Source organism: Argopecten irradians, chromosome 2 (assembly GCF_041381155.1).
Source record: "Argopecten irradians isolate NY chromosome 2, Ai_NY, whole genome shotgun sequence".
In the NCBI taxonomy this organism is placed as follows: Eukaryota; Metazoa; Mollusca; class Bivalvia; order Pectinida; family Pectinidae; genus Argopecten; species Argopecten irradians.
Window position 1 is genome coordinate 50637913 of NC_091135.1, and position 72089 is coordinate 50710001.

The window sequence follows — 72089 nt, forward strand, 5'->3', positions numbered from 1 at the left end:
GTGTAAGGTATTGAATCATTAGGAACGGCGACTCTTACGAAGGGGTTAATAAAGTTGCATGTATAGCTGGGATTGGCTCAGATGTCATGTCAGAGCGACATTAGCAAGGTATTGCACAGAAACATATCTTAGGCATTTCTTGTACTGTCGATCTTAGTAGAATATTTGAATGGTGTGTGATAATTGACACCATAACTCGTCAGGTCTGATGTTAATATAGACTATATTTATTTTAGATAAATGCATGCTAAGTTATTCACATTACAAACGTCATGTTTGATGCAGGAGTGTTGGAGTGAAACAGAACATGGGTGTCAGGAGAAAACTGTTAACAAGCGATCCTTGATCTTTTAACATTAATGGCGGGGACTGAACATCAGCCAGTTAGGTGAAAAGCCTAATCACCAAGTCTAGTTTTGTATCCAGTAGAATGACTCCTGCCCGTTCGATGATACATCCATGCCATGCTCTAAGAAGCCCGAGATGTCAGTTGTACAAAATGTAGATGACCATTTCTCAGTGGCACTGCGGTTCATGTATCTAGTGATCTTCAAGATTGTCCGATGTATGACTAAAGACAGCAGACGCGATAAACCATTAGGTAATCGCTTTTATCCTTAACTAATTACGTTATGTACAGTTTTGTGGATACCATCAGTATTTTGTTGTATTTCAATATAAAAAAATACACCGCAGTCATTATATAAAGATCGGGTTAGGGTTTTCTGTCTGTTGACTCTGGCTGTCTGCTTCAAAGAGATACAAATGTATCTTTATAAACGGTCCTTGAATAACATGGTCAGTTACGGACGGCCTTCCGTGGATGAAATATCTGATTTGTGCGTGTTTTGGAAGACTGCAGTACAAATATATATATTCGTGTGGTATTTTCTTGCCCTTTTCATAGTGCTATATCACTGAATTACGCTACCGAACACACCAAGAAACACACCCCTTCCGGTCACATAGCAACAACAGGCAAACAAGTCGTCCAACTCCATTTATATTGCGCTCTAAGCAGAAGTAGAAACTACCTCTTTCTTAAACTAAAGTCTATCTCGGCCAGGGGATAGAACCCAGAGCTTACAGGGGCGAGCGCTAAACCGAAGGCCAAAAGTGAAGCGGAATCAAGGGAGACGTTAGGAAGAGAACAGAGAAGCTAAATTTACTCGCCTTTTACAAGCATGCAATAGGAGTAGCAGGTACAAGGTTAACGCCATACATGCTAAAACGACCAACCAAAGTTTTTTTTACGCATTGTAACCTATTGTTTAATCCCAAAGTTCTAGCACAAAATAATTGTCTAGTAACGTAAATTTCAAGCACGGACTTGTAAATGACAGGGGTCACCTGTCCGATCAGGTAGAATTTGTCCGGGCACTCCGCTTACACGCGGATCATAGAAACTTAAAAACGGTTATATACCTAGTTTAATAATCGATGTAAAGCAAATATAGTTATATAGAGATAATCTAAAATATCAATATAATATGATATGTTGCGCTATCAGACAGAGTTAAAATTACGAATTCGAATGTTTCAAATAAATTACTGTAAAACAACTCATTATTGCATGCAACTGAACTCCGCGTTATCCGAGGGTGACATTCCCGAAACTAAATCCAGTAGTAATATCAACTACAACAACAATAGGAAATAATAATTGCAAATAGCCGCTTTAAAGTGACTGTTAAAAGTCATTAGGCTTTAGAATGGAAACCTAAGTCACCGAGACAATACTTTGGTTAACAACTGTTTCCTGGATTTCTCTTCGCCACTAATTAATAATCTAATACTATGGGTAGACTGCGTGGTTTATTTTGTTGTGAAGACGGGACCAATTGACATCATGAATAACTAACGAAATTTGCATTCGACGTGTTTATATAGATAAATTTATTTTTCTGATAATGGGAAAGAGCTAAAATAATTAAGCAAACAACTCTTTCTACGTCATGCTTTTATGAGAGTTGTTTCGAATAGAAAACTATTATCCATTTGATAGATTGATATTAATTTTGTGTATTGAAATAAACATAAATCGTTTGTCACTTCAATCATTTTCTCTCTTGTTGTTTTCTCCCTGAATTCACCACGGCACAAGAGCCATTTTTAACTTCATCCCATTCGTGAAAACATGCTGGTAGATATATGGCACATAAAGTAGTTTGCATTTGTATGGAAACACTGCATGTAAGACATAATATAGGACTTCCTAAGTGGTCCTGAAAGGATTTCCGATTGATTTAGTGTAAGCATTGGCAATAGGCTAGAAACAGATAACTGTCACCGTTGTTGTTCATTCAATAACTGTCGTTATTCGTGCCTAGCATGACAGCCAAGCCTGCCACTTTGTCGGTATGATAGGTGTGGTACGGACGTGGAACTCTGCCGTTCTAGTTACTGGAGATTTTACAGTATTTCAGTGACAGCGGACCTTCCTTCGTACAGCGCGGGCTTGTTAGCGAGAAATTACGGCACTGATAATTTGATTTGAACAGCTATCTTGATTTAGTGCGCGTATAGAGTTATGGTTTATTCTCTAATAGGATTTTGAATTGCTAAAATTACTTGCAATGAACAATCTGATGGCTCATTGTAATCAAATTCGTGTAATCGTTCAATTCCATATATTGTTTGAACACTATTATTAAAAGGTCGCCGTTAGGATCCTGGGTCGATAACGTAAAGCTCGTTTCAGCTCTTTTACTGGAATGCCATATTTTGAATTAAACGACTCTGTACTAGAACTAGACGCTAATATCTCTACATGTGGCCCGTCGGAAGCTGGCTGTCTTGATACTTTGTTACCTATGGAAAATTCATCAGTCATTTTCGGGATTGCTAATAACGGAAGTGGCATATCGTCCGAACCAACAACTAATAACTATACACTTCTCTTCAAAACAGTGTCCGTTACCATAGCGATTATTATATTCATTGTAGGATTTGTTGGAAATATTCTCGTTGTTTTGGTAGTATGGAGGACCAAGAGTATGCACACCCCAACCAATTGCTACCTGTTAAGCTTATCTGTGGCTGATTGTCTAGTTCTTCTATCTGCAACACTGCCGGCCGTGCCTGAACCGTTTTACCAAGTTAATGAATGGCCATGGGGCCATGTAATGTGTTCGATACTGATATTTTTACAATATCTAGGTGTCGATGCATCGGCACTATCCATGACGGCTTTTACTGTGGAACGATATATTGCAATATGTCACCCAATGAAAGCTCAACGAATGTGCACTGTGAAAAGGGCTATGAAAATTACCGCAGGGATTTGGATATTCACAATCATGTATACGGCCCCTTGGCTTGGGTTAACGATGACAAGGCGAGATCCCAGATCCGGGATAGAAAAGTGCACATATCGACTGAAAAGGAACCAGTATTTGTTCTATTATATGACAGATTTGATAGCATTTTATGTGTTGCCGCTCATTATTGCTGCATGTCTATATGGTTTAATAGCTCGTATATTATTCAGCACTAACATTTCCAAAACACCCGGAGGAAAGTATAAAGAAAACGGCCAGTATCGCGTGAAGAAAAACACCAGTTCAAGGAAACAGGTACGTCAACTGTTTGATTGTAAATACAGTTCTTAACACAATTATCTAATTTTACAAACATTACATTGATACGCCTATTATTTACCTGTATCAAAATAATATGTAATAAAGTGATTCGGGATATTTTTATGTAAATTATATTACTTTCCCATTACCTTCATTAAAAAATCATTTATAATTTTATTTGATAATTATCCTATTAACTGGACATTTATTAAAAACATGCATGTTGAATACAACAAATGATATAAATATTTTCCTGTGAAATGAGGGCATTGATGTGTCATTGAGTACAGTCTTTAAGTTGAAAATAACATTAATGTAGATAGTATCTAACGTATTTCATTATGTTATATTCGTTACTTTTTTTGTCATTTCTATCCATCGAAAAATATAGTGTATGCTACTCCCTCGATGTTATTGAAGCGTACTACCAAGCAATATTTGCGATATTCTTGGATCTTTTATATCTTCCGTAGTATGTTTTGAAGAAAAAATATGTTCCTAACTGTATCATATCAATCTAGACTCTGTGGTACAGATCGTCGCATTTTGCATGTGTCATCCAGGACATCTTCGTATTGGAAAACATGTTTTGGTGTGTATCTCTAAAATAATCTCCCTTCTAGTCATCTATATCTGTAGACTGAAGATTAACGGTTTGTGTGTTTTAAAAATTCTCACAATGTACACTGTTTTAATTGTTCCTAACAACTTGCATGTACAGAAATTTAATTAATTTGAGGAGAAGTCATGTATTTGTGAAAAAAATGTTATATATAAACCATCAACGTGCGTCATTATATTTTAATTGTCACGTAGCATGCCTACTAATTAGAACTTAACAGTGGTACATCAACCAGAACTCTAAACAAATACAATAATTGAATATGCATTTACAACCGTCCTAGTTTACATTAATTTTTCCCTATACGGAAGATAGCAAAGTAATGCATTATTTCAAACATTCTTTTGGAGAAAAATATTAATATTAGTACAATTAGTACGGGATAATAAATGGCATTTGTCATTAAATCCTTATGTCCAAGGCTGGCCCTTTACTAATTTGACCTACGATGTTTTTGAATCGTGCTTATGACACCTTCTCCCTCCATTTATAATTGTATAGACTGAGTTTTGGGCCATTTCACACAAAAGGTCAGGATGGCCTATAGTCGTTGTGCTTCGTCCGCCAACAGTAAAATTTCACATTTTAAACTGTGTCTAAAGTTCCACCAGTGGGATTGAGCTGAAACTTACCATATTTGATCCTAACATTGTCCTGACCAAATGTTGTTATTTCTTTGGTCTATCCAAAATCCACAATTACCGTCATAGCCGCCATATTGAAACACAGTTTGAGCTTCTCAAATTCTATCTGTGCAATTTACATGTAGCTGAATCTCGCCTGAAATTACCTCCACTCGGTCCTTCAAAGTTTTGTTAGTTTTGAAGTTGATCTAAAATCAAAGATGCAACAGCCGCCAATTGTAAAACACATTCGTGAAATTCTGTATTTGCTTATGTTTTCATTTAACGGATGCCAAGGTTGTCAGATGGCCGTTCAGGCCCTTTGGGTCTCTTGTTATTTAATTTCACTTATCATAAATAAGGAAATGTTTATAGATTACGGAGAAACAAAACAAACACTCTTATAATAAAGTCAAAACGAGAACTCTTTAATACGATATTAAAGATGCAATACCAAGAAACACTTTATTGGAAATCATCCAAGTCGCATGAAGTAAACTGTATCAAGGAAACATTATCAACAGAAATTATCTCTAATGTAAAAAACGGTATCACTGGAAAAAATATATTCTTAATTATCTAAATAATCACTTTGTAAATATTTCGGACACTATTAAGAAGATTTACATGTAAAGTGAGCATGTTTCTTTAAATAAAAAAGTTGATGAAGCATACATGTATGAATTGATAAGTAGGCTTGATGTTACAAAAATAAAAGAGATTAAGTCTTGAAATGTCAAGACGTAATATCGTCACCTGTGACACATAATATAATAAATACAATTGTAAATACAAAAATATTTCCTAATTTTAAAGGAATATTAAACCTTATTTTAGTTGTCTCAATTTTACCAACTCTAAATAATTATCAGGCAGAATCTCAGCACTCGTGTAAAACAGCCCTTGGTTATCATTTAAAATTGGAGAACCACAGGGCTCGATCAACTAATATTTATATTAATGATCAAACAATGTATGTAAAGCAATGTTGTCATATATACTGACGACACCACGAAGTCTACAAAATAATTTTGGTTATGTGAATCAAAAAATATAAATATTAATTAACAATAATATTTTTATTGCGATTGGGGGAATAAGAACAGCGTGTGGAGAAAAGGGTATTTTCCAAATTATTAATAAAATTGACAGCTTCTAACTCTTACGATATTTATTCGGCCAATTTTAGCATATGCGGATGTAGTATGGTCAACTTTCACCGACAAATAGTGTTAACTCCTAAAGTATATCCACCTGCTGTCCACATTGTAACTGATCTGTGACGGAGTCCAAACTGGTCTTGTTTCACTCTCTTAGCGTCAAAATCTTGATCAACATATCATTATCTTAATATGTCACCCTGTCAATCAATAAATAATTATTTCTATATTCAGGATACTTGTCCTTTTTTGTAATAGTTTTGTAATATATTATTAAAATGGCTGAATATTAGTAAGTGTTACAATTAAAGTCTAGGTTCTCATATAACACTAGTTAGACAAAAATGGATCCAACGAGGGTAGCAGTTTTGAAATAAGGGGAATTTTCCACTATAAAATCCTGACATTCTAATGTTTTTACCTATTCATTATCAAAATTGATATTTTGAACCTAAATTTCATTCTGCATTTCCAAATTCATATCATTGCTATCTAGGAATAATTACCTACCAGAAAACATTCTTATTTTTGAAATCAAAATTTAAACAAATAATCAGTGATCGGGTCGAAATTCAATTATGGGCTCAATCTTCTAGATAAAGAGGTCATATCAAAGGTCTTTTTCATTTAGCTTAAATAGCTACGTAACTGTTACATATAGAACAACAAACGTATCCGCCCAATCACATTATATTGACAATACGTAACTAGTCCCTATCCCTGCTGAACCTTACCAATACTAGAAAACTTCTGTTTTATGCATTGTGTGTATCCAATTGTTTTCATATATTTTCCTCACAATGGTTAACTCTAACCTTAAGGATGTATTCTTCTGAGGTTTCAGTCCCGTTGAAGTCTCGTTTCAACATAGATCAAAGAAGTTATGAGATTTTCAAATATAATTTATCAGTATCTGTAGCGAGTTGCCAGATGCAAATTTTGTCAAAAAATTACTTTTCTATTTTTAGTAGATTTTTTTATACGGGGATTTTAAGAAATGGCCCATTTGGCGGCCATTTTGAAATTGTGTCTTTTTACGCTTCAAGTAGAGCAACAGTTATACCATTTTTTACTGAAATTGCTTTTACCTATATAATTACTGCGCCAGCATTTTCAGCTGTATTTAGCTAATTTTTTATGCAAATCGTTGCTAGGTTCGTAGTAATTAAAATATTGAGCAATAATATGTGAAACGATACAATTTTGTGTCTAAAATACTGAAAAATAACAAAATTTCAAATGGGGCAAAAAAGTAAGCACACGGACCCCCAATTTTTCTTCCTAATTTAGAAAGAACAACCGTTTCCCTATTGATATGCAAAATAATAACAAAAGTTTAATACCAGAACATTTTCTATAAAGGTTTAAATTTGGCAAAAATGGCTGAAAATGGTGATTTTGTAGTACAAAAATAAGGGTTAGGGGTAGCATATATTGTTATTATGAGAAAAAAGCATTGATCTAATTGATCGAAACTGGTATATTTTTTAAGAAGACTACTAGCAAATGAATTTACAAACATTCATACATACCAAACACCTCATTAGGAAATTATGGCTTTAATCTCTATCTTATATGGTAAAAACGGCAAAATTCAAATAAAATCCAATATTTTGTCAACTAGGTGTCTTTGAGTGACAAAAGCTCAAAAACGAGCTTACGGACATCTGTTTTTTCTTCCATTTTCTTTTATAGTATGACCTACTTTTTCCAAAAAACTATATGAGAAAAAAAAATTTAATACAAGAAAATTTTGACTTCTCAGAGGTGTATATCCTTAAGGCCACATGGTGACAGGGATTTTCTGAGAACAAATATGCATTTTATAGTCGTTGACAACAGAACAAGTGGTTTGTTTGATTATGTTAACGTACTATTAACAGCCAGGGTCATGTAAGGACGGTCTCCCATGTATGCAGTGTGTAGCGTGTGAAGTGCGAGGTCTGTGTTTTGAGAGACTGCGGTATATTCATGTTGTGTCTTCTTATATAGTGGAACTGTTGCCCTTTTTATAGTGCTATATCACTGAAGCATTCCGCCAAAGACACCAAGCAACACATCCCACCCGGTCACATTATACTAGTAAATTTAACCTAAAACTATAAACCAAGTAGGTTTATCCTTTTTATAGTGCTATATCACTGAAGCATGCCGCCAAAAACACCAAGCAACACACCCCACCCGGTCACATTATAGTAGTAAATCCAACCTAAAACTATAAACCGAGTAGGTTTATCCTTTTTATAGTGCTATATCACTGAAGCATGCCGCCAAAGACACCAAGCAACACACCCCATCCGGTCACATTATACTAGTAAATTTAACCTAAAACTATAAACCAAGTAGGTTTATCCTTTTTATAGTGCTATATCACTGAAGCATGCCGCCAAAGACACCAAGCAACACACCCCACCCGGTCACATTATACTAGTAAATTTAACCTAAAACTATAAACCAAGTAGGTTTATCCTTTTTATAGTGCTATATCACTGAAGCATGCCGCCAAAGACACAAAGCAACACACCCCACCCGGTCACATTATACTAGTAAATTTAACCTAAAACTATAAACCAAGTAGGTTTAAAGTCAGAGGGCACGGTGTGTACATATAATTTATGTGCTGTTGGTTTTTATGTGGTGGTAAGAAAGAGTTATATTTAATAAAGAGAATGAGAATGACATCCGATCAATCAGAATTCGGGAATTTAAAGGTAGGTTTCGCCCAACCAAATAAATATTTTTTGTGAATTGCGATAAGCGGAAGAAAAGATGAAAAAACATATTAAAATATCTCAATTTAATTTCTTTATGTGTTTGAGATTCAACAAATGTGTCTTGAATACAAAATTGAAGGAAATCCTTGATTTATTACGGTGTCCGTCAGACAAAATAATATGCAAATGAAGCTGCGATGGATTGTGTTGTCGAAGTTTGGCGCATGCGCATTGTCACGCACTAAAAGTAAACAAAATGGCTGAACGAAAGTGTGTGCGATGAAAAAAATATATCTGAATCGGCAACAAAGTGGAGGAAATTATAATGGATTCGGTAGCACCCTAGGATATCTATAGGGAATTAAATTCAGAGATGGCATGTAGCAATAGGAAACAGAAGCCACATCTCAAGCGGAACTTGCCGGGATCTGTTGGGACTCGTGTAACGGCATTGCACGTGGTGAGTTAAATTTCAACACATATGCCAGCGCACAAACAGCCGCAGACTAACTACATGTATATTTGGTGTACGAAGTTGGCGAGCGTATGTAAGTAACATGAAGTGTTATAGATTATATGATATGTATAAACAGTCCCTTCGATTTGTTGTTGTTGTTTTTTAACTAAACATGCCGTGGCAAGACTGTCACTTCTATCTGACATTTTGTTGCACACATCCGTTTGTTGCTGCGGCCTCGTTTTGGAAAAAATACGTCATGTTCTATGTAAAGCTTGACTTCGCTCTATTTTTAGAGGAGTATTTTCCTGGTCAAGCTAGGCAACTGACCACCCATATTGTTCGCTGTATGCATTGAAAATAATATGAAAAATTATATCTATGTAAAGGATAAATTTCAATTTCGTAGTCTTTATATTTCATTGGGCGAAACCTACCTTTAAAACAATGTCACAGAGGAACATGAATAGAAGTTTGACGTTGATAATCTATCTTGATTAGCTATTTCATTTAATATATTTCACCATCATTATATGGGCAACATTCCAAAAACATACACGAGTATAATGATATAATGTATCTATTAAGCCATATTGTTTCTATATATTTCTTTGTCTTATGCTTTTTTCTAGTGTTTATCAAATATAGGCTTAATCTTGTTTCGATGTTGTAGATTACAACACTACATTTTTCATATATCTGAATGTAGTGAAACGTTTTTGTATGGGGTTTTAGCACGTGGAGCTGCAGTGATGACAGTATAGTTATTATGTTAAAAAATCAAAGTTTCATCTAAACAAAATCACTTGACTTGCAGAACGTCACGTGTCTGTGCCGATCTGAACCTAAAGAACATTGATAGCAGTGTTCGGTCATATATTATTTCTGTTAATTACACCAGCATGAACATGACATTAGGCAGTTTGTGTGTCGGAAATTCTGTAATTAGCAGAGTGCAATGTGATTCATTTGGTAGAACTGCAATCTTCAACAGACAATTTATTATTCCAAGCTGTCAGTTTGAGTCATGTGTACTTATTGTTGTAAATAACATTGCAGTCGTTTTGGACAGTAATACGTCACTGGACCATTATAAAAGGCAAAAGCACATGGCGATGACATCGAATTTGGTAACATAAAGGACTCGTTTTCTATAAAATGGAAAGATCCATTATACGTGTTGTGTGTGTGGAATCTGCTCAGTAGAATATGAAAGGAAACCTGCGTGAATTCTCCCACTTAATATCCCGCATCGTAAGAATATCTGCTACGAACCGATATCATTGGACGAAAAACACTCGTATTAATACCGATTAAGTATTCATTGGAAGCCAAACAAGCAAACAAGGTGCTTCGGAGCGATAACGATAGCTATATCAAATCAGGACCCTACTCCATCCTAGTTCCTAAAAAGCCACCTAATCTTGCTATATTTGATCACGAAATATCGAACTACTAGCGCGATAAATTGATTGTTTGGTTTGAAGATAACGGACCCACGTCCAAAGAAAATAAATACATTAATTAAATAGCAAAGACTAACACAATCAATCGAGACATCTTCCAATGTCCTTGACTGTTATATGGAAATTAAACCTCATCCAACAACATAAAGCTACTTAGATATTTTAGGCGACATTATTAAGAATAATTGAATTTTTGTTTGACCTGTAGTGATCTTAGTTTAAACTTGAAGTCATTAGGCCCATGTCTTAAAACATATTGTCAGAAACCTTTACTGTAACGATGCCAGCTGGTTACCATAAACATAATAGACTTGAAAGGTGCAGAATTTGTCAGTATGGACCGAAATATAACCGAGTCATTTAGAAATTGGCGATTGCAGTAATTGACAGTAATGACCACGCGTAAACTCGTAACATGTGTATTATGTTTTCACCTGATGTTGCCTTTCTTCAAAGAATATTGTATGAGTACGATTGCACTGATTCTTTCCAAATCTCCTATGTTAATGCCATTGATGGTTATGGCTGTTTTTATATGTATGAAGCCGATGTTTTGGTTATAATATCGCCCCAAGATAACCCGATGTGGAACGAAAATAAGGAGCTATTGACTACTGAGTATTGTGTTATTAATAGCATTGATAACGAGACCAATGGTGCTGTCAATTGCTGCTTCTTGCAGTAAAGAATAGAGGATATCACACGTTTTAACAGTTGACAGTAAACAAGAACGAAATTTACCAGTGACTTTTTCATCCTTGTACTTAAGGATAGTAACTGCAAACCAACATGTATGTTCACGGCGACTTAATTTCCCATTTACATGCTTACGTAGGGTTTTAATTTCATGACATTTTTTGTTCGTTTAGCTATATATATATAAACATTCTGAGTGTTTCGTCACTATATGAATCAACCAACTGACGAAAACAAGCATTTGCCTATGAAAACACTATGCTTACATTATTAATACAACGATTCTCGTGCATCGAGCAGCTGATTTCAAAGATCGCGCCAGTTTCATATCAATAAAAATAGTCCCCCGCTATATTTTGATGTAAAAATCTTTAATGTGTTGTTTTTTTATATAGAATCAACTAAGGTTTACTGTTATAAGCCGATCAAATATTGTTTTAACAATATTTATTGTTTATCGTTCGTCATTTGCAAAAAAAAGTCGACCGGAAGGCGGAAGCTTGAAAACGCGACGTTGTGGAACGACTTTGTCATCCAGCTGTACCATTAACTTTGTTTCATGTTGTATATGGGTGTCATAATTTAAAATATAATATTATAACCTTTCAATAAATGTTTATTATGATAAATCATTCTAATGTAAATATATTGATGGAATGTATTTTTCTAATTTCCATAGCGGAAGCTTTTTTGCATACCACCCGAGGAGCGCTAAGGCTGACGCGCTCCACGGGATATGTACATAGCTTCTGTTATTCATAGTCGCTATGAAAATTAGAAAAATACATTTAATTCCTATATATTAACATTTTCACTGCAGTCCCACTATGTAACCTTACCAAGCACAATTGACATCCATATACATAATGTAATATATGGACTTTAAGCGCTTATCTTGACGTAATTATCATTGTGACGCCACAATTATCGTGCCAGCGATCACGGAAAAGGGATGTTCAAATGGCTGTTCCATCATTGAAGAACAAGAATGATTTATTCATTATATATGCGAAATTCCTTGAAATTTCATTATAAAATTGTAACCAAATGTAAATATAAGCATTAAACGTCTTATAGTTGGCATTCATACCCAATATGAATGCAAACTGGACAGAGGCAAATTTAACATGAAGCGCTAGTGGGCTTCATGGAATTTGTCTCTGTCAAGTTGGCATTCACATTGGTTCTTATGACACATGGACTTTGATCGCTCGTGACAATAGATTGGGTTACAGTAATATAATAATAAGATAGATGAGCAGGAATAACATGGTTAACAAAATACCCGTACTGTGTAAGTGTTTGGTTCAATAGACATCAGACGTTAATGTCTCATTCCAGGAATAGCGAGAGAAAACGTACTATTCGTTATGCATAAATTCATTCATTCATAGAATCACTTATAAAATGAGTTCCTCAAGAAAACGATTAATTAAAAGGTCTTCTGGTACGACTTGACAACGGTGTTGAATAAATGTAATTTGTTTGAATACGTCTGGTGAAGCCAACCTTTCATTAGCAATAATTATTTACTAAAAATGAAGCATGCCGACACGTTCGAAAAATATAATTAAGTTGAATGAGTCATGTGAGGTCAACCGTTCATCAACAATGACTGTAAGCTAAACTGGAGCAGAATTAGGAATTTCGTTGACGTAGCCGATGCTATTTGTAATCTATTTCTTGGTAAACGCTATCAAATATTATTCTTCAGTGAGTTCGCAAACTGTCATATGCGAAATATCTCGTTGGACAATTATAATCAAATATGTTGAGCTCTAATATGATGTTCTAAAAGCTGCAAAACATCAATATATGTATTTTACTTGTTGCCTTATGAATATGATGCTTCAGTTAAATACCTACAATTAAATACTTGCAAATTTAACGTGTTTATAAATAGAGGATCTGTCATCAGTTTCGCTTCATAATACATTTATCATACGAGTATAGAATGTTTTCATTTTTGCCAAACCAGTATCATCAAATTAATATGAAGGAAAACGAATAATATAATTTATTTATCATATGAATAATATTTGCCTTTGTATCCACCCTTTTGGAATGTCTGCCAGATTATCAATCAATCGATCAGTTGAAATTCGGACCGTATCATTAGACAAGAGGCCCATGGGCCTTAACGGGCATCTGACTCATTGCACAAAACAACAAAGTCACAATATAAAGTATTGGTTAACGATTAATATAGACAATACAAGGAACTCCTTAGTTGAATATGTAAGTTTCTGAAATAGGTAAATGTCATTTGTTGAACAATCTTGGTAGCCCTTCATCCATATATGGTTGTAACACATTCACGGATTAATATAAGGAGGAGTCTTATTTTAAAGCCAAATTTCAGCAAAGCTCCCATTTTGGACATCCGCCGTACTATCCCCATGGGTCTTAGCTCTGTCCTTTATAAAAAATGATTATCCTCACCTAAAGTTCCCCCTTCTGAATAAATTAAAACCCCTATAGACCAATTTTCCTTGAGATCGGAGACTGAAACCTGAAAACAGGAAGATGGCCAGCGGCCATCTTGGAATACCAAAATCTTTACGAAAATGTTTGCATGTTGTTCGGCATCAATCTAAACCCTATAGACCAATTTTCATTGAGATCGGAGACCGAAACCTAAAAAAAGGAAGTGGGCCAGCTGAAATTAAGAAAATTTTCCCTTTTGGGGCCCCACCCCTCAGCCCCTTGGGGTCGGATCTATCTCATTTATATAAAATATGATTGTCCTTCCCCAATGAAGTTTCACACCAAATATGGATGAAATTCATCCAAGGATGAAGGAGGAGTAGGATTTGAAAGCAAAAATTAAGAAAATTTCCCCATTTGGGGCCCCACCCCTCAGCCCCTAGGGGTCGGACCTATCTCATTTATATAAAATATTGTTGTCCTTCCCACATGATATTTTACACCAAATATAGATGAAATCAATTCAAGGATGAAGGAGGAGTAGGATTTTAAAGCTAAAATTAACAAAATTTGCCCTTTTGGGGCCCCACCCCTCAGTCCCTAGAAGTCGGACCAGGCTCATTTATATAAAATATGAATGTCCATACCAAATGATGTTTCACACCAAATATGGATGAAATCCATCGAAGTATGAAGGAAGAGTAGGATTTTAAAGCTAAAATTAACAAAATTTGCCTTTTTTGGGCCCCATCCCTCAGCCCCTAGAGGTCTGACCAGGCTCATTTATATAAAATATGATTGTCCTTCCCCAATGATGTTTCACACTAAATATGGATTAAATCCATCCAAGGATGAAAGAGGAGTAGGATTTTAAAGCTAAAATTCAGTAAATTTGCCCTTTTTTGGGCCCCATCCCTCAGCCCCTAGGGGTCTGACCAGGCTCATTTATATAAAATATGAATGTCCATACCAAATGATGTTTCACACCAAATATGGATGAAATCCATCGAAGTATGAAGGAGGAGTAGGATTTTAAAGCTAAAATTAAGAAAATTTGCCCTTTTTTGGGCCCCATCCCTCAGCCCCTAGGGGTCTGACCAGGCTCATTTATACAAAAAATATGATTGTCCTTCCCCGATGATGTTTCACACTAAATATGGATGAAATCCATCCAAGGATGAAAGAGGAGTAGGATTTTAAAGCTAAAATTAAGAAAATTTGCCCTTTTTTGGGCCCCATCCCTCAGCCCCTAGGAGTCGGACCAGGCTCATTTATATAACATATGAATGTCCATATCAAATGATGTTTCACACCAAATATGGATGAAATCCATCCAAGGATGAAAGAGGAGTAGGATTTTAAGGCTTAAATTAAGAAAATTTGCCTTTTTGGAGCCCCACCCCTCAGCCCCTAGGGGTCGGACCAGGCTCATTTATATAAAATATGATTGTCCTTCCCCGATGATGTTTCACACTAAATATGGATGAAGTCCATCCAAGGATGAAAGAGGAGTAGGAATTTAAGGCTTAAATTAAGAAAATTTGCCTTTTTGGAGCCCCACCCCTCAGCCCCTAGGGGTCGGACCTATCTCATTTATATAAAATATGATTGTCCTTCCCCAATGATGTTTTACACCAAATATGGATGAAATCCATCCAAGGATGAAGGAGGAGTAGGATTTAAAAGCTTAAATTAAGAAAATTTGCACATTTGGAGCCCCGCCCCTCAGCCCCTAAGGGTCGGATCTATCTCATTCATATAAAATATGATTGTCCTTCCCCAATGATGTTTCACACCAAATATGGATGAAATCCATCCACGGATGAAGGAGGAGTAGGATTTTAAAGCTAAAATTAAGAAAATTTGCCCTTTTGGGGCCCCACCTCTCAGCCCCTAGGGATCAGACCAGGCTCATTTATATAAATTATGATTGTCCATCTCCAATGATGTTTTACAGCAAATATGGATGAAATCCATCCAAGGATGAAGGAGTAGTAGGATTTTAAAGCTAAAATCAAGAAAATTTGCCCTTTTTTGGGCCCCATCCCTCAGCCCCTAGGGGTCTGACCAGGCTCATTTATATAAAATATGATTGTCCTTCCCCCAATGATGTTTCACACTAAATATGGATGAAATCCATCCAAGGATGAAAGAGGAGTAGGATTTTAAAGCTAAAATTAAGAAAATTTGCCCTTCTTTAGGCCCCATCCCTCAGCCCCTAGGAGTCGGACCAGGCTCATTTATATAACATATGAATGTCCATATCAAATGATGTTTCACACCAAATATGGATGAAATCCATCCAAGGATGAAAGAGGAGTAGAATTTTAAAGCTAAAATTAAGAAAATTTGCCCTTCTTTGGGCCCCATCCCTCAGCCCCTAGGGGTCTGACCAGGCTCATTTATATAAAATATGATTGTCCTTCCCCAATGATGTTTCACACTAAATATGGATGAAATCCATCCAAGGATGAAAGAGGAGTAGGATTTTAAAGCTTAAATTAAGAAAATTTGCCCTTTTTGGGGCCCCACCCCTCAGCCCCTAGGGGTCGGACCTATCTCATTTATATAAAATATGATTGTCCTTCCCCAATGATGTTTTACACCAAATATGGATGAAATCCATCCAAGGATGAAGGAGGAGTAGGATTTTAAAGCTTAAATTAAGAAAATTTGCACTTTTGGAGCCCCACCCCTCAGCCCCTAAGGGTCGGATCTATCTCATTCATATAAAATATGATTGTCCTTCCCCAATGATGTTTCACACCAAATATGGATGAAATCCATCCACGGATGAAGGAGGAGTAGGATTTTAAAGCTAAAATTAAGAAAATTTGCCCTTTTGGGGCCCCACCTCTCAGCCCCTAGGGATCAGACCAGGCTCATTTATATAAATTATGATTGTCCATCTCCAATGATGTTTTACAGCAAATATGGATGAAATCCATCCAAGGATGAAGGAGTAGTAGGATTTTAAAGCTAAAATCAAGACAATTTCCCCTTTTGGGGCCCCACCTCTCAGCCCCTAGGGGTCTGACCAGGCTCATTTATACAAAATATGATTGTCCTTCCCCGATGATGTTTCACACTAAATATGGATGAAATCCATCCAAGGATGAAAGAGGAGTATGATTTTAAAGCCTAAATTAAGAAAATTTGCCTTTTTGAGGCCCCATCCCTCAGCCCCTAGGAGTCGGACCAGGCTCATTTATATAACATATGAATGTCCATATCAAATGATGTTTCACACCAAATATGGATGAAATCCATCCAAGGATGAAAGAGGAGTAGAATTTTAAAGCTAAAATTAAGAAAATTTGCCCTTCTTTAGGCCCCATCCCTCAGCCCCTAGGGGTCGGACCAGGCTCATTTATATAAAATATGATTGTCCTTCCCCGATGATGTTTCACACTAAATATGGATGAAATCCATCCAAGGATGAAAGAGGAGTAGGATTTTAAAGCTAAAATTAAGAAAATTTGCCCTTTTTGGGGCCCCATCCCTCAGCCCCTAGGAGTCGGACCAGGCTCATTTATATAAAATATGATTGTCCTTCCCCAATGATGTTTCACACCAAATATGGATGTAATCCGCTCAAGGGTTAAGGAGGAGTAGGCTTTTGTATAAATAGTCTTACGCACGACGCACGGCGGACGGCGCACGGCGCACGACGCACGACGGCGGACGAAATTAAACACGATAACAATAGGTCATCCTGTTCTTCGATCAGATGACCTAAAAACCGTTCCAATACGGCGTAGTAACTAGTGCCCTAAATAACCAGATGATTTAAAACATTAATCTAGTTTGATTTTGTAGTTCATTACCAAACCGTTACTTCTAAATGATTTATAACTGAAGCGATGAATTGAATGGAAGAACAAGTTTGTAATCTATCAATTTTGTAGCACATAAGCGACTTCACAAGCGACATTTTATATTGTGACGTTATCGTGACGTCATTTTTTGACAGCCGGCGCGAAAACACATTCCCCTACACTTATTCGCGGTTGTCGTCATGCAGGACTACCAGACGTCATTTTTTCCATCGCTTTGAACTTTTACTGTTTGATTTAGGAGATTTGAGAATCGATACTGATTTTACACACCGTTATGAATCTAAAGAGAAATGTGGTGTCGTCGTTCAATTCATCATGTCGTAGTAAAATATGGTTGAAAAAAGGCTGTTTCCGACGCGTAGAAAGAAATACGTACCATTCATCGGAATCAACGAATCACACTGTATATAGGTTATATTACGCGTGTGTAAAAAAGGTTTATTATACCTCAAGTGAGATTCCTGCATTCTGATTGGTCGAGAGATATTTGGTATGTTACACTATCACACGGCAGGTAACATTAGAGCAATAGGAAACAATAGACATGTTCGTAGTAACCCCCTAGCAACGAGTGATAGTGTATTTTTGACAGTGCAAAATATTAACCGCCCGAAAAAGATGCGCACTCCTTTCTTTTTTCGACGCCATCTTTGTTTTTTGAAGCGACGCTTCAAAATTTATCTGGAGCTATTTAGTAATAGTTTTGCAAAATTAGTCTGATTATCAATATATTTTTTCATATTAAGGATGAAGCTTTCAGTTTACGCCTTTTCGATCACCGTCCAAGCGCAAGTGTTGGTTTTTATCAACCAGTCGGTGATTAGGTGAACGGAAGACATGCGATTTCAAGCGTCTTCGTGACATTGCTAATGTTGTAAACAGACGACGGGACGAAACCAAAATTCATTGAGATTTACAAAAAAGATATCAACAAACGCAGGAGACAAGACAACAAAAACTTTCACTAAAATTGTTTATTAAACCGAACAAATAAAGTTTTTCTCGCGCTAAAATACAAGTCTAACGTAATGGCTAGACTTTAAGTTGTTTGCCGAAAACACTGTTGCCGTGTTGGGCTAACGTTACAGATAAAGTTAAATCAGAAGTTAGACCTACCGCATCTTTCAGCCCAAATCAACTCCCTTTAGCATGTTACATCATATAAACATTATATGGAGTGTAATTGTGTTATATGTATCATTTATCATAAGAATATTAATACATTTCCTCGGACGAAAGCGTCGTCTGCCACCCATTTTATTTGTTATTTGAATACCTCGGAGAGTTCAGTTACACGAACGATAACTCTTGCTAAACGTACGAGGGGCTCCGCATGGGGGAAACATGATTTTTGAACATGACGTTCAGCGTGATACACGATGTTTTGTCGCCCTCACACATGACGTCTCTCGACCAATCAGCGACTGTGACTCATCGGTGAGGTATAATAATAGGCACTGTCACCCTCTAATGCAGGTAGTATTTGTATAAACGCATTCTGATTGGCTGACACGATGAACTTTGACCGAACCTCTTTTTCTTTGGTATCACGTCATCATTTGTCAACGTCACCAATAATCGACGTGGCGCCATACTATGTTGTTATCGCCGCTTGACGTCCAAACTCGAGTTGGAAAGCTTATGTATCGTGGTCGTTGTGTCAAGATACGTAACTTGCTCATGCGGGGTGTAAAATCAACATGAAATACTAAATAATATATGTAAGGGAAAGGATTTCACTTGAGAGTTTAGTAGCTCAAACGAGTCTGAAATGGACTTGAACTTGATTGCAATGGCCCGATGATTATTTGGTGGGAGGAGACAGCACCGTACTGTGCGCATGCTTTTATATTGTCCAACAATGAATTTTATATTATTGAAACGAACTATGAAAATTAAACTCAGTAAGACGTTAAAATAAATAACATTTCATCTTAAAGATATATCAATGAATTCGTTATTAGAATCTGACTTTTGAATGAATATGAATTAGGACCTTTTTGCTGATGAAAATATTACTACACCCTATTTTCATATTTCAGCAAATAAAGGTTACCTTAACCTAAACGTAAGCTCGCTAAAGTTCATGTCTTTTGTAACTTTAAAAGAATAACTCACTCGTGTGGAATGAATTCAATATTCAACAGCGACTCATTGTGTAACCTCTATATATCTAAATATTGTCTTTGCGGTTTAAGGTATGGTCTATGTATTGATATTGTTAGCCTATCATTGAACATTTAATGTGTGCCGTTGTAATGACTTGTATGATGTGTACCAGGCTAATGTAAATGAATACATTGAATAAGTATAATATTGCGTCTGCTAGCATGTCAACACATTTGGCATCAAACAAGTGATCCGTAAGTAATATATACTTTAATTGGTGATTATTACTATGAGTTCACGGTTTACCAGTTCAGAAATTAGATTTACTAATCTGATGCTATGGATTGCAAATCCGATACAATTGGTTAATAATCCGAGGTGATGAGATTACTGTCGAGTATTAATCACGGATTTCACAGCTCTCGCTGGTCGAATGGCCCACCGATAACGTATTGATCTCACATCAAAACGGCTTAGGTTCGATTCCTTCATCGGACGTGGAAAGGTTTGGTGTCACCAAGCTTTACTTAAGCATTGATGTAACTATTTCTTAACATCGGTTTGCAAACAAAATTTCTTTCATAACTCTATGAAGTTAAAAAATAGTTACACCAATGCCTATAATTAATTTTTGAGACTACATGATAACATAAAATACATTCTTGTGTACGTTTAAGCGTACGATCCTATTGATATTCCAATGGATTAGTTTTTCTAAATTAATACGCAACGTCGACGTCTCTATTGTGACGTCATTATTACGTCAGATTTTCGCGCCATTCTCTGAATGTTTTTGAAGGAAAATAATCTGCCAACCAGAGAGTTGGATTTTGTATGAAAACATATAAAAATTAATTATTAAAGAGTATTTCATGAAAAGTGTAAGACATCCGGAAATTATAAACAAACAGTTATACCTCCCAGTTTAACGGTAGTATGACATTGTTATATTATTATTGTTCCCATTGTCAGTATAATGTGACCGGGTGAGTGTTGATTGATGTCTTCGGCGCGGCATGCTTCAGTGATGTAAACTTATAAAAAGGACAAGAGTTCCACTATAAAAAAGACGCAACACGAATATACCACAGTCTCCCAAAAGACGCACCACACACTACACACACGCCACATACACATACATAGGAACGGTCCTTACATGATCCTTAATCTATCAAACAAACATGACGAGCGACATATCGGTAAAATATAGTATAGCTATAATAAAACAGATTCGCTATGTCGCTTTTGTACGATAATCTGCAACGAGGTATCCAATATTGGACGATCCTTAACTCCAGGGATGGCAATAATTACATACGCCGACAGAAGCTTTAAAGATGCTATTTCAGTCGATTAGTAGTGTATGCAGTGCAAGCGATCAGACATGTTGTAGACCATTTATTAGAGTTGTTTCAGTACATTTACAATCGTGTAGACAAGTCATAGAGTAGTCTGTTTTAACTGATTGATATTGGTGTGGTCCGTTAAGGACATTTGTACAGCTTTATGTAGGTAACATGCTATGAACAAATCTTAGCTAAATTAAATTGATATATGCTAAAAGAATTTTAATACAATTGTTATCTAAAGGTATTGTCACGTCGTAGAACAACCTAAATGTTGAATCAAAACTGCATATAAACGTTATTTTATTAAAAAAAACATCTGATATCAAGATCTTCCGTTTTGATCGTTTCCACTTGTAAGCGACCAAATACATCTCAGATATTTCTTTTGTTTCATTTTCAAAAACACATTATACGCATATGACGCCCTTAGTTTACCCGAACTGTTTATAGAAAAACACAAGAACGTAAGTTGAAAGCAGATATTGATACAAGTTAGTATCTGATGATATAGAATGAATACTTTCTACCCACTCCGTCCGTCGTCGTGTGCCGCACGTAAACCTTTCATTCAAACGACTTCTCTTCAATACTCAATAACCGATGGACCCAGGAACCTGAAATTGGACGTGTAGCATGCTGGGAGGGAGAGTGTTTTTTTGTTTTTTTGTTTTTTTTCTCAAACTAATTACTTTGAACTTCATTCAACGACTCCGGGGCCTAATATTCTTCTCCTTAAACCAATAGTCTTAAGACCTGTTTCATCTCTTATTTTGGACTGAAGAAGACTCTATATTGGCTGAAAATATATTCCATATAAATCATTTTTAGATTTTTTAATTTTTTATTTTAGTTCGAATTTATTTTGGAATTTGCCGGATATTTCGGATTATTGATCAACTAGCTTTTTACCGTTTTTACCTCATTATGCCTCTTATTTAAGCTGTAGTCATATGGGCGCACTGTATGCTGAAATCTGAGGTGAGTGAAATTTCATCTATAACATTTAATCCGTTGACAAATTATATCAAACCACAGTACCAGGATACAGACGGCCCAATGTTGCTTTCTTGTAATGGAGGTGACAAATGCTATCCACAGATTACAAATATAGACCCCATTATCAGCTAGAATGCGAGAGACAGCCAGACAAAGCCCTACTCGATCATTTCGACTTCGCTGGTAGTGACAAGAGACAAGACCCTAACTATTCAAGGAGTACGTATGTGACTTTTTTTCTAACCTAAAACGTTCACTGTACATTAAGAAAGGATTTAGATAGGTTTCAACGTCGATTAGGGTCCGGAGTTGCCCCCTCGGAGCAGCTCTGCGGCTCTGAAGTGTACCTGATCTCCCCATTGTATGATGAGCAACTGATGATTTCTCGAATGACAGTCACATATTTTGATTCTCAATAACGCCAGAAGCTGTCCCTCGTTGTTTTGGGTAGTTTGTTTTATAAATATTACTAAATGTCAATGGAGCATAACTTCTACAATATCAAGTAGGTTCAGTTCTCGAATCTTCAGTACTAATATCTGTATGTACTTCTCTACTTTTGATAATGAAACTCCACACACCACAAAGTGACATTTTACTGACAACGGGCAAACTAGTCGTTCCACTCCCTTACTGAAAGCTAGGCAAGAACAGGAACTTCCACTTTTTAATCTGACCTTAACCTGCTGGCGATCGTAACTGTTGACCAATGTCTAGCAATATAAGTTAAAACAAAAACAAATCGATTTTTCTTTCGATTCTTGATTTCGATAGAATAAACAAGAAAAACAACGGATTAAGATGCACTATACCGATAATACTATTCCTTATTACTGGCTGGTAAGACAGACTTGATGATATCTCTGTTGGTTCTAGACAAATTTGCGCCTTTGAACATCTCATACCAAACGATTGCATCGGTGGCTGCTTTGTGAAACAAATTAAACCGCAATGGACATCACCCTTATACAGTTAAATGTGTTAGAATCTATAACAAGGCGTCTGATCCTGAAAGATACAAATATGACAATAATTTTAAAACATGTCTGAATCGAAACAAAGCGTCGAAAGCATGAGGAAACACATGACATTGCAATAAGATAAGATGAACGGTTTTGGGGCTGTACAGACGGGCAGAAGGAAAGAGTTCAATCTAATATCTGTTGTACACGCGTGAAAACTTAACGAAAAAATTACGTGTCGTCACACTCGTTATATACCTGTTGTTTATAACAATATCACTTATTTGGTTTCCAGGTTCACTTGATATATTAAAATCATTTATACTATGCATAGCCTTTTTAAAAAAATCTTATTTTATTGATTTTTAAGCAAGTTCATGTCAGAATTGCTATTTTAGGATACTCCTATATTAAGCTTGCATTTTAATGTTTAAAACATGACTTTATTTCACGCTTTATGTCGAACATTGTATTTTAATGTTTAAATATTGACTTTAAAATTACTATTTATGTAAATACATCTTTTCATCCATGCGGTTTGGTGTTATTTATAAAAAAATCAATGGTTTGGTGTTATTTATAAAAAAAATCAATATTTCATATCTTTTGAATCCATCGATATGAGATAAATTGCCACAAATTGTTATCACTCTAATCAAAATAGATTTTCAAGGACACCTGTTACATGTGTTCATTCGACACTCATTAATAATATCCAACAGGAAGGCACTAGTGTATAAAATCGGTTCCTTTCAAACATTGTCAAAACAGTTTCCCTAAGCACCAATAGATCTTGCTGATAGTACAATACTCCTCATAAGATCAGTTATCTGACTTTCCTGCCACTTCTGAATCCTATACCAGAGTGTCATGGCTTCGACAAAATGACGATTAATTGGCCACTGAACATACCCGAGGGTATAGAATTACAAACAGGTTGTATATTTTGAACAGCATCGACGGCAAACCAGCAGTTATTACGAGTTGTATTTATATGTAATCGACGTTGGTATAACGTGTAAGTGTTTCCTGTGCCGTATATGGAGACCCATGAGAATATGATTTCCAAACAATAAAACACTAAGTACATGAAAGCCGGTAGTGTCACATGTCGGGGAAATAAAATCACTGCTCATTGAAAGAATTTATTTAGGGATTTATTTAAACGAATTTTAACTACAATAACTGTATTTCTTCCCATCGCGTTGTGGTGTCATCGTGTCTTCAAGAAGCCAAGACATTTTATCATATTTAAAGTGATAAAAGTAGCTCCTACGATGAAGACGGATCTGGTGAAAACCGTTAGGCACATATGAACATTCCGGATACCCTAAACTTATATAGCCTTCCTTGTTAGCTCAGAGATCATATTTCATTTCCAATTTTGGTATTTTTACAGTTACATCGAACAGCGTTGGGATACAACAATATAACATAGGTCAATGCGAACGTGTAGGCATAACACGCGGTCGTTTAAATTACATGTGGTCTAATCCTGACAAAGGGCACTCAATTGAAGATTCTATAGTTGATTCGTCATGTCGGGCGAAAAAAGTTCCCATTAGTTAAAAAAAAAGACCTCCATATTTAAACCAAACATGTAATTTCTCAGGCGATTTTATGCCCATGTCATGATAATGGGAACTATCCCTCAAATCAAAAAACGTTAATAATGAACACCATACCGCCATATCCAAACCGGAAAACTCCTGTTACATATCAATTACGTCAAAAATAATAGTCTGCTGTCATTCGCTCAACATCAATTACCATTTTGCATTATAGTAGCTTGTTTGCCAGAATATCTGGAGTCGTTTGGTTTTCTACCAACAAGGCTTTTAAAGGGTGTCCTCCATTTTATGCAATGTAATACTGGATTTGATTGCGTTTCTTTGGGTTAAAACTGAATCATACTGAACAGAATCTATTGATTAGCTTCAACCGTTAACATATTAACAAAGGTCACAACAGCCATATCTGAACTTCGGCAACGGTTACAGTCTGCATATGATAGGCCTACCATGGTATTCCAAGATCATGTTCATGTGTTCCGCTAGTAAAACATCATACCCTTAACTCTTGATAATAAGCCTGAATTTATCCGGCGTTGAAGAAAGGCCTCACATGACAGTATCTGAAGTGTGAATAGTATAAAATCGCCATAACGGTCTGTGGTGTTCTTGTTAACTTTATTACATACATACACGCACATTATATATGTTGTCAAACATAACCATGCGCATTATTTTGTAGTTTTCAATACTGGTAAAAAGCAACGAAAGTAAGCTGGTCTGGTAAGTAAGCTTTATAAGGAAATATGACTTCGAAAATAAGACGGTCTTCAAAATAGGCTGGTCTCGAAAATAAGCCTGGGATTTTACTACCTCAACGAATATAAGCCGCGGCTTATTATCGAAATTTTAGGGTACCATATCACAGTCTGCCTAAACACACGCAACACATACATATATATAGAGAGAGAGTATATCAAATTTCCATAGCCTTATGCTCGAAATTTACATTACAATTTAGAAATCTAAATAAGCCGAAATACTTCGATCTGTTATCTGTGAATATTATAAAGTATACATATATTTGTAAAATTAGAACCTTATTGTAACGATAAGGGTGTGTCAAAAACTGAAGGAATACTAAAGTAATGTTGTTATGGTAACTTTACCCGGATACTTTTTCATAGAATTTGTGATCCCTTTTGGAAAAGAAAAGGACTTCAAAAAACTTAATGTCTTGGGAAAACAGGCGTTTCTTGATCTCGTTGGTATTCGATGTAAGACATGGACTAAACAATTTCCTATCCTGGAAAGAAGGTGACGAAATATAAACTTGTATTACGAATACGAACAAATAGATTAGCTGTCATATGTATTTCAGAGTCCTCATCACTAATGTGTGTATGATCAGGGGGTGTGCATAGCGACATAGATTGCCAACAAGATTACATCAGTCACTGGACACTCTACTCATACAGCTGATGCTATTAAGATGCTATTGACATAGAGCCAGACACAATTTCGAAGCTAACATCATTTAGTGAAAGTGTCTTTATAAATATCTAATGCTGTATATAGTGCATGAGTTACTTTTCAACACATCGACCGCTGATTTATGTTCGCCAAAGTGATATCCGGAGGCTTAAAGCCCTAGTTCTACGTTTGGTAATTGTCGAGTCTTTGAGATACGGTAAGTGTATTTCTCATATACAATGTATGGAATAAACTTAGTGCTGACAGCCACCACCTTATACGAGGGTTGGATATCCTGGCCACCTAACATACCGTTGTTTGATTATTTTTCCGCGGTTCATAACATAAATTATGCACAACGCATGTATGAATGACGTCATGTAATTGTCAGCGTCAATGAGCTGTTTTACACCCCATGTGTAATACATAGTTGTCTATTACCTAACGTCCAAGTAATATACTCACTTTCTCAATGAAGCCAATATGAAGTTTACCTAGTAGAAGGAATGTTATTATCATTGGATCTACACTGTTTTCAAATCAAATGTATGTCATATACCGATAAAATTAAAAAAAAAACCCACTCTAACTAAAGCATATTTTTATGATGGTTTATGATGAGAGTACACTCAGATTGTTGTGTTATATCTCCATAACATACAAATATTATTCAAATTAATCTTTATACTTCGATTTACTAAATATAATCCCTTCAATACTCAAAATTCATTTTGGGACTGTTTTGTCTATGAAATCATTACGCCGTCATCTCAGCCAATCAGAAGCAACGTCACAAACGGCTACGCCATTTTGTCCTTCGTGGACCTTTAAAGTATATTTTTAAGCCAATGAAAATGCTCGTAACAAGCAAAATTGAATTATATAAAACTACACTAAATTCTCTTCAAAATACAAGTGTAAGCGGTAACCTTTTCGAATGAACCTCGCTTGCAGAGTAAAACATATCTGCTTTTACGACATATTTCTGTGGTTCCTTATTTTGTTTTACCTCGACAACACTCTTTGTCTAACATGGTACACACCAGGTCAAGCGCCGTTATTATAATCATTAGATTTCCCCTTCGCTGTCGAAATGCCATAAATCCCCGTATAAACGAACATAAGAGTACGTTAATCAGGAAATAATTATACATCCACTGAGCAATAACCTTCCTCGTGTGCTTTGTATGATTTCTCATTACCTTGACCGCATAAAACTGGTCTCGTAGGCGGCATAAAAACAGCCCAGTGCCGTAGATATCTCCAGATATCCGGTGATAATTTGATAGTGTGGCACACACATACCAATTTTTATCTAATAAATATAAAGCGACTTGCCTTAAAACTGTTGCTCCTTCGAAATTCCTTAAAACAACATTCATGTTTTGTGTGTGTACATGTATGTTGCTTCAAACATCCATTAGTACATTCATACCTTCTAGAGATATGTTTATTATTTCTCCATCTTTGACTGTCTGTTACTTCTTTTTTTCACCAGGTTGTACGGATGCTGATAGTAATTGTAGGAGTGTTCGCCACATTGTGGTTGCCATATCGAGCTATGGTTGTGTACAACTCTTTCTCAAAGCAGCAATACCTCGACATCTGGTTCCTTCTATTTTGCCGCGTCATGATCTACATCAACAGTGCCATTAATCCCATCCTTTACAACGCCATGTCTGTCAAATTCCGCCGAGCTTTCCAGAAAGTCCTCTGCTGCGGTAAGATAGTGATATGATAATTGTTTGTATACCTTAGTCAAAACAATACCGTGTTGCTTCTGGTTAGCTTTGCATTTGGAGATCACGATTATGCTTGTTTTATGTCACTGGCTATAATACTCTACGAGTGAGGATGAGTCTGCGTCATTGAGATAAAACTAAGCATAAGCAAGATTTTGTTGGAAAAATGGATTGATAACTAAACATCCTATTTAAGCGAAGGCGGAACGTCTATGTTCGTAGTGCGTTAAGTCTGTATGTACCCATGGATACTATGCTGTGTCTCCTGAGAGTACTAAAACTTCTGATCGAAAATATCTAAACCTGGATGATAGCAAACTGTACACAATGTTTTCGGCATTGAAAATGAGTTCAAATACCCACAGTTAGTATATAAATACCGGGAATGTCATTTATGCAGAAGAATTAAAACATTTATGTAAGGATTCAGTTTTGGTTGCATCGTTAATGTTAGCGCATCATGTTGAAATATATGTACAAAAAATGCAGCTTACACACCATTGTTCAAATGAAACACTAATTAAAAAGTTTTTTTTTCAATTTTATACGATTGTTGGAACAGACGGTCCATTGATGGAATTCCGGAGCAGCTAGCTTCAATTTGGCGGGAAATGTTGTCAAATTCAGAGAGTACACAAAATATAGTTCCACATCAACTTTATTTTTTTTCATCCCATTTATACAATATTTGATAAATAGTTTATTTGCTGATATATAATCTAAGATTTACATTACATTCATACATGCAATATATTGAAGATTTGTCATATAGATACAATAAGCCAAACCGGATGCGCATTCACACTACTTGCAAAAGTGAGTGTTCCGGTGTGTGTATTCCTGCGTGGCAACATCTGCGTTTACGCAAGTGTAAACGATTTTGCAGTTGATAGGGTTATATATCAAAGAGAAAATGGAAATGTAAATATTTATTAATAAATGATGCAATATATTAAATATCAGAGTTAAAACACTGGTTGATTTTTTTTTCATTTTAGGTATACACAATGTGAAACAACAAATTGAAGTATACAGCGATGGAACATGTTTTGAACGAACGACGCTAGGAGCGAACAGAAACCTTCATCAGGAAAACACATATCTTATGCTGCCTCCTAAGAATATCTCTAAATCCTCAGAATCTGTCAATTACAGCAAAGCTTCGACGGAGAACATATCACTTTAATACAAAAAACAATTGTCATCTTGTGTCAACTCTCATTATTCCCATTTTTTCAATTCACGAACTGGCGATAACTCTAGCTTTTTACTTTTTACACATCCATTGGAACCTTCTTTAGGTCCATGTGCAATAGTATCCCTAACTCATATTGAACATATTAATGGTCATAGAGGTGGTTTGTCGCATACAAAACCCAAGCCAATGACGTATATTGCGACCATCAAAATACTATGGATTACTATGGAAAACTAAAGTATTACAATATGTATATGAGATTATCTAGGAAAGAGAAATTCAGCCGTATGGTACATACTGCGAGGACTGTTACTTCGTCGATTAGCTTCGTTCTTTGGAGAAAGTGCAGGAAATTTTTTATTTTTCAATAATAGGTAATGGACATGTGGTGTACAGAGAGTCCGTGAAGAACGGGTGGTATTCAGTTTCTTTTCTTTGGAACTTTCGGAGATTAGCCGGACATATATTTAATGCAAACAATTCATTATGTGAATACAGTTGTACGAGTACATGTATATTGATTTTCCTTCTATATATTAGTTAGTATTTTTTTAGATAACCGAATCAATTAAATTCCATTCATAGATTGTTTTGTAATTATTTATCGTATTCGAGTGTTTTTTGGTTGATAATAAACCATTTAGCATTCTACATATTGATACCTTAACTTACATATTTGTGCTTTGTATATGGTCGTAGTTTAGTCAGTAGAAACTCGCGTCGTTGTATTTGATTACCTGAAAACCATGCAAGTGATATTTCAAACTTCCACTGTTTTTGATAGTGAAAGCCAATGCCTTATTGCATAAAAACGAAAAACACCTAGCGTTTTTCAGACATCAGAAATGAAAATTACATTATATGAAGAGGACGATAGAGTACGGGCGGACGTGCTTTCAGCTTACATCTTAATCGTCGCCAGGGCAAAATAATTCGAATATAAAATTACAATTTGGGTCCGTATATAAATGATGTTCAATGTATAATGAGATTAAGTTATCTGTACAAATGTCATTCATAGTGTTTTCAAAGTAGTTAGAAAGATATCAATGTTGTTATATTGCTCTAAGTAATACTGTTATTGTTCGTTATACATTTTTTTATTCTATGCTTTCTATACAGGTGTTCCCTTGGTGGATGTAAATGATGATGTTGTTTCAGATATAGATCGATTTGGAATGTTCTTTTACTTTTTTTATTTCTAGGTGATGTGCTAAAATATTTTCATCAAATTATTTCCATGGTTTCAAATATATCAGTCATTATGTCAAGAAATCCGTTTGACATACATTGTATACACATAATTCATGTCCATATACATTATATTGTAAGTAAAACCAATTTAAAGAAAATTGTGACTAATATTTTTCTTGCGGGGTTTAAGGTTCAGCATTAAATATTTCTGGATTTCCGATATAATACACTACGTAATTTAACACTAAGGTCATTGAAGAACGTCTTCCTAATGTTATAATGTGTAATGCACTGCGTGTATAAATGTCTACTGCGTGTTTGGATATATGTATGGATGGGGACCTAAGGCATCAGATGTCCCAACATGATACCACGATCCCTTCATATCTGGGTCGCAATTGTGATTCCCATGTAGGGCAATGTGGGTACTACGCATAGTTATAACATTCTACCTGCAGAGCATTTAAGATAAGTTTTCAGCAGAAATTTTAAAGCATGGAATACACAATACGTTTCAATGAACCGTATTCTCTCATATTTGAATTGTTTTAAACGGATTTATCAATCTTATCCTTCTTAGTAGGAACTTTCACTGAAATTTAATCCAACTAACACTTTTTAGCGATTGTTATCAAGACACATTTCATTTTCACTATTCGGTGTTTGACCCCCGGGCCTGGCAGCTGACCCAAAGCTATACACCTACATTTATCAAAACGTATCGTCCAAAGTCAATACCTCTTCACATAAAAGAAGCTGCAAATTAAGTTATATAGCAATCATTGCTTTAAAACGTATCAGGATATTATTTTACAAAATGTTACTCTATTGAAACAACATTGTTGGGGATGGGAGTATACAAAAATCATATGTCTGTCTGTTATTCGTAACCTGGCTCTAGTACAATGGGATAATCTAAGACTTAAGTTTTGACTTAGCCAACCACAAATTATATAACTTATTGTAACGTCATCTTTGAATAGCTAAGTCTAAACGTTTAGGAAGTTCTGGACTCAAGATTGTTTCGTGATCCTGAGGCCAGGTCACTATACATACACCCATATCAATATATATCATTGTACACATTATTTGGTTTAAAAATGATTATCATGGGACAATAACGGCACGGACTCTTTTGGTTGGGTACAATTTAGACATAGTTCGATTTCACGACACGGCACCCTAATGATATTGTATTGTAATCCGCTTTCCTTACACGGGTTTTGTGAAATGGCTAATAACTCGTATTTTGTTAAATTCAACTCATCGCAAAAATTAATAATGAAAAAATACGGGGACATCTTCTGATAGGGCAAATATTAGGTATTGCCGAATTTTGCTGAAATGTCATAAGGGATTTCGAAGAATAGAAAATACAACCTTTCAGTTTTCAAACCGTCAAATATCACGTGGTTGTTTTTTCACACTAGAAACTGTAAACTAATGGCTACTTATAATTAGACTTCCATCCCGTTACCCCATATTTCAGACCATGCCAGTCAAACGTTCCTCCGTTTTATCCTCATGCTAACCTTTATCATAGCATGTGATATGTCACATTATAGACATCTATATGTAACAGCAGTTAACCAAGTTAGATCAAAATCGGTAAAAACAATGAACAATGACCTAAGTATCATGTCAACTAAAAAATGCATGCAAATCTACATATAGTCCAAACATTGAAGTGTCAATGAAATTGGCCTAGCAGTTTGCAATATGTTGTTTAGATATATAGTAGTCTACCAAAACAAGTGAATAGGGACATGTTTACCAAGACAGCTTTCTGCAACATTTACACATGATATCCAACATTGCTGCCAACTATAATTGTAAATGATCTAGTGTTATGTTCATGTCCGATCCGGTCAAATCTGTGATTATCAGTACATAGGTCTGTAACCGCATGGTACCTGTTGTTCTACTGCGCATGTGTAATGTTTTGTTTTATTTTACGCCATTAAAACGTTAAGATGTCATATTGCAGTGGCGCATCGTTCTTGACTTATATAACCCCTAAAACACAAGATCTAGTATTTTAGGAGTAGATGTCTGAACATTGTTTGGTTTCTACAAACACACAGACATGTGATTTCGTTGTCATGGTCTCAATTGAGAGTAAGCAGGGGTATTAATAAAATGAGGTTAACACTGTGGCTACAGACATATCTTCGGGAGCTCCATAGTGACGGGAATATTTTTGAGGCATTTACCGATATAGGAGGTAATTTTTGTATAAAAAACCCCAATCAGATAGATCCAACAATGTTCAAAGAATAGGAGTTTATACGCATGAAACAACGGATAAAACAAGAAGGGAAGTAATGTCAGCGGGGCCGTAACCAATGGGAAATCACCATCCTAACTGGTTCCCAAAAGAACGTCTAAATTACAGCGCGAATGAGACATTTCACGATCCATGGATTGAGGAATAGTGGAAATGACAGGTGTGTGCACAAATATTTAAAAAAGCGAATAATCTGCAACGCAGCCGTTGTCCCGAAATTAAGGACCAGGGCTACAAAATGCTAAGCAAGCCAGAACCATATGTTTTTTTAATCCCGTGCAGAATGGTCGTAGAAATGAGTATCCTACTGGAAAGGAAGATTGAGGAAAAATGTAAAAAGACAATGGCCGTATATGAAACAAAGATCGCGGTATTTGAGACATTAATAAACACAAAATGTGAGGAACCCAAAGTACGTGCCATCAATGTACCAGAAACCGTAATTATTGACTCGGTTATATCGGAAACAATGGAAAGTAAAAGAGATGCAATAATTTGTCGGTGTTTGGAATCCCGGAGCAGTGAGAGGAAAGTGGTGTCTCAGATAAAGAAGCGATTAACGATAATTTTATGATTGCGAAATGAACTCAACAGAAAACGGGTTAAAGGTTATATGGATAGAAAAACAAGATACGTGTTAAGACAAAACAAGACCATTTCTGGTTACTCTGGGGTCAAAGGAAACAATAAGGACACTGGTAAAGAACATTAGAAACCTGCGAAATAACGAGAAGTTCAATAAATTACAGTTCAGAATCGACCTAACGAAGCCTGAACGTGAGAAAGAAAGAGTCGACGAGTTGTTGATGTGTTGTCAAGATATCGTCCGGAAACAAAAACAATTTTGAAACAGTCTATTTTAAGTTACACTGGCCTTTGTAGATGACCTTTTGACCCCAAATTAAATCCCAGATTCTAATTTCTCATATGCTATCATTGTATGAAGTTTGAACAAATTCCGTTGATGTATCCTCAAGTTTGGAAACTAATATTTGTGAACTAATTTATTTTAAATAGTTACAATGGCCTTTGCATTTGACCTTTTGACCCTCAATTCAATACCCAGTTGTACTTTTGTATGATACCATTGTTTGAAGTTTGATCAATATCCGTTGATTTTTACTTAAGTTATCGTCTGAAAACTAATATTTTGTGAAACAACCTATTTTTAGTAGCAGTGAGCTTTTTATTTGACCTTTTGACCCCAAAGTCAATCACAAGCTATGCTATCTTATATGTTACCATTGTATGGAGTTCGAGCAAATTATGTTGTAGTGTTTTCAAGTTTTCACCTTTTTAGTCGACCCTTTGACCCCAAATTCAATCCCCAGCTGCATTTTCCGATATGCTTCCATTGTGTGAAGTTTGATCAAAACCCATCAAACAATTTGAAAGTTATCGTCTTGAAACCAAATCCGAACAGACAGACAAACACTTTTATCCCCTCCGGTTTCAACGGTAGGACACTAAGAAAGAGTATTTCAAAAAGCAGATCATGTCTTATAAAAAATTGTAATGATACTTTTATTACAATTCTTCATCGGGTTGTCACTTATGGGTATTAAAATGTAATAGCACCTTTTGGGAAACTTTCTTAACGGCGAAATTAATAGCTGTGATTAGCAAAAATTAACAGAGTCCTGTGTTATTAAGTAAATATAATAAAAAAAAAACCCTTGATACGACCTATTCTAATTTCTTATTTCCACCGTTGCTCGTTGTTTTCATAGGTCAAAGGGCCTAAAATGTAGACTTCTACTTTTCACTTCATAAGTGTGATGGTAACAATACACTTCATTTGGAAATTAATATAGTTAATATAGAAAATGTCATGTTCATAGAGGTAAATCAGAATTGTGAATTATGTGATCCACACCCCCAATGGCTCTGAAAGGGGTCAAATGTTAAGAATACCTTTTTGATGGTACAATCATTATGTGATCCACACCCCCAATGGCTCTGAAAGGGGTCAAATGTTAAGAATACCTTTTTTCTCACCTCACAGGTCACAAAGAAACTGTATTATATTTTTCGTATATCGACGGGTCATAAGGCCCATTTCAAAATCTGTAAATCGTTTTTTTTCTTGGCATTTCACATCTTCATTATTTGTTCAATATACATTATTGGAAATGAGTAAACAGTATATTCACGATGTGTGCCTCTATAAGATATTATTTTATATAATATAGTGAGCAAAGAGATTGCTACAACTATAAAGATGTTTCAAGTACTTGAATAACGGTATATAATGATAGCGAGATGCTATTTAATAATGATGCATAAACAATTATTATGAATAGTAATACATTAAAGGCTATCAATAAGCGAAGAGACGAGACATGTTCATTATAAGGTATCAGATATTGTCTTGGTCACATTGTAAATTGATGTGATTGTGCCTGCCTCCATGTTATATACAAATTTTACTGTACTGATCTCTAGTCAACATCCATCCGATTACAATCGCTTTTATCCCAGTACCCTGTCCAATTATATACATAAATCAATATTTAATTGGCTTTGAAGATCCCCCATCTCCATTGTCCTTAGAGTTTTACACACAAAAAACGTGATTGATGTTCTACGATTATCCATGATAATGAAGAGCCAGTGGAATTCTTTACAAGCCTACCGGGATTCGGTATGATATATAGTGAATTCTTTGGTTAAAAGGACGTACAATGTATCTCAACTACTGAGCGTATTGTTTGTGACGAGCTAATGATTTACCATAACACGTGATATGACAGATAATGCCACTTCAAGCGATTCCAGATACAAATGTTATTGAACGTGATCTATGACCTCCGAATGGTAGAAAAGGATAAAGGATTTCATTTAAGCATTGATGTCACTATTTTTTAATTTTATCGGGGTATGAAAAAATATTGTTTGCAAACTGTGTGAAACGGCCCAGTTCAGCACAGAAGTTTAATAGGAAAGAAAGAAGGGGAAATAACCAATGTGCTCATACATAACAACCACTGCCTATAGTATCAAGAAAGATGGGTTGATACGTCATTATTTGATTAGTGGTGCATTTAATATAATCACAGGATTGGTTTTATTTTTATCGATGTAAAAAAATCTCTCAACAAGTGTTGGATTGCTAACAACGATTCTCGGCAACAGTTAAACCTTGACGTGATAACAATAAAACAACCTGTGATTTTTTAATGCAGTATTACTAGAGGGTTGATATACTTAGATGACAATGGTGTGTGGGGAGAGGGTACTCTCTATTTGTATGGCTGTATATATATTCAACAAGAAGGCTATATGTTATATATACACATTTATTTACGCAGTTTGTATAATATTTAAGATCTATTCCGCTACATAGTTGGGTGGGTAATGAAGATTGACAGTTCCCGGACAAGATGGGGTACGACAGCACTTTCCTGCTGGGGCTGGTTCCAGATGACAATCGGACGGAAGGTTCCAGGTTACACACCTTCCAATAGGAACCAGACACTCACAAATAGGTCGGTCAAAATAGTTTGTTTTTTAATTTGATCTTTTTAACATCATATGAAAAAAATGCCTATCTTTGAAACAGAGACTACGTTGGCCAATTTAAAAAAAGTATGACATATTCTTTCTACAGATTATTGCACGAATAAACATTATAAGCAACATGCCATTAGTAAAAAAATGTCAAAGGAGACATATTATTGAGATTTAACGAATGAATTCTAGGTAATATATTTTTAAAGATACTATTTCCCGATGTGAGTTAATAACACATGTCTTTTATTGAGATTCAACAAGACACGTTTATACAAAAAACTTCCAGACGACCAAAAAGCAGGAGCGAACAGACATCTTGAGCATCGATTGGTTTATTCTGGGGTGTAGTTATCTGGATAATTAAGCTGAACGTAACTCGGGCATTGAGGCGTCCTGCAGCATTTCCCTGCAGCAGGAGGATTCATCCGACAAACGCTTGGGAGGTTATCCCACTGTACGCATCTTAAACAAAACCAGGGTTTGCTTAGCGTCAAGGGATTCAAAGTTCCGTATAGCCGGGAGATAAGCAAAGCATGTTAAGCGTTAAAGGTCATTAGAGGAATTCAGTATGAGACAAACATATTTAACAGAAACAATATATGATGGATCAAAATACGCACAAAAAGTTGTTTATATACATTACATTTATGATATACCATGGCTTATGATCAATGCACATGTTGAAAACCAAGTGAATCATTGAAAAATCTATTGGACCAAATTTTTGTTTTTATATTGGGTATTGCGTGAAAATATGAATAATAGGCATACGTTAAGCAGAACACGTTGTGGAAGCGCATATACCAGCTACATTAAGCCAAGTTTCTGATAAGGTATAGCAGTATGTTAATTTTTTCGAACTAACAGATGATATTTGAGGATAAAGCAAGCAAATGGTCAATGCGAGTAGTCAAGTACCGCGGTCATCCTAAAGACTGACAGGTGCAAATGCCCAGATCAAAATTCAGAAAAGAGAGATAACTGATATATTGGGTTTACTTACAGCTGTTGGCAGCTATATCTGCCCTGGCTACCGTCAGTACAGGTGCACCTGTAGTCGCAACCGTCCTTCCACGTCTGTCCTTGTTGATAAGCCTGGCCCTTGTAGGCACAACCTTCGAGTAACAATCATTTGTGGTGATAATTGACTGATTATAAAACAAAGAACAATCACATCTCCAATCATACTCCAAGACAACGACCAATGCCATACAGCTTACGAGCCTCAGAATATTGTTTGTTGATTGGAAAAGTGATCATTTTATTATCAACATTATTAGTATTTATCGTTTCTACAGATGTTATAACTTGAACTGGAATTTTGAAGGAATTTTGCAGAAAATGATGAAAGTAATATTTGATTTTTAAACTTGTTCACAAAAGACTAATTTCAAATGTTAGTTTTCATTTGATTAAACCAAAGATCATTTTATTTACTTTTGTTCTTGTTTTTTTATTCCTTAAAGTAATATTCAATAACGTTATTTCAATCTGTTTGAATAACTGTAAGATTGTAACAGATAATTTCAATTTTATTAAAGTAACTGAAACATTTTTGTTTCATAATACTTGTTGTATAAATATGTTTAAATAACACAGAAATGGATAGTTTTCCTTAGTTATATGCACAAAAACAGCACTGAAAGGAATGATGATGTAACATCATATGTCTATAGTAAGCGTACCAGTGTTCAGAACATTTAAGGATTTGAATAAATACTAAAATCCGAGAATGATACTGCATACGTCTATTTATGCGCATGATATAATCGATACCATCCGAAAGAGAAGAAAGTGTGGATGCAAATCTTTGACTTTGAATAAATATCCATACTCAACAAAAATAAGCTTACTGTGTCATCTTTTCTGTCTTAATTATTTTTTATCGTGAACAATTTGCAAATGTCATTATCAGCTATTTTATGATTTGTGGATGCAGACAGTAAGATAAAATACCATATATATACTAACCGTTTGAGTGTCCAGTGACAACCCCAGAAGATCCAGTTCCACTTCCTGTCATACCGCTCATACCGCTACCTCCAGGTCCATAATAACCACTTCCGGCATTGGTTCCAGATGTCATGGTTCCACCTACAAATTGACGGCAACTTGTTTATTAGTTTTCCTCCTAGTTCCATTTACTCATGGAAATACGAAGCTAGTGCATTCGCTTGTGAATGACCTAATTGATATTTGACGTTAGACAACATATAACCTAACCGATTTTAAGTTCACCGAAATATTTCAATTCCATGTATTAATGGTGCTGATGCTAAAATCTTTACTGTATAAAGCTAAGTCATTAATTTTTAACATTTTAAATTGATAATGATTTACAGGTTCTAGTACAACATTTTTACATATAAGGTTTCATTAGCTACATTTTAATAAATTTGTGTTACAAATTACATCCCAAAACAATGCACTTCTAAGTACTGTAACTCGTTCAACGTTATCTTGACTTATTTCAGTAAAGCCAGTGATATTGATATTAAATTTTGTAATTCGAGCTGTGAAACGATTATCTACACCAAGTTATTACACTGTAAGTCATTGATTAAGGTTGGTTTTCAAACCCTAGATAAATTGCTATAAATGAAATGGTCAGCAGACTTTAACGCAAAATTGATTAAATGCCTATAAAAGAAACGCGTTAGAGCCAAGGTTAATTACCATATAATGATTAATCGATATCGTGTGTACGTACCGCTACATTTGTTGCAGGTCTTGGCGCAGTTGTCCTTCACCCACCCGGCATAAGTAGCATCTGTACACACACTCTGACCATAGGCGGCGCAGTTACTGATTCTATCAGCACAGGAACCTGCAAAGATACTTCAAATATAGACACATACACACTAATTAAACCATTGCAGAGAGTGTTGGTTTTTGCTTGATTTTACATATAATGGACACGGATTGTATGAACCATGCGATAACGAGGATGTTAAAAGACAATATAAATACATCTCAATTTTAAATATTGGAACAGAATAAAATGCTTGGTCGATAATGTTTATTGAACAAAAAAATCAAAAGTACAAAGTTTTCAACTCCTTTTCGGTTTTGATATGCTATTTTTTATTCTCTTTTTTGTATCATTGTATTTGTGATCCATGATTGTTTTAAGTATTATTATTGGTAAATTTGTAACGGGTGAAAATATGTTCGTATTAATTGGAAGCGTCCTAGACAACGAGATCAATAATTATAGGTAGTTTGTATACCTAAGTTATCCAGGAAACAGTTCTATTGGTTTTACCGTTATTGGTCAACGACACACATATATACCTGCTGTGAAGAAAGAACGATTATCACGAATTATTTATGACACAAAAATACATTAATTTTTGAACCACCTATCTATCATGTGATTCTTAAAAGGAAAGTTTTATTTCCCAATCCGTACAAAGATCGACAATCATCTACGTACCATACCCAGAACCACCTACAGAAATAACACCACCTCCAGTTCCTGAACTACCGCCAGTACCGCCTGGGTATGATCCAATACCACTTCCACCGGTACCGTCTGGGTATGATCCAGTGCCGGTTCCACCGGTGCCGCTTGGGTAGGTTCCAGTGCCGGTTCCACCTGAACCACTTGGGTAGGTTCCTGTTCCAGTTCCACCGGTACCGCCTGGGTAGGTTCCAGTACCAGTTCCACCGGTACCGCTTGGGTAGGTTCCAGTGCCGGTTCCACCTGAACCACTTGGGTAGGTTCCTGTTCCAGTTCCACCGGTACCGCCTGGGTAGGTTCCAGTACCAGTTCCACCGGTACCGCTTGGGTAGGTTCCAGTGCCGGTTCCACCTGAACCACTTGGGTAGGTTCCTGTTCCAGTTCCACCTGAACCACTTGGGTAGGTTCCTGTTCCAGTTCCACCGGTACCGCCTGGGTAGGTTCCAGTGCCGGTTCCACCTGTGCCGCTTGGGTAGGTTCCAGTGCCGGTTCCACCTGTACCGCTTGGATAAGTTCCAGTGCCGGTTCCACCGGTACCGCTTGGGTAGCCACCAGTGCCGGTTCCACTTGTGCCGCTTGGATAAGTTCCAGTGCCGGTTCCACCGGTACCGCTTGGGTAGCCACCAGTGCCGGTTCCACCTGTACCGCTTGGGTAGCCACCAGTGCCGGTTCCACCTGTGCCGCTTGGATATATTCCAGTGCCGGTTCCACCTGTGCCGCTTGGGTAGGTTCCAGTGCCGGTTCCACCTGTACCGCTTGGATAAGTTCCAGTGCCGGTTCCACCGGTACCGCTTGGGTAGCCACCAGTGCCGGTTCCACTTGTACCGCTTGGATAAGTTCCAGTGCCGGTTCCACCGGTACCGCTTGGGTAGCCACCAGTGCCGGTTCCACTGGTACCGCTTGGGTAGCCACCAGTGCCGGTTCCACCTGTACCGCTTGGGTACGTTCCAGTCCCTTCAATAAAATTCTTTATGATTAGATTGATATGGATGTGCAAATAGTCTTTTGTCAAAACATGTTTTTATCTGGCCGTTCCAAGCAGGTGGAAGGTTGAAATGGACCACAGAAGCCACTCTTCTAATACATTACCATAATCCGGTATGCTCAACGTCGTTGAATATAACTTCCATTCCAAAGTTCAATGGAATTTGAGGTTAAAGCATTGACATCTGTAAGCCAGGTTTCCCATGCATACCATTTAAGCTGGCAGTGTTTTTTTATTTAGTTTACAACGAATCTTACTGTCACCATGCCTATGTTTCAACTGCAAGGAAAGGCTTTGACTCCTACAGGCTAAGTCTCCCATGTGTTTAATGAAAGCCGGCAATGAATTGTTACTTTTGGGATAGTATCCAGCGTATCTTGTTGACACCTTAGGTAGCTTCCAACTGCAGGGAAATACAATGATGCATACAAGCTAGGCTAGTTTTTGCTGTGCTCACACCTCGATGAAACCACATGTTTGTACAGCGTATGCAATATGTTAAGCTTTCATTGCTTGAGAAATTGGATGGTCTGCATTTTTGTGTTTTTCGTAAAATCAAATCTAACCGGAGGCAATAACTCTGTAACATGCGTTATATGCTTAAACCCAAAACAATTATAGATAGCGTGAAAAGCAACAAAAAAATCTAACTATAGCATTCCAAAGCACGTTTTTTAGTATTATTATATTATGATTATATTATCAACTTCATAAGTTGATTTGAAGTAAAATTTTGCTCCCCTTACTTATTTTACACATAACAATAAATGTAGTTACTTTTTCTTTTTGTTCATGGAATAGTGATGAAATTAAAAACAATCAACAAAAGAAAATAATAAAGTACATAATGATTCATTTGATGATCTAAGGACTAAAATTTGTTGTCATGCCATTTAAACGGCTATTGTATTTGTTACATATATTATTCAAAGTTAAACTTAATTTATTAGTTTTTTTAAAACATTTAAAAGACCATAAACAATATTGAAAACCATCCATCAACATTAAGATTACTTAAGACATTTTGTGTGTAATCAAAACAGGAACTGAAATCATTCAACAATGAGAAATGACACAATGGTATATCAGAAGAAGGAAAAAATGTATAATAATACCTGTTCCGGTGTTCGGGTACATTACAGAGCCTGTTCCGGTGTTTGGATAGGCGCCAGTTCCGGTGTTGGGGTATATGCCAGAGCCAGTGCCGGTGTTGGGGTAGGTGCCGGAACCAGTTCCGGTCATGGGATAGGAGCCTGAGCCAGTTCCGCTGTTGGGATAGGAGCCTGAGCCAGTTCCGCTGTTGGGGTAGGAGCCTGAGCCAGTTCCGGTGTTGGGGTAAGAGCCTGAGCCAGTTCCGCTGTTGGGGTAGGTGCCGGAACCAGTTCCGGTGCCGCTACCAGTTCCGGTCATGGGATAGGAGCCTGAGCCAGTTCCGCTGTTGGGATAGGAGCCTGAGCCAGTTCCGCTGTTGGGGTAGGAGCCTGAGCCAGTTCCGCTGTTGGGGTAAGAGCCTGAGCCAGTTCCGCTGTTGGGGTAGGTACCTGATCCGGTCATTGAACCACCTCCTATGAAGCGGAAATGATTTCAATCTATTAATATTAAATTTACTTTACATGATGTATGTTGGTAAGACCCAGTATTATAACTGGAATTAAGGTTACATTCCTTTAATGATCATAAACCTTATGAAACATTAAAGAAGAAAACATAAATTAAGAATCGGTATATATGTACATTAATTTCAATAGTAATAAACGAAAATTAAATGAAATTGTAGTAACAGAAAAACGAGATATGTAAACTGTCTATTATATTAAGAAGGAAAATATTACTTTTAATTGAAGAAGAAACGCGAGTTTATTACATAAATAATCAATAGATGCATAATCATCCAGATGACATTAGAAAAACCTCAAGCGAACACTAAAAATGTAAAGTTATACCCTTTTGAATTATCAAATACAGAGTAACAGTCATTAAAATAACATAAAATGAGACAGTGGGATAAGAGTCGTCAAAGAAATAAGTCCAACGACAATTATATCTAAAATATTTTTTTTAACAAAGCGAGGCGTGATGGGAATGACATTGTCACAAAATACCAATGCAGGTTTTCAAAAAGAGCAACGGACGTAAAATGAATACAAAGCAATACAAAATTCAATGGAAGTTACCATAATTTCACCGTACAGTGTACAAACAACAAGACCTACCTCCTCAACATGCAATTAAAATACAAAAACAATCTAAACTACAATATAGATACATCAGATGCGAATTCAAAAAAAATAAAAAGTATTCTTGTTAAACGTTTACAGAGACGTTAAATAAGTACAAGTTTGGTTGTATCTTTTGTGCATATTTCTATTGTGTTCAATATACAACATCCCAATGAATGAATTGAAGAAAATAAGTTTAAGTTAAAATGCAGTTGATATAGATAAAGATAGGACAATACAGTCAACCAGTGTGAAGTTGGATGATAACGATGGTTATAATAGCACATGGACGTTCACGGAAGTCAATCATGAATTACACATGTGATTAACCTGGAAGGATGAACTCACTTCCATTAAAACAGTTGACATGCAGAGAACAATCAATTGATATAACTATAATGCGATCAGGTTATGTATTCTGCTCACTTTCTTTGTTATTAAGCTTCAATCATTGTAATAACACGTAAAAGAACACAGCCATTGCAGCTATGGCGACAGCAAACAATAAACGTTTGGAATTTATGTTTACGTCACATACAGGAGTCGTTACCCTTTTTAAGTTTAATTGTTACTTAATTTAAAAAGGGAACATAACTAATTTGGTGTAATTTTGCATAGGTGACACACACAAAGCATCTTTCAGAAGCAAGCTTGTCATTTTAGTCAGATGCACTTATGTATGCTGTTACTGACATGACATACCATTACCATGTATTGCTGTCAGTCAATATTGAAACTTTGATATCTTTCAGGCGGGTTGGTCGTCATTTTGATAGACATATGATCAATATGAAACTTTAAGCATTAAAGGTTTGTAGAGGTAGCAATTATATTGAAAGCTTGTAGGCTGCTGAAAACCAAAGAAAAGCGATTGTTTTATGTAACTACACATGCCTATTACTGGAATAACTATGCTCCCTCCAGATCCCGTTCCGGTTCCGGTCATTGTTCCTGTGCTACTAGTCAGCATTCCTATGTCGTTAATGCAGATGTTAAACGGTAATTAAACTACTCATCGAAATATCCTTTGTCCACTGTTTAATTCACTTAATTGGTGTCCACATATGACATACGTTTGATATGCTAAAGATTATTATAAGATTTTTTTTTTCAATTTTAAATTGATTGAAAAAAATACGTAAATGCAATATTTGATAATATATGATCTCAAAGAAAAAAAATCACGATAGGAATACGAGAAATTGATTTAGTGATGGATGAGTTTTATCGACAGCTGCAATGAAAATGGACGACGACGACTTGGTGTTACATACATTTAGCAGTATAAAATAAATAGTCTCAGTATCATTTGGGAAAGGGAATTTCACATTCCATTAAGCGTATGGTTTGTGATACCTGCATACACGTCCATCTACTGTATACCACATGTTTTAACGAACAGTTTGTTAAAAAGTGATTGGGCTACTTACACAATATTATTCTGTTTGTTTTACAATTACTACGAACGTGCGAATCTAACAACATATTGAAAAACATAATATCGATTGCGCAAAGATAGGTAGGATTACAGTATATTTTGATTACCATTGTCGATGTATTAGAAAGTTATCCCCGACGTACTTACCGCATTTGTTACAGAAGGCTGGGCAATTCTGGAGTACCCATTGATTGTACTGTTGATCGTTACAGACGCTCTGTGTGTATGCCGCACAGTTGTTCAATTTATCGGTACAGGAAGCTGAAATATAACCAACTTTTCAAACAACCATCATTCTCATCATATATGTGTGTATGACCTGCTCAGTAATGATAGCACAACGAAAAGATGTCAAGTTGATTTGCTTTTATTACGGGAGGACTAACTTAAATCTGAATAAGCTATATGATAATTATGCTATAAGATAATTGAAGCTAAGATTTATTAAAATGTGTACTCACAACTACCACTGGTTCCGGCTGAAATATTGAAATATTGTTTGTAAATATTATTTGTCATTAATAATTTCAACATTGGGAGTGATCTATTTTACGTAAATACGAAATGCCTTTGAAATAAAAACAAAAGTTTCATTCACGAGAGACTTAAGTTACCAAGGAAATACAAACTACTGACTGGCGGCCCATTATCGTGATGCACTCATTATCGAAATTTTGAATGCCGCTCTCTACAAAATGCTATTTTTATATACCTTTTTGAGTGTAGAGAGATAAAATATCAAATTTATCTTTGATATTTTAAAGTTTTAGAACGTAATATACCAAATTTGGTTGAAATCTGACAATAAATACTCAAGGTATCGAGCGGAAACCATGTTTTGACGATTTTAAAGTCCCGTAACTCGTGCAAATATTTACGGATTTCGACCATTACTAAGCTAATCCGAGATCACATTCATATAAAACAATTAATAAAATTTGGTTGAAATTGGACGATAAATATTTGAGTAATCGAGCGGAAAACACGAAGACATGGCGGGCGTCATTACTTCCGTCATAATCGGCCATTATCTTACGATATGATTTACTAAGTACATGATGGAAAACATGACACGTTTTCTGTCTTTTGCTTGAACATTTTTAGATCAAATATATCGTTTTTTAAATCACGATAATGGGTACAGTAACTTGAGTTGATCACGATATGTTACGAAATTTTTCAAACGGCTGTTTCTATTATTTTTGTTTGTTTGTTTGATTGATTTATTAACGTCCTATTAACAGATATGGTTATGTAAGGACGGCCTACCATGTATGCGGTATGTTGCGTTTATGTTGTGTGAGGTGCGTGATTTGGAAGACTGCGGTATATTCATGTTGTGTCCTCTTGTATAGTGGAACTGTTGCCCTTTTTATAGTACTATATCAATGAAGCATGCCGCCAAAGTTACCAAGCAACACACCCCAACCGGTCACATTATACTGACAACGGGCGAACCAGTCGTCCCACTCCCTGCATGCTGAGCGCTAAGCAGGAGCAGTAACTACCATAAAATTGGTTATAAATCGATGGAACTATTATCAAATTGAACTGTTGTGAGAAAAAGATTATTTAGATACCTCGAAATCTAACATTTGTATCATATTGCCATTGCTAATGGGTTAACTAATCGAATAATCAAGAACGTTTTAAACACTCGATAAAACACTTTCAAAGATAGCGAACGGAATTTGTGTGTAAATTGAAGTACGTGACAGCAAACAGGACAATGTAAAAGAAAATACCGCCACAGTTGTGATACTATCAGAACTAAGTAGATATAGCTGCTGTCGAAGGCAACGGGAAGATAATTTAGAAACAAGTGTTTTATAATTTTGAGGAAAAACCCGGTTGATCTGTAAAATAAATAAATACTAAACGCTGAAATGTTCCTAATTTAAAACAAAATGCTTTGTTTTTATTTTTATATTTCAGTATCTAACTTATAGAAAAAAATATTTAAAAAACAACAATTTTTCCCTTATATCTGAAGTGTGGTGTTATGGGAGCATTAGGCAGATAATTAACAAAACCACAAAATTTGATACGAGAAGTTACATAATTTAAAAAAAAAAATCTAATGTATATGGACAATATTGTTAAAGATGGAATAATCATGAAAACACTCCTGGGTAAAATATCAGACAGAAGTATTGTTACTTGGGATACGCCCTTATAGGAGAACCCTTACAAGGGCATGTGTATACATATCTCTCAACAGCGGGTTATAGATATACTGTGTGTACTCACGGTTCATGATCAAATGGAATCCACCATCCCCACCACCTGCTTGTTGAAATATAAAAGAGAAATATTTCAAACCGATTGCATTTCCATTGCCATATTGTAGAATTACTGTACATTGTGTGTTTCAAAGAAGAATGTGCTTATCAAGATAAATTGTCAATTACATTTAGTTGAACCTATAATTGCAGTATAACAACAATTGGTGTTCCACTTACAAAGTATATTGTGTAGCTCTTTCTAATTTAGATTTAATAACATAATCAAGTACATGTATATGCTTACTAGAACCTCCTGTCTGTCCCATAGAACCACCTCCTGTCTGTCCCATAGAACCACCTCCTGTCTGTCCCATAGAAGTTCCTGAGTCAACAAATTTTTTTACCTTGATAATCAGATGGAGATGTAATTACGTGTTGCAACGCAATCGACTTAACCTTATTTGATTTCGTAAATGCATGCTGTATTCCACGCTACCTTGAATTGTATAAACAAATATACATAAAAGATACAATTTAAAAGATTATGAAAATGATAATGGTGGTGATGGCGATAATGATGATGTATGATTGTTGCAATATTATTTTATAATAAATGTGCTCTGACTTTCAAATATTTTCGTTGGCAAATAGCATTTAACTAGATTTAACCAAATGGCGCATACATACCTGAACTGTAACCGCCTGCAAAGTAATGGAAAATTATAAATCAACCATCTTTTATCATTGTTTTGAATGAACATAATCTTCCATTTCTTAATTAAGCATTCATGTCACTATTGTTTTTATTTCATCCAGGTATGAATAAATTGTATTTGCAAACTCTGTGAATCTGCGTGACAGAATTTATTGCATAACTGAATGAAATCAAAAAGGTGACTTCTAGGCTTATGTTTTTTTATACGATAACAAATCGTTTAAACGCACGATTCCATTCATTTCTCAAGATATTCAATACACAACGTCAATAATGCCTCTATTATGACGGCACGATAACGTCGAGTAATCGCGCCATATTAGGCCAATTAGATTGTAAAATTAGGTATACAAATTAATTATTAGCAGCTGGTAATATGGTAACATTAAATAATATAATCAATATGAATATACAACTTTATCAATCCAGTAATGGGTAGTGTCGTATGCTAACCATAAGGATGAGTATATTTTATACCGATTTTCTTGGAAATATTGAAACCAAATATTTCAATGTAATTGAAAATAACCACTGATCACAAAGACACGTTTAGGCCTTTATATTTAATTTTACAGACCATGATAACTTACATTTGTTGCAGGTCTTGGCACAGTTGTCCTTGACCCATCCAGCATAATCTGGATTCGTGCAGGTTGAAGCATCATAATCTTTACAATTGCTTAATGTATCCACGCACGTTGCTGAAATTGGAATCCAATATCTGAGTGGTAATATAGAACTGTCCTTTATGTTATATATGATTGGGAATTGAATACTGAAGCTTTATATTATGACTTGATTAGGGCATTTAATTTATATTTATCTAAATGCGACTAAAATATCGCTCTCGGAAAGTCAGTTCAATATGCTGTCATATAGTGGGGCATTTATTACAACATACACGTTTAAACACGCACCTGTCTGCATTTGACCAGCTCCCCCGCTACTCTGGATCACCACAGAACCCCCTGTATAGTAAATACTCACATATCGATTACTTAATCATAAATAGTAATGTAGTGTTAAAATCAATAAACAATTTCAATTATCTCAACACAAAACGCTGACGATGGTAATTTCTCTATCTAAAAGAGGAGCAGACGAATCATTTTTTTTTCTTCAGTTACAACAATACGCCTCAATTTACATCACCACCAGTGACAATTTCTTGGTTAACTTTAATATAAAAATATTGAAAATAATGATAGCATCCTGTAAAACTATCCATGACACTATGTCTTACTTAAAGTTCGGAATGCGCATACACCAAATGCAAAATAAATCATGTATTATCATGTTTGATAGCATTTGGAAAAAGAAATCTATAATATTAGTAAGTGATGGTTGTGTACCTCCCAATTTTCTCATTTAATCTGCATAGAAATTATTTAGATGCCGCTTATCCTCTAAACAATAGAACGGCCAACGCTAGATCCCTGATAAGGTCAAGGTATCACACTTTCAAGCCTGATCGCACACACCTATAGTTATACCCTACAATCGATATGCTTCATTACCTCATTATTACCTACACTGTTGAAATTGACAAACGGCGATGGAATATAACCATCTTAATACCAACTCAGATACGTAATTTGAATTGAAATAAAAATGAATTACAACAAATTATGAGTATAACCACTATTATGTTTACAGAAATTATGAACAACCCATTTAAAAAAAAAAACAAAAAAACGTACCATATATTTGACTCACGCTAAAATACTCTCGAAAGATGCCAATTTGAAACTAAGCCGGCACTTGAAAATAAGCCTGTAATCTCTTGCTATCGAAGAAAATAAGCAGCGATTTTTTCCAAGTTCTTAGGACATGCGACGTTTTGTAGTGTTGAGTACATCTTATATTACATCTTTAAAAATAGACTAATGTACAAAATGTAAAATATACATTATGCAATATACGTAGACTAGATGATCCGTTGTTGGACAAATATCACTTTAAGAACGGTACAATTAAAAGGAGATGGCGGACAAAGTATTATGATTATACGTCATCCAATTGATTCGAGTAAGGCTATTTCTTTTGACCTTTGACCTTACCTTGTCCTGATCCCTGTGTTCCCATGCCTGTGGCGCCACCTCCACTTGTCTGGAAGTTACATTGAGGTGAAGAGCAACAGGAATTGGGATCTTTGACCATGAAACATCCCTGTGGCAGGTTGTCATAGTGTGGGCATCTGTGAAAGAATGAGATAATGACAGTGACAATTCAATGAATTCATTACCTCATCATATTTTCGCGTTTTTGCGAATTGCGAACATTTGATCCTTGCAATAACTGATAAAAAATATTTACTAGATAGAACGCGAAATTTCAATAAGTTGAATATTTGTTTCGATTTATATATAATTCGTGAAAGTGTAATTTGCGAAAATGCCTCGGTATCCTACTTATATTTCTGTGCAATGGCATTTGGGTATCGTATATACTAATGGATAACTACCGCTGGATAAACTTGTGCTTTATCCGTCAATACTATTATGTGAATTTGTTCAACATCTGACGGAACTGTTTTAACTACACCCAAAACTGTAACCTTCCAGGGAATGAAACGTCATTCAGTCCAACTAAAAATGACATCAAATTCACAGGAATTACGTCATTTTTACGGTGGATGACGGATAATCAATGTTTAATATTTTCATATTGATTCAATATTACACACTGCATGTAACTGCTAGTAATGTTTGAGTATACGCTAATATACTTCCCATAGTAGTAAAAAATGATTACACTCTCTTTCAATTTAGTGAATGATTTTTTTCCTTCGCACCAAAGAATAGTCTCGATTTGATTGAAACAAAGTAGGTAACTAAAATTTGTTTTCGTCTTGAATGTCATAATAATTGGAGGATAAATAGAATACACGGTTAGTATCTTAAAATACACGTTTTATTTTGGTGCCCGACATGCAAAGTAATGCTCAGCTTTCCTAAGTCTCTCACCAAAATAAACCTTGTAGTGTAAGATACTAGTTATGTATTCATTTTGACATTGGTATATGAGTATCCTACCTGGACGTGTGTACATTGGTATTTTGGTATCCTACCTACATGTCTGTCCATTGGTATTTTGGTATCCTATTTACACATCTGTACATTGGTATTTTGGTATCATACTTACACATCTGTACATTGGTATTTTGGTATCATACTTACACATCTGTCCATTGGTATTTTGGTATCCTACCAACACTTCTGTACATTGGTATTTTAGTATTCTACCTACACATCTGTACATTGGTATTCTATTTATACTTCTGTACATTGGTATTTTGGTATTCTACCTTCACATCTTTACATTGGTATCCTACTTACACTTTTGTACATCGGTATTTTGGTATTCTACCTACACATGTGTACATTGGTATTTGGTATCCTACTTACACTTCGGTACATTGGTATTTTGGTATCTTACTTACACACATGTAAATTAGTATTATGGTATATTACTTACACTTCGGTACATTGGTATTTACCGGCGACGCCATCCTGACATGTACAGTCATACTTGCATGGTACTGTCCATGTCTGACCTTGTTGGTAGACCTTTCCTTCATACTGACATCCCCCACCTTGAAATAAATACCAACGAAACGTAAACCACTGCTATCAAGCTTCAATGTCAAGTTTACACTATGTCTTTTATATGTGTTTCATAAAGTCATAAAAAAGTGATAACCTTTTTGAAATACTTGTCAGAAACCATTTAGATTATAGAGTATACAGTTAAGTGGAAGACTAAATAAGTATTTTCCATCTGGTTCACAAATCGTTATTATGATAAAGCATTGCCAAACCATTATAACCCCATGGATATCAAATAAAGCAATAATCATGGTTAAATAAACCTGAATATAAATGCGATGAACTCGACGGTTTTTTTCTGTGCAGTCCGGTTTCTACATTTACATAGTCTTTAATACCGTATTCGATCCAATAAGTGAAAATTGAACATCACTAAAGGGGTGATTAAAAAGATCAAATCCAAGACTTATTGATGAAGGTGCCTCAATAAATGAAGAGGTATGTTTATAGGAGACATTACACATGACTCTCCGTGGCATTGTTATAGCTGGCAATCATCATGCCTTAATATGTCGTAGAATCACTATGTTTTCTTTTTTGATATTCCTTCCATTTTATTGTTACCTACGTACAAATGACTTCACAAATTGAAGAGGAGAATATAAAGCGAGAAAATAAGAAAAAGCAGTAGCGCAATAAAAGCAATGGATTTTGTATATCTAAATGGACGAAGACTTATTTTCAGTCTTTGATTTCGCCCTAATTATAGCACACATATCATAAATATAAGTTCATCAAGTAGAAACATCTACATTGAAAAAGAAGGATATTGACTGAAATGTTGAAAATTGCTGACCTTTGAAATACTGAAAAAAGATGTTTTTATAATATCATTACTATTTTTCATAATGTCCTTTAAACAGCTCATGTCTATTGATAATACTCAGGATAATGATTAAATTAGATCAATTTCAAGATAGCAGGATACCGATACCAAGAGTTCATGTAGTCTGGTATTGGATAAGTGAGGTCATGTCAGACATCCGGTACATGTCACGTGCAATTGTTCCGTCTAGAAAAGTTTATTCTGGTATTAAATGCTGACGGTTCATTACAATAGCATGTGTTGCCTTATCGGCAATACGTGATCGTCACACACAAGTCGAAGAGTCGTCAGGTGTTTAGTGCTGGTGAAGTGCAATGCATGTTCTGCTACACTCGTCAAGGCCACACATACATATCTAATCGTTGTATGATAATGATGGTCAACTAAAATTTTAACTTTAAAAGCCAATAACTGCTAAAAGAGTTCGCTTTTCTGTATTCAAAAGACAGCTCAATTAACATGTATTTCTCCAAAATGAAAATGTTTTCAGTAATGTCAACGCGTTCTCGGCTCATTAATTAGTTTTGTTTTTTATTTTGGCACATGCGTTGCATATTTCAATGGTAAATCAAAATACATACAGGAGACTTACGAAATGCTGGCCCCGATAGTCCGGAAAACTTACGTTCCGAAACGAAACATCAGTGAACATATTTGATTATTTTCAAGTAAAGGGAATCCGGCAATCTGGAATAATTCGATTTTGCACGGTTAAGAATATCGAGTGACAACACGTTATCAGAAAATGAAATGTGTTATCACCGAAACACTACCTATATTTTAACTACATAAAATATGTTTGTGCCAACTAGCCATGGATAGTGGTAGACGGTGTCGCAGTTCGAACACAATCTAATCCCATTATCGGATGGCAGCTGAAATATCGTAGTTCGCCACAAGCACTTCGAATCTGACTTCAAGAACTCATATACACCATGACCAACATGGCTCAGCAGCCATTTGTCACAGGTATATCAACAGTAAGTGTTGGGGTCGCCAGCAGATGTCCATGCGTGGTTTTGCCTTAAATTACCTCCCCTCTCACTAATGTATAAAGTTGAACATTTTTCTTCTGTTCTAGACATGTAGACTTCTATATAAGCTGCTTCATCAGCTCATGATGATAGTTTTTGTTGAAGATGCTCCTTTGCTATAATTAAGATGTTTTCTGTAGTAATTATAACAGAACATGTATTGTGATCCACAAACGCCCTGCAATATATTTCCGGTAACGAGTAAGGATACATGTCAAGATTATCACAAGGACTGGATAATAGAAAGCTCGGCTTATTTTTGCAGACAACTCAAGCTATGCCTTATGATACTACATATAACGCAGACTAGGATGATACTTTAACTTATACCGATAAGTAAATGTCCTGTTCTGTCACTTCCATCGGATACATAATAAATACGGAACTGATTAGTTCCATGTCTGTACGCAAAAATTCGTAATTTCATGCAAATTATTCAATTGAGTAGATTATATATTATATGTGCTTTCTTTTCCTCAAGTATCAATGAACTTATATTTTTCTTTTACTGGAAATTTCCTTTTTGTATTTAGGAAAATCATATAGAATGATAATAATAATGATGTAATCTTTTCCATTGTAAATTTAGTATCCTCCATGTTGATACACCGACGTCTTGATATAAATATGGAATTGCTAATCGATATCTTAGGCGGCCATCTTTATCAGAAATGCAATATCGGAATTTCTCTCATACCTACACGTGTAATACTGGCTGGTCTAGGGCAATACACTCATGTCGCCTGAAGCTGTATTGCATGCCTACCCATGCAATAGAGCCTCTTGACGTCACACCGTCAACAAAATTACTAGTTTCTCGGTACAATTTTAACATTTTTTCCCAGAAACTATACTGTATTTACTTTTAAAGACACAAACAATAGAATATGTGTTGAAAATATCACACAATTATCGTACATGGAGTAATTATTTGCATTCACTGAATCTTTTTCGAATTCATTTCAAAATGACGGAAAGTCGTAGTAGTAAAGTTGGACTTAAACACCGATGTATGAGAGAAAAATACTATTTCATAAGTGGATATGAAGGAAAGGGATATTCTTCCCTTGGGATCACAAAATGTAGTAAAATCCTTGGCAAGCCTCGGGCTTTACGACATTTTGTGACCCTCGGGTAGAATATCCCTATCCTTAATATCCACATATAAAAGAGTCTTATAGCATCATTCCAAATCGCATTTTTTATGCATTTATATCTCCCAAATAACATAACCCTCCATTCGGAATAACATTTTTTGTTACATCTGAAATAAAACGTTTTTCAGTCCTGCTTATTTCGCACATGTCTGTGTATCCAAAAACTGACGAAAAAATTAAAGCAATCATGTGGAACCATGTTTAAAATAAATCCACTCACCGGAACCTGATTGACGTATAACTCTAGTACGACGTTTGCCTTTCAAGGCATTCGCGCATACCAGACACACCGCAAGCAAGACCAGGATTCTCATGACGATCGTTCCGAGTGTCTACGATTGCTGAGGGCGAAAAGAATGATTCGTCGCTTTTATCTTTGAACTGGGTCTGATAACGAACCAGGTTATGACGTAGTGAGGTGGAAGTTTAATCTAACTCACCATGTAAGCATGATGAGATACGGCAACACCATATTGACACTGGGTCTGCCCTTAAAAGGGGATATATAAACAACCGTAGTACTCGTCAAACATAGCCCATATCACACTCTAACAAATAAACATCGTGGTACTCAAGGGATCGTTTGTCCTGAAACTGACAAAGAGATCATCAATATATCACTATTTTCCAACTTGGTTTTAAATTTGAAATATTTCCTTAATGGCAAAATCTATTTATTCTATATATTTATATCGTGTTTGTGTTACTAGGAGTTGCACAATTGCGTCTCATGACAAATACTTTAGTCACAATTGATACATTTTTGATAAGGCCTTTCCTAAATTAAGTTAATCTAAATATAGCAACGGCTAATCCTTAAACAGTTGATATCATTTACGGTAAACAATTTGTTCTTATTTGGTCTGAGTCTTCCTTTAGTGAAGGAGAACCATTTTTGTATAAATGGTAGACATGGCTCCGATTGCTCGAAACAAAAGAGAAGACTTAAGTCAAATTTTATGTTTTTCTCCATACAAAGCTTATATGAACAATTTTGATTTAAGTCAATTTTTGACTTATCAATAAGTTTGTTTCGAGAAATCCGAGCCTGGTCCCCCAGGGGCCTGAGAGGCAGGGTCAATAATGGAAAATCTAATGCCTTCAAGTTGGTGGCTTGTGGTCTTACCCTGTAACAGGTGGGCGATACAGTCCCAGTTAATTACCTTCCTTTGTTGATGTTTTATAGAAAAATAAATTAAAATATATCTGTCAGATAAGCTGCCATTATATATTATATAATGGACTACCAATGTTATTCAGATAAATGGCATTGACTTTCATTCAATGCTACAGGTGTCATATGGACTAAAAATCTTAAATGACATCAAAATCTGGTAAAGTTTTCTTAACCTTATGAAATTGGTCCCGTTTAAGAGTAACAACAAGAGGTGTCTCCCCTTTCTCTGCTCTTCATTTCATCCCACTAGTATGATACTATTAAGTTGCGTTCTTTGTTCAAAGTATGAGTATTGTGTTGTCATGCAGAGCTATTGCAGCTAAACAATGGGGATTTGAAAACTAAATCATTGGATACCATGGTCTCCGACTGAATCAAATGATGTGCTTATTACTAAACCACATATAATAAATTACCATGCATTACTCATTAACAGAAATTTTCTTTTCAAATTAAATCCGGTAGTCTTAAATACATGTTATACTGTGAAACAAAGTGATAATAGCACTTACATTAGTATACCACTACACAGGTGTCTATGCTATTCACCAAATACTTTGCAAATAGTTTTTTTCTCAAACAATTTAACTTCTTGGAAATGATATGTTTGGAATAGCTGCAATGCATTATTGTGATTTAATTAAACAAACTGCCTTAATGACGGTCATACTCAACTTCTTCCATATACAATCGTGACAATATATGATGCGAAGGAGTGAAGAGACATTGGTTACACTCTATATTTATAATATATGTCGAGAACATGGAATAAACCTCCTGTATTTACTGAAGGTAACAATTTCAGATGTTATATGGGGCAGTAGGTGCCCTTAGCCTGTCCTAATGCTTAATAATGTTCAGTTTGTGGTCAGGGACATTATCCTGACTGTATAACGACTAGTATCACCTTAGTCTATATCCATACTATTGTCTCCGAAAATAGACAGCTGATGAGATTTGACAGGTGCGTTTGTACTTGTACTTTAGAGTTTTCGGTATTTATCCAGGAAGGAGTAGGCGTTTATATGCATATTTGTGTATGTGTTTCCACGTGTAAAAGATAAAGTCACTGTACGTTATACTTAAAACGTGTATTCTAAAAGGTCACTGTCTATAGTAATGCTGGTCACAATGTCTTATCGCTACAGCGTTGTATTATTAGTTATATAGTCAGTTACTGACCCCCTATAAAGGCATAGAGGGTCAGTAAGATTTATAGGGGGCGAGGGCGTATATTCTCGCTGAGTTAATCACTTAAAGTAATGCCGATAAATTAGCTGTAGAGTGAGGGTTGATAGATCTAAAGATACGAACCCCTCCATTTGTTTATGGTCGCAGTCAAGAAAACGCTTGAATTCTTACGTTTGACTTTCACCGCGTCATCAACTTTCAAACTGGCGTAGGGGAAGCAACTCGTATTTAAAAAATGCGTTTCATTTAACTTGAAGTATTAAAACGATTTTAAATGAATTTTACATAAAAAAATAATAAGTAAAATATATTTTTACGATAAAGAAATGGTATATTTAGTTGAAGAGAATGTGTTAAAATTTTGAAGCGAGGGCGACAGCCGCCATATTGCACCATAATAAAATTTACTGACTCCCCTATAAAGTATTAGGGGGTCACCACGTGACGGCTCTCCGTCAATCATTTGGGAACATTTCTGTCCGAGGTGCGATAAATGCCGTTATTGTTACGTATGTGTTATATGAGTTATAATCAGAAATCGAAAGAAAATAGGAATTTGATGAAACTAACGATAATAGAAGATACTCAAAAGCCAAGGTACAACTAGGGCGCTAACCTGATACAGAACGTTTCATGTATAATAGTCGAACGGTTTTTGAGATACTCTATAGCCTGAAAACGAAATAAAACTGTAGTTTTGTGTTTTCATAGAAATGGAAAGATTATCGAAAAATGGAAGATTTTCAATAGTAAAACGCATATTTAGGACACTAGTGCTAAAACGATTCATCGCAATACGAATTGAATCGCGATATTTGCTTGTCGATTCGATCTTTCGATACAGTCCTGCCGTTTCGGTTCGGTACGATTCAGTCCATGTAGTTTTTAGTCTAACGCTTGAATCTGTAAAACTCTCTCTGATTGGTTGATTATGAGACGTCTCGCCCAATCAGCGTACGTGTTACTAATCTAAACAGTAGTAGTCAGGCCTAAACAAGATGGAACCTAAACTTATGAATGTTCCTAAAAAATATTGTTCTAAAGTATGGGAACACTTTGGCTTTCGTTCTACTGCCGATAAAGACAAAGAAAAGAGTACATGTAAACTATGCTCTACAGATGTTTCTTATAAGGCCGGAACAACCTCCAATATGAAGAAGCATTTGAAAAGAAGACACAATATAGGTGATCTTGACGAGAAAACAACCACGCAGACATCACCGGTACAACTTGTAAAATCTGGAACACAAATACAAGGTCAGCCTAAGTTAACAGAATGTATTATTAACAAACTGGCATTTAGTAACAAAAGACGCATTACTATCACGAAAGCTGTAGGTGGATTCATATGTAGTGACTTACGGCCGTACAGTACGGTTTCAGGCGCCGGATTTCGGCATATGTTAAACGTGTTAGAGCCGCGGTATCAGATACCAAGTCGTAACTATTTCAGCAACACTATCATTCCTGAACTTTATAACACTGTGATGGATAGAGTCAAAACGAGACTAAAGCAGACATCTTCCATAGCAATCACTACAGACGCATTGACATCTCCTGCCACAGAAAATTACGTTACAATTACTAGGTATTTTGTCAATGATGATTGGGAAGTTGAGAACTATACACTTCAACCGAGGAAGTTTAGCGCTTCCCATACAGGTGTGAACTTAGGAAATGACCTAAAGGAAACTGTAGAAGCTTGGGAGCTGGAGAGGAGTGGTAGAGGCCCTGCAGTTACTACTGATAATGCTGCAAATATTGTGTGTGGGATGAGAGAGGCTGGTCTGAGCCCACATATGGGCTGTTTGCTCACACTGCCAACCTTTCTACTCAAAAGGGACTTAATATATCAGAGGTTGACAGACTACTCTGACGAGTAAGGAGAATTGTTGCATTTTTCCATAAGATCACATCAGCAACAGCACAACTGGATCTGATGCAAGTCAAACTGGAAATTTCTAAACATAAACTCATTATGGATGTGCAGACGAGATGGAACTCAAGTTTCGACATGCTAGATCGATATCTAGAACAGCAAGCTGCAGTCTTCGCAGCTCGCATGTCAAAAGAAGTGAAAAAACATGTCAAATACATCGTTACGCTGTCTGATGAAGATGTTAAGAACATCGAGGACATTGTTAAAGTATTAAAACCTATGAAGACAGTTACTACTTGTGCAGTGAACAAAACCCTACAGTAACCATGATCCATCCCCTGCAGAGATGCTTTTGAGACAGTTGGCAGAGTTCCCATCTGACAGTCGCCTGGTATCTGCAATGAAGACTGCAATAAAGAAAGATTTGAACTCCAGGTAAGTAAATATGAGTTTATATAAAAACTTATGTGTTAAAGAAATGAAACAAATATGAAATGTCTGCAAGTAATATTGAAAAATTAATTTCAGCTACACAGTATACACTTCACAATTTATTAAGAATATCATATTCATATAAGCAATTTCTCACTTATAGGTACACAGATCCCAGTACGAAGGCATTTCGTTTGATGTGTGCTGTTCTGGACCCACGATTCAAAAGTCTCCCATATTCAACTGAGATGGAGAAAGTGGAAATCTTTTTTTCTATAACGCAGGAACTGCTTGAAATGAACCCTTTTACACAGCTAAATGAAGTAACTATCACTACATAGTTTTATACTCCTTCCTCATTATAAGTCTCTAATATATCTTTCAGCAAATACGGAACAACAAGTTATAATTTAATATTTTAATATCATAATATTGTCATCCGCAGGGAGCTGCTCCATTGGGAATAAAAACAGAGCCTTCATATGAGTCTGATGCATCAAAGAGCTTCAGTCCCCATGTTGATGTGAGTACACCACATAGTCTACCTACACTAAGTTTGACCACTGAAAGCAAAAGGCATGACGAACAACCTGTAAAGAAAATCAAAGTAGATGATCAAAGGCAATCTAGTATCCTTGGTGAATTGTTTGGGGATGTTTTTATCACTGCAGTTGTTCAAGCACCTAATGTAAATGACCAAATTCAAACTGAACTTACTAATTATAATGAAGAAGTATGTCCACCTCTAGAGTCAAATCCCCTGAGTTGGTGGAGGGGTATGACAGGGAAATATCCTTGTTTATCAAGACTAGCCAGACAGGTATTAGGGATACCCGCAACAAGTGTAGCCAGTGAAAGAGTGTTTAGCACTGCTGGAGATTTAGTTAGTACCCAGAGAGCATGTCTCACATGAGACCAAGTTGACATGCTCATCTTTATAAAAAGAAACATCAGAATTCCAGAGGATTTAGTGTAAATTAATAAATGTCGTATTTCTCATATCCATGAACTTGATATACACTGGAACTTGAAGACTGCTACTGTCTGCTTGAAAGGTAGTCTCTGAAGTCTGAATTGATTTTATGTTGACTACTAACTTCAGTAAGATAAACATGAAAATGTAGTTTCAATTATTTAATTTTTATTTTTTTTTACAAATTTGCAAGTGCCAATTAAGTCATTGTTTAGTTTTCTTTTACCTCTGATCTCTAGTCATTGTATTTTAAGTTTTTGATGTTTTATTGTTATTAAACCTTACCAATGGTCACCTTTGCATTTGCCTTGTCTTTTGTAAGTTTATAGTTGCATTATCTGTTCTTTTTAAAATTCAAATCTAAAAATACTTTGAAATGCATGATAAAATTAGACCAAATGTATCGTATCGAAAATAATCGAATCGAGAAGCATGTATCGCGATACGTATCGTATCGGAGTACTGGTGTATCGTTGCAGCCCTATAGGACACTATTGTCTGATACGTATATAGAGGAGGTTTTAATGGAGCTAAGTAGAGCAGTTTTGGAGTTAAAGGCCGGTAAGCATCTTCGACAGACAAAACCCAAATTTAATATCCCCCGAAAACGCGGTTGGATGTTTGTTCAAATCATATTGCAGTCTCACTGAAGATTAAACGTTTTACTATATTTTGTACTAACAAGATACTAAAATCGGTTTTATCACTGTATAATTTTATATGTAATAGGAAAAACTGAATAACGTACAAATACCTACATAACAAAGCATTTCACGTCAAAATGTATTCCGAAAATTAATCAGAGGCCGTCATATTACTCTACCTTCCCCGTACATATCCTGACGTCATTTTAATTGTTTTTGTTTGACGTCACAATGGATTTCCAGCCAATGAAAATCGTGCCATGTCATATTACACTTGTCTAGGGACATACGCAAAAATATTACACGGGCTAAATCATTGGAGATAAGGCGGATTATGTAATAAATATCAATTATGGACCTTTATTGAGGTCCATAACGTGTCATATAAACCGCGTAGAATACCCGAGGTTAAAATTTTAAAATTCTACAACTACAACTACTATAATTTTTAAATTAGATATGACAACTATTTTAAATGCTTGCTTTGTGCTAAGTAATATAGAAATGCAGGGAGAATGGCTCGACTTCATCTTCCCGAAGAACTCGTTGGCGGCGTATTGTGACGTCGTAATCGCAATATCGACTTGGGAGTGACGTCACAATAGGAATATTGACTCGAGTATGGCGTCACAATAGGGAATATAGACTCGGTGTTTCTAAAAAAGGAAACATCGAGTCAATATGCCTTCTAAAAATGGAGCCGATATGCTAAATATCGCCCTCCACGTGACAATGTATCAGCCAATGAGAGTGTCTGAAAGTCGGAGCATAAAATATATCGACGTTTACTTTTCCTTACCCGCCGGTTTAAAAATCAAAATACCTGTATTGTTACATGGTAAGATATACATGTATGTTTAAATGTGTAACTGGAATTGGGTTTTCAGTTTAGTAGATATTTTTTAAGTTGTTTCGAATTCTAGTTTTGTTTAAGGCTGTTGTTTGGTACAGAGAGAGATAACCTTTTTTGTGTTATCGATTCATGTGGAAGGTTACAGTTGACTGGAGATTATTGGGTCATCAAAAACGTTTTAACAACTTATAGAAATTTTATTATTGATATACTAAGAGCCTTATATTCAGGGGAGTGAAATTTGGCGGAAAATAGTGCAGTATCTTCATACCAAAAATCATCTCAATTTATACACAGTTATTGACGTCAATAATTAACACCGGGATATGAGAATTACAATTTATATCGATATGGATCAATCAGAGTGTCTATTGACCATTTTTAAACGAGTAAGGGCTTCAGACAAAAAATCGGTAAAATTCGTTTTCTGCATGTGCCAAAAGAGTGTAAAGTTCCCCGAAACAAAAAATTCTATCCCACCTAGTTTTAGCAACTAAAACACATTTCTATTAAGTAAGTTTTCATCAAAAATATACAAATATTGTGAGTCAATGATTGCTCTTTGACGTAAATTGTAATTTTACCGGAATTTCACTATTATGACTTACACACGACAAATTAAAACACTTTTTTTAATTACTTGTCTCATAAGTATAAGTATTCGCGTAAATGACAAAATCAATGAATAAGGATAAGACAGTTAACCCATTCTTAAACCAAATAGTAGAATATGTAAGTCCTTTCCCCTTAATTGTGTTAATGGAAATATTTCGTTTTTCAATCGTTTTGACAAATTTAATACTTCACAGAAACTATTCTGATTTTATTTTAACAAGTACGCAAGAAAATAAGTTTGCCATGAAAAAATACATGGCTTCTTATAATCCGATAGTACGATTGATAACATTTTTATTTTACATGGCCTAATATCATGTTTTATTAATAATAGAGAAACTTTGTATTGTACTTTTATTGATTTTTCGAAGGCCTTTGATTATGTTGTGAGGGAAAACTTATGGTTAAAGTTATTGAAATTGGGAATTCGAGGTAAGATGCTTGATATTGTCAAGTCAATGTATCAATCAGTTAAAGCTAGGGTGAAAGTTAATAATGAACTTTCTGATGAGTACGAATGTGTAACCGGGGTAAAACAAGGGGAAAGTTTGTCCCCATTTCTTTTTGCAATGTATGTAAATGATCTTGAAGAAGAGCTGATTTTAAAAGGCTTTGAAGGGGTGTCAATAAATTTTTTGAAATTATTTGTTACTTTATGCAGATGACATCACTTTGATGGCATGCACTAGTACTGGATTAAAAAAGGGTCTGGATATTCTGCACGGTTATTGTGATAGATGGAAATTAAAAGTAAATGTTGAGAAAACCAAGGTCATGATTTTCAGAAACGGTGGTCGATTACCACAAGATTTAAAATTCTAATTGGGTGAGGAGGAGGTGCAGATAGTTAAAAAGTTTTCTTTTTTGGGCTTAGTACTGTCATCCAGTGGGTCATTTTCCGATGCCCAATTAACTCTAGCAGGAACAGGAAATAAATCACTTTTTCAGCTGGAAAAACAATTGCAAAAATTTATTAACCTTTCACCTAAACATGGATATAATCTATTTGAAAAATTAGTATGTCCCGTAATGAGTTATGGGTGTGAAGTGTGGGGTTTTCACTCTGGGTTGGCAGTAGAAAAGGTTCATTTAAGGTTTTGTAAAAGATTGCTTGGAGTGAAAACTTCGACACAGAACAACTTTATTTACGGAGAATTAGGATGTTTGCCACTAAAACTCAAGAGATATTTTAAGATAATTAAGTATTGGCTACATATTGTCCATCATAAGAAAAATGTATTGGTGAAGTCAGTCTATGATGAACTTTATCAACAAGCTGAATCATATAGAATAATTAACTGGGCAAAATTAGTAAAACAATTATTATGTACGTATGGTTTTGGTTATGTTTGGTTAGAACAACAAGTTGGAAACGAAAAGGTATTTTTAGAGTTATTCCAAACTAGAGTTAAAGATATTTTTATACAAAACTGGCATAGTGAGCTGGTAGATTCGCCAAGGGCAAGATGTTATTTATTGTTTACAAATGAATTTGGATATAAGAGTTATCTCGATACTGTAAATATTGAAAAATATAGAAAAGCTCTAACAAAGATTAGAACATCATCACATAGATTGTACATAGAAACAGGTCGGTGGCACAAGCCTAATCCAATTCCAGTCGATTTGAGATATTGTTTTAATTGTGCAAAAATTGAAGATGAATATCATTTTATCTTGGAATGTCCTATTTATGTAGATATTAGATCAAAACTGTTAAAAAAGAAATTTTGGTTGAGGCCTAATATGACTAAATTTATAGATCTCTTGACTTCAGAAAATAGTAGCATTGTTAAAAATTTAGCTATCTTTTTTCACAAGGCAAATGAAGTTAGAAATTCAATATTATTTGATAATTGATATATTTGTTATGTGAATCCTTTCGCTGATTTCTTTTTTTTTTTCTTTTTTTTTGATTTATATATATATATATATATATAGTGTACATCCTTTTTTCCAGAAAAGTCTGTTTACCATTGTCATGTCTGTATTTGTTTTGCACAAAGGCTTTTTAGCCTATTTGCTAAATGAAATAGAGATAAAGATATAATCTGCAAGACATACTTATTCATAGACATTACATACGCTTTGTTAACTTTTTAACCCAAATGGGTATTTTGTCAATTTTAAGTTCTTAGGTTCATAAAGAGGTGAAATGTGCTGTGAACATTTAATACAAGAAATGAATTCAGATTTTCAAATTTGGTCAAAACAAATTTAAAATGCTAACTGAGCAATGGAACACTTTAAAGTTATATGTGCCGTAACTAGTTGTGACGCGAATATAGCAGAGTTATATATATATTAATAAACATTAAAAGTTATGAACTTTTCTTTAATTACGATGCAAATAAGTTACTCGTTTAAAAGTAATTAAATTACAATATTAATAATTCGATTTTTGGCAGTACTGCTAAAAATCATAGGTTCCGCCCACTTAATGTTGTCAGCGCATGCGTGACAAAAGCAACAGACCACAAACAAAAACAATATGGCTTCCCCCCACTTCAAAACGAAAGCGTGGAAGGCCGTCATACCTATAGCCATCTGAGAAGAAGGAAATCAAACTAGAATATCAACAGCAACGCAATGAAAGCAAAGTGGTTATCGGCGAAAACATCTAACGTTGAAATTCGGTGAAAGAAAGAGAATACCTCAAGTTCCACCATGAAGTTAGCAGCTTTCCTCCTCGCCATGTGAGTATCGTTATCGTTAACAGTGACATAGATCCTTGATGACTACAGCAAATATATAACGTGATCATCGCTTTTCGCTCACGTGTATCGATAAGTGTGGATATATATTTACTTTTTGAGTGGAAATGACTCTGACAATGTAGATTGTGTATTAAAACATCGAGTACCAGTGTATTGATAGAGATTGTGGGGCTCGATTAGGGGTAATCTACCGTACAGTGAGCATGGTGATGTCAATAAAGTTTGAATGTGATTGATGTGACACTTTCTTAGATGTAAAATATATACATTGTATAGCCATAGAATGCTTAAATTCTTTAGCGTGTCCCTGTAATAATCACTTCAACTGAATGTCATATATTTTGCTACATGTGTTTCTACATCTTTTTATTTACATTAATACAATATCTATGTACATATTCGATACTTTAGCAGATTTTATTGTACATATGGATAGTGATACGGTTGCCTTCTACCTTCGCGTTAGGGGGAATTTCCCTTTAGCTCAGTCGGTAGAGCGGCAGACCAGTAAGTCAGGGGTCACAGGTTCAGGTCTTGCTGCAGCACACTACTCTCAGCCTGTTACAATACTATATAGTTGTTCATGTACATGTAAGTTTTTTCTAGTGAGACAGGCCCCTGCATCCAATATGATATCAACACCTGACAAAGGGACTACCTTCAGACCACCTTATGTGTCTTTGTATGGTATAAAATTGGAAATTTCATCCGAAGATTCATCAGCACCAATTAATTCATAGCTTAAGGTATATATTGATACTTTTTACCCCCCCCCCCCCCACTTTCTTCGAAACGGGGATATTAATTTGGGTTTGTCAGATTGTCTGTCTGTTACACTTTGTTTCTGTGCAATAACTGTAACAAATGTGAACCAATTTTCTTCAAACTAGGTGACAAGGTTAAATACTTAAAGGGCTCGTCCAAGTTCGATCGCGACTTTCAATGGACCTTATTTAGCGGAGTTATGGCCCTTTGCTTAAATAAAAAAAAAAATCAGTTTTTGCCACTTCGGTACAATAACTGTAATAAATATTAACTGATTTTCTTCAAACTTGGTCACATGGTCAAATGTACCAAGGGCTTGAATGAATTTGCTTAGCACTTTCATCGGACCGTATTTGGCGGAGCTATGGCCCTTTGATTAATGGAAAATGTCATTTCTGTCAGTTTCTGTTCAATAACTCTCACAAATATTACCAAATATTCTTGAAAATTGGGCACCTGGATAAATATTTCAGGGCCTTGCTTAAATTCGATCAGGACTTTGATTAGACCGGACCCTATTTGGCGGAGTAATGGCCATTTGAATAATGAAAAATGCCATTTTCATCTGTTTTTATTCAGTAACTCTCACAAATATTACTTGCTTTTCTCGAAAACTTTGTAACATGGTTTAATGTCTCAGAGCTTTGGCCAAGTTTGATTGACACTTTCATCTAACCCTTTTTGGCAGAGTTATCGGCCTTTGATTAACGAAAGCTGGGATATAAATTCCACGAATTTGCTTGTTTTTACCAAAATCAGAGATTGTGTAAGTCCAGCCTATGTAAAGTACTGATATGACATGTTATCTTAATGTATGAGAAATAAGATTACATCCATTAATTGTTCTGAAAATATATGTAATTCAAAAAATTTTCCATGTTGATTTCAGTGGACCAGTAATATCCGGAGTTCATGAAATACATATATCTGGACCTCCACGTTTAATATCTTCAAAAGGGTTCCTGGAAATTGGTCTGAGTACGAAAACAGAGAAATGAGACAGAATTCGAAAGCGATGAAACACTTGATGTCGATGATAATTCAGATGGAGTGAAAAGGATTGCCAAAAAGACTGGTGATAGCCAATGTAAAAATAATGGGTGCAGAAAACAAGGAACAGCAATATATATATATATACCTGTAGAGGGATTGGACTGGGTCGACCATTGGTGACCAGGTAGCTCGGTCGGTAGAGCACACGGCTATTGTTCGGAGAGTCCCAGGTTCGAATTCAAGTCTGGTCGCTCTCCTGTTACATACCTAAAATTGGTAATCTATTTTTTTCTTTTTCATTCTACTTTCATTCATATGGATTTGGTTTGGTTTGGGTTGTTCTAGTTGAACGCCAGATTAACAGGCAGGTTTGTTGGTGAAGGAAAGCCGGAGTATCCGGAAAAAACAGTCAGTATGTGGAACTGCCCCACATTGAACTACAAATCTACAGTAGGTGGGCTTGTGGTAATATGTTGATATCTTAACCACTCAGCCACTGCGTCGAATTGAAACCATCATGTGGCATATATATACACTATAGTCAAATTATACATCTCACAGATTATTGGACTAGACAAACACCATACAACTTCACTAACTGATCATGAGCACACCACCACTGCTAATCCACTACAATAAAACCATCGATTTGTATATTTTGTTTCAAAATGGTTAATTAGATACCCTCATACATGTATGTATATATACATGTATGTATATATACATAAATAAACATGTATATTTCGTTGTAGAAACACGGTACTGTATATGCTTTTATATTTGTTGCCTGGTAGGCCAAGGCCCGAGTTGTGGTCACCCCACGGTTCAGCACCCTTGACACAAGTTTGATCGATACGTTTGCGTATCTTTTTTCATTGGTCAGTCATCTTTTAAGCCTCAGTCCAATTCTGATTCCAAGGACGACTGCAGGTGGGTTTTTTTCACAGAGATTTTATTTCATTCTGCACTCACCCATCACTCCCCATAAATAACTATAAATATCTAGGATGTGGTTAGCACAAGCTGCTACGTTTTTTATAAGTAGAACATTACACAGCACACCTACTTGTGCAGGATAAAATTTTCTTTAATTTTTTTTTCATATTTATACCTGTATGTTAACTTGAATATTATAACTATATATACATGTACATGTATATAGTGTTGCTATTTTTTCCACTGTAATTAATTCATATACAACACTGTATTTATAATACAGATTCATTATACATGTATTATGTTTATTGGTAATTGCCCTTTCATCCCTTTTTGTATTAGAGTAATATTATAATATATATCTGATCTGAACTGTAACTCAAATTTTATGTAGACATGGGGTGAAAGGGCATTTTTTTGTAAATACAATGTACAGGTTTTGTTGATGTATTAATGGCATAACTTAATATCTTGTCTTTTCATAAATACATTCAGGGGGAGATAATTTTGATGGAATTGCGTAAAACATCAGTTAGCATATGATAATAAATATGTATATATGTAATGCCTCTACTCACATATACATATAATAAAATAAGTCTCCAGACTTACAATGGGGCCGAATTTCCTGCGAATGTACAGTTGTGTGTAGTGTGCTTACTTACACTTATTACCGGTAATTATAATATATACATATAACTCTATAACAGTATAATGCATACAGATGTAACATTTACATGCACTGTACAGTCGGATAAGTCTCCATTTCGTTTTCTACCAGATGAGCATGGAAGTTTATTGTGACTTCGGCATTTGTATACCTCGGTATACTGAGATTTAAATGATTCATAACAGCTTCACTAAATTATATAATAGTTGGTTTGTTTGACAGCTAAAGTTCCCTTATACATTTCGTAAAGAATTACCCCTATTGTGCCCCGCCATTCTTCGTAATTTTTATTCGTGACAATTACAACAAACGACACTATTTATATCCCTCATAGCTGATGCTTATTCTGATAAGTTCACATTACGAAACAAATTGCAACTTTTCTACCGGAAAATCCTATCGAAAGCATACTTTCATTTTGCAGTAAGGTAAACAAAAACAAGCATGGCACTTACGATCGGTATCTATTTTGATGTGTTCCGAATGAACATCACGTGACTTTTCGGTACCTCTCTGTTTCAATATGCATAAGAAGGCGGGGCTAAGCATTTCCCGTACCATTTCTTCGCAGCGTTATAATTACATCTTTAGAATTATTATAGGTAGACTACATGGGGCGAATAATTTAAAAACTAATATTTATCAATTCCATCAAATTTCCAATAAAAAATACTCCGATAAATAAATATATCTCAGTTACGGCACATATAACTTTAAACCAGCACTACGTACTGTACTTTAAACAATTTATTTTCAACGATGGTATCCGTGACATTATTTGTAATTATTTTCCAAATTAAAACAGGACAGTTCTAAAATTATCTACCGAAACCCATTATCATTAATTATACTGCGATGGGATTTCCCTTCATTACGTCTAGATACTGTATTCCAGGACAACATGTATGTAGTGTGGGGATTTTCGAGCAGGAAAAGGGACATTTTTGATTAGTTTGGTGTATAAAAGCCAATGACAAATTATTTTTCAGGAATTAATTAAGTATTGATGTTACTATTTTTTTGTGTATCGCAGCGGATTCTCACAAACGTTTGCAAACAAAATTTATTTCATAACCCTATGAAGTTAAAAAATAGCTACAACAGTGCTTATAATAATTTGTTTCATAGTAATTGATAATGTAAAATACGTTTGAATGTACGATTCAATTGATTTCCCAATGGATTATTTGTTTTTATAAATCAATACGCAACGTCGACGTCTCTATTGTGACGTCATGATAACGTAGGGTTTGCCAATCAGAAAGTCGGATATAGTATGAAAACAAATAAAAATCATTCATTATTCCATGAAGACGGAATTGTAAAGGAATGTGGATAAATTAGAATCTAGTTTTATCATCACGCCTTTTATAGTTTCAGTCAGGTGGACACCTCAATAGTCATACATGTGACGCGAGTCCGTTACCAAAATGCTATTCTGAATTTCCTCGTTTGTATTCTAGTTTACAAACAACATATCTTACAGGTTCACTAAAAATTGCAATATGAGAAACATTAGAATTGAACAGTGCCTTATTAGATGAACAATATGGTAACGTATTCCATTAATATGACCTGTCTTGGGTTAAAGGTCATATTAGATAAAATGTTTTACTTGTACATCTAAGACTCGTTTTATAAAAACTTACATAGGTGGGATAGAACTAAATTGAACATGATGGAAGATCCTATATAATGTGTATTATTATATATATACATTGTACAATATATGAAGATGTGTTAATGTATATACGTTATATATGACGACGTATTAATATAAATAAAATTTGTCAATATTACATAAATTGTGTATCACCATAGTCACCACTAAAAGTGGTTTGGGGATTAAAGATGGCCGATGCTTTATATTTTGATCCATAAGGTCAAATCTTCTATCATTAACGAACTGTAATGAAAATGGAAAGTTTCTCATCGTCATGTAGCCATGATGGCCACACTATCTGTGTCATGTACATCATGTAGCATATCCACCATTTAATTAGATCATGTCATACGATAGAAAGGATTGATTTATGTGATTTATAAATTTGGGATTCCGCACAATATAACCGTAAACTATATATTCAGTACATGTGCATCATTTTAAATGATCCGCAAAATGTTTGTTTGTTTGTTAGATTAATTAACGTCCTATTAACAGCTATGGTAATGTAAGGACGGCCTGCGTGTATGTAGTGCGAGGTGCGTCTTTTGGGAGACTGCGGTATATTCATGTTGTGTCTTCTTGTATAGTGGAACTGTTGCCCTTTTTATAGTGCTATATCACTGAAGCATGCCGCCGAAGACTCCAAGCAACACATCCCACCCGGTCACATTATACTGAAAACGGGCGAACCAGTCTGTTTGTTTGTTTGTTTGTTTGATTAATTAGCGTCCTATTAACAGCTATGGTCATGTAAGGACGGCCTCCCATGTATGTGGTGTGTTGGGTGTATGTTGTACGAGGTGCGTGTTTCGGGAGACTGCGGTATATTCATGTTGTGTCTTCTTGTATAGTGGAACTTTTGCCCTTTTTATAGTGCTATATCACTGAAGCATGCCGCCGAAGACACCAAGCAACACACCCCACCCGGTCACATTATACTGACAACGGGCGAACCAGTCGTCCCACTCCGTTTTTGCTGAGCGCTAAGCAGGAGCAGAAACTACCACTTTTACAGACTTTGGTGTGTCTCGGCCAGGGGACAGAACCCAGAGCCTTCCTCACAGGGGCGAACGCTCAACTCAAGGCCAAAAGTGAGGCGGTGCCAAGGGAGGCATTAGGAAGAATAAAGTCAGTTAGGAAGAATAGAAAAGATGAGATCCTAAATTTAGTCGCCTTTTACGATCATGCAATAGGGGCAGCAGGTACAATTCTAACGCCCTACCTGCAGGGCCGCCCAACTCCCTGTATGATGAACGCTAAGCAGGAGCAGAAACTACCACTTTTATAGACTTTGGTGTGTCTCGGCCAGGGGACAGAACCCAGAGCCTTCCTCACAGGGGCGAACGCTCAACTCAAGGCCAAAAGTGAGGCGGTGCCAAGGGAACCATTAGGAAAGATAAAGTCAGTTAGGAAGAAGAGAAAAGATAAGATCCTTAATTTAGTCGCCTTCTACGATCATGCAATAGGGGCAGCAGGTACAACTCTAACGTCCTACCTGCAAAGCAAAAAAAGAAAAAAAAAAAAAAAATCTTACACTTGTGTTCATTTCATGTGAATTTTGATGACAAATATATCGAAAATTTTATTTTTGGTCGACAAGGCTCGCAAAAAAATTCATACAAATGTTTAATAAAACCTCACATGATCACCTAGCAGTGTCAATAATAATAGATGACACTAATCCAAATAGGGGCCCTAGCTACTGGAAATTTAACAAAAGTCTCTTAAGCAAGATACAATACTTTCACAAATAATATGGGGTAACAAGTATATAAAATTTAACGGCAAAACTTTGCATTTAAAAACTGGATAGAATCAGGAATAATTACAGTTAAAGATTTACTAAACAACCGCAAAATAGATCATAAAAATCATTCAAAAAAAGTAATTGGTTATCAGAAATATCCAAAATTAAAAAAGCCATACCCAAGACATGGCTTGAGGAAATATCAAATAGTAATGTCAACATACAAAATTTCACAATAAAAACTAAAGATGACCTTGTAAAAAAATTCCCAAAACAAGAACCAATTAAATTAGAAAAATGCAAAAATCAAACTATATATCTGTATTTTGTAAATCAAATATCCGAAAAACCCATAGCTACCATTTACTAGGGAAGAAATAACAGTAAAAGATATAAATATCATGGTAAGATCATCAAATGAATTCATCTTTAATGAATTACAAAATAACAAATTACAAGAATTTAGATGGAAACTTTTGAATAAAATCAGCGAGTCACCAAACTGTTATCACTGCATCATTAAAGAAGACTATGAACATTATTTCATTAAATGTACAAATTTAAAATAAATTCCATAATAAATTCATACAAATCTTTGGAACCCTAGGCTACAACAGACATGATAACTTTAAAAAAAATGGTACTGGGATATAAAATTGCACCCCTAAAATACAAAGAAATAGATAAACTTTTAACAGTAATAGGGTACAGTATATACAAAGGATATTACATCAGTGAAGCAAAAACAAAACAAATTAACATAACAAACATTTTAAAACAAAACATACAGTCGAGACTGTCTGAGCGACCCCCTGTATGTATCTACTCCCTGTCTAATGTGTAACCTTACTTGAGACCCCCAATGTCATTTGCTATATAATTGGTCTGTTTTCAGCGACTCCCTGTCTTACGTGACAAGCGACCGTGCTTTTACAACCCCAAAACTATAAAAGGTCTGTCATGAGCGACTTTTCATTCGCCTGCGGCCTTAATTATGATCGATAGAGGTGTGAACATCGAAGTAAACATTAACTGTTGACTACGATTAGAGTAGATTATTGTGTAACTAGTTTTGACGGATCATGAAAGATCGTTTTTTCCACAATATTTGGCTCTAAAACTTTAAAAAAGGTCAGGTACCATCCAGATATTTCTCCTTAATATACAATGGTAAACATTGACAATAAATAACGTTACACGTTAAATAAATCAGCATGTTTTATTTTGCCTACCGTATCATCT

General features: G+C 35.5%; 3 protein-coding genes and 1 long non-coding RNA gene across 7 annotated transcripts; 3 read left to right on the forward strand and 1 right to left on the reverse strand.

Annotated features, from left to right (window-relative positions):
- The first annotated feature begins 2714 nt into the window (after positions 1-2714).
- On the forward strand, positions 2715-30501 carry LOC138316700 (thyrotropin-releasing hormone receptor-like). The gene is made up of 3 exons (XM_069258361.1): positions 2715-3575; positions 27484-27706; positions 28693-30501. The coding sequence occupies exons 1-3, from the start codon at positions 2715-2717 to the stop codon at positions 28911-28913; spliced, it is 1305 nt and encodes a 434-aa protein (XP_069114462.1). The 3' UTR covers positions 28914-30501.
- Positions 30502-35689: 5188 nt separating this feature from the next.
- On the reverse strand, positions 35690-53966 carry LOC138315832 (putative per-hexamer repeat protein 5). Of its 4 annotated transcripts, none has more exons than XM_069257126.1 (17): positions 53810-53966; positions 50442-50559; positions 49025-49161; positions 47882-47932; positions 47555-47665; positions 46937-46951; positions 46554-46631; positions 46275-46310; positions 44486-44503; positions 44172-44285; positions 43481-43558; positions 41483-41932; positions 39356-40336; positions 38630-38746; positions 37891-38013; positions 36923-37034; positions 35690-36381 (listed from the first exon to the last, which is right to left on the reverse strand). In XM_069257126.1, exons 1-17 carry the CDS (start codon positions 53901-53903, stop codon positions 36252-36254), a joined length of 2763 nt encoding a protein of 920 aa, XP_069113227.1. In that variant the 5' UTR covers positions 53904-53966; the 3' UTR covers positions 35690-36251. The 4 variants fall into 4 exon arrangements, with proteins under 4 accessions (XP_069113227.1, XP_069113226.1, XP_069113224.1 ...); XM_069257125.1 differs by having other exon boundaries at positions 35690-35863; positions 46275-46313; XM_069257123.1 differs by having other exon boundaries at positions 46275-46313.
- Positions 53967-56955: 2989 nt separating this feature from the next.
- On the forward strand, positions 56956-57840 carry LOC138316701 (E3 SUMO-protein ligase ZBED1-like). The gene has a single exon (XM_069258362.1). The coding sequence runs from the start codon at positions 56956-56958 to the stop codon at positions 57838-57840; it is 885 nt and encodes a 294-aa protein (XP_069114463.1).
- Positions 57841-63849: 6009 nt separating this feature from the next.
- Positions 63850-67445, forward strand: LOC138317015 (uncharacterized). The gene is made up of 3 exons (XR_011207697.1): positions 63850-64049; positions 64677-64816; positions 65725-67445. It is a non-coding gene; the product is annotated as an uncharacterized lncRNA (long non-coding RNA).
- The last annotated feature ends 4644 nt before the right edge of the window (positions 67446-72089 follow it).

Coding starts and splice junctions, on each gene's coding strand:
- LOC138316701 (XM_069258362.1), top strand. CDS start 56,956: ATGGAACCTAAACTTATGAATGTTCCTAAAAAATATTGTTCTAAAGTA.
- LOC138316700 (XM_069258361.1), top strand. CDS start 2,715: ATGCCATATTTTGAATTAAACGACTCTGTACTAGAACTAGACGCTAAT. Junction 3,576..27,483: donor ACACCAGTTCAAGGAAACAG/GTACGTCAACTG, acceptor TTTTTTCACCAG/GTTGTACGGATGCTGATAGT. Junction 27,707..28,692: donor CCAGAAAGTCCTCTGCTGCG/GTAAGATAGTGA, acceptor TAAATATCAGAG/TTAAAACACTGGTTGATTTT.
- LOC138315832 (XM_069257123.1), bottom strand. CDS start 53,903: ATGAGAATCCTGGTCTTGCTTGCGGTGTGTCTGGTATGCGCGAATGCC. Junction 43,559..44,171: donor AGCCTTCTGTAACAAATGCG/GTAAGTACGTCG, acceptor TTAACGACATAG/GAATGCTGACTAGTAGCACA. Junction 40,337..41,482: donor GTACCCGAACACCGGAACAG/GTATTATTATAC, acceptor ATTTTATTGAAG/GGACTGGAACGTACCCAAGC.